General features: G+C 33.8%; 1 long non-coding RNA gene across 1 annotated transcript; it reads right to left on the bottom strand.

Moving 5' to 3' along the window:
• Window positions 1-28,938: 28,938 nt before the first annotated feature.
• On the bottom strand, window positions 28,939-59,479 carry LOC139847737 (uncharacterized). The gene is made up of 3 exons (XR_011759654.1): window positions 59,296-59,479; window positions 59,132-59,229; window positions 28,939-29,223 (listed from the first exon to the last, which is right to left on the bottom strand). It is a non-coding gene; the product is annotated as an uncharacterized lncRNA (long non-coding RNA).
• Window positions 59,480-72,089: the final 12,610 nt, after the last annotated feature.

The following is a 72,089-nucleotide window of genomic DNA, read 5'->3' as shown; positions in this document are numbered from 1 at the left end:
GCGTGTATACAAAATAGCTTTATATTTTACTAGGAAAAACTATTAAATACGATACAATTTTACACAAGATATTTATTTATTTATAGAATGGATATACTTAAACCTTGCTACAACACTTATAGGCAGTGTACCTAATCGTACAGTAGTGTAGTTTTTAGTAAGTCCGGTTCGTTCCACAGGGAAATCTTTAAACAAAGCTCAACGCTATATTAGTTTACTTTTATAAAAATACAAATATATATATATAAGTAATATTATTATTATAAAGGGGGGTTTTTACCGTTTAATGACCGGTTTGTCGATTTTAAGACTTTAGTCGCAGTTAAAACCTAATGTAAAATATTGAATAAATAAAAGACTTAATTTAAAGCGTAAAGTAAATAACGATAATGAAATTGCGAATAATAAAAGTGCGATAAAATAAACTTGCGATAATTAAAAAGTACGATAATTAAAAGTGCGATTAAATAACAATAAATAAAAGTGCGATAATTAGAAGTGCAATTAAATATAAAATAAAGGAAATTAAATATGAAATAAAAGAATTATGCTTATTTAAACTTCCGTAATCATGATGCTTGACGTGTTGATTTTAGTTTTATGCCCATGGGTTAATTGTCCTTTGTCCTGGATTATTTAATATGTCCGTCTGGTTTTTGTCCATAACAGTCCATCAGTCATAAATATAAAGTGCGAGTGTCCTCATCAAATTATTCTTATACCCGAAGTTAAATATTCCAACTAATTGGGGATTCGAATTGTAATAAGGTTTTAATACTTTGTTTAATGAATACACCAGGTTATCGACTGCGTGTAAACCAAGGTTTTACTACTTTGTTAACAATTACACCAATTACCCTTGAATGTAATTTCACCCCTGTTTTAATTATTCTAGTGGCTATTAATCCATTCCCGTGTCCGGTTAAATGAACGATTATTCGTACGTATAAATACCCCGCCCATCGTGTCCGATCGAGTGTATATGGTAATTTATAGGGACGCCCAATTGTAAATCTTTATATTAACATTAACAAACTTTCATTTAGTTAAACAAATATAAAGCCCATTAATAGCCCATAGTCTAATTTCCACAAGTGTCGTTCTTTTATCCAAACCCCAATTATGGTACAAAGCCCAATTACCCAATTTTAGTAATTAGCCCAACATCATGATTACTTCGTTTTAAATAAGCATAATAATAACTTAGCTATGAGACATTAATTTAAAAAGGTTGAACATAACTTACAATGATTAAAAATAGCGTAGCGTTACACGGACAGAATTTCGACTTACACCCTTACAACATTCGCTAACATACCCTTATTATTAGGATTTAAAATTAAAATTAAAATATAAATTATATATATATTACGTATATATTGAGAGAGATATATTTTTTTTTGTGTTTAAAACTCGGCAGAAAACTGGCTTTATATAGGACCTGACCAACATTTTCACTCCATGCGACTCGCATGGATTTTGTGCCTCTGGCCATGCGAGTCGCATGGCTACCCTGGATCCAGCCAAATTGGTTTGTTTTCTTCTTGCCGACGTAATATAATAATAATATATAATATAATATATAATTATATATAATTATATATATATTATATTATATTCTTGTGCATAGTAGACTAGATATTTTTGGTCCGTTGCGTCGGGCGTTTCTTCTTGGCTCAGGTCCCGGTTCCGGATTTTCGGACGTCTTCGCGTATTATTTTATATCGTGTACTTTGCGTCTTGTAACTTGTACTCTTGTCATTTTGAGACGTTCCTCATCAATATTTTGAACCTTTTTAGTTGTATCTTGTACTTTTTAGCTCTTTGGACCTTTTTGTCTTCAATTTGTCGAATCTGCCTTTTGTCTTCACTTTTTAATATTTAAACGGATATTGCTTGTAAATCGAACAATACCAACTAAAATCTTGTCTTTCTTGGGGAATAATGCTATAAAATATATGTTCCTTTTTAGCCTTATCAATATGCCACCACAAAACACCTTTACTTACCAAAATCCCATGATGATGAATCCATACCAAATGCAAATGTTCCATCAACCTTACATGCAACCACCCAAAAGATGTACGTATAAGAACTTTCGTGATTGCAAACCCTCCGAGTTCTCTGGAAGTACTGATCCGACTGTAACTCTCAATTGGTTGCGAGAAGTTGAAAGGGTATTTGAAGCGTGTCAGTGTGAACCCGAGCTGAAGGTAACATATGCTAGTAGACTGTTGAAAGGTAGGGCTATGATTTGGTGGGATTCTTTGATTTCTAGTATATCAAAAGAGCAAGTGAGTATGATCACATGGGAGCAGTTTCATGGGAAGGTGTGTGAACAATATTGTAATCCATTTGATATGAACCGAATCAAGACTGAGTTTCTTGAAATGAAGATGACACCTCAAATGACGATCGATGAGGTAGTAGAGAAGTTTATGGATAAACTGAGGTTTGTACAACAATGGGTGCCAGATGAAGCGTCTCGTATCCAGCATTTTGTTAATATCATTCTGCCTGAGTACAAAACTTTTGTTACAACAGCTACATCATTGTCTCAAGCTGTTGTGATGGCTAAGATGGTAGAAAGTGATGTTCAGGCTGCCAGAAACAGAATGTTTGGTAATGTGCTACAACAAGGTAGGCAAGTATCTGGTCAATTAGGATCTAAATTCAAGAAGTCTAGTGGGTTTAAATCGAAGGGTAAAAGTGGTCAGAGTAGTACTGGATCTGGATCAGGTAAAGGGAATTTGTGTCACACGTGTCGATCTTCTCACAGTGGTCAGTGTTCTGAGGCTACAAGAAGATGCTTAAAGTGTGGTGTTGTTGGGCATGAGTCTTCAGCATGACCGTATCCGAATAGTGTGTGTTGGAGTTTTCACAAACCAGGGCATCGTGCAATTAGTTGTCCGTCGAAGAGTGGTAGTTCCGGGGCAGGGTCAGGGGCGCGTTCAGCATCAGCTGGAGGGTCAACTGCCTCGAGTGGGCAGAAGAGGAAGAACCCTCCAACAGCAGAGGCTAGAGCTTTTCAGATGTCGGTGGAAAATGCTGTGGCAACCGACGAAGTAATCACCGGTATGTTTCTAATCAACTCAATACCTGCTCGCGTATTGTTTAATTGTGGTGCCAATAGGTGTTTTATGTCCCTAGATTTCTGTGCTAAGTTGAATTTACCAGCTACTATGTTACCCAAGCCGGTTAGTGTAGAAGTAGCTGATGGTAAGACCACACCCGTCACAACCTATGTGACTGGGGTTTGTATAGAGATCGAAGGGAAGTCTTTCCCGGTGACTTGTTTAGTGTTACCTATTCCTAGCTTTGATGTAGTACTAGGAATGGATTGGTTGAGCTCGCTTAGGGCTAATATTAAGTGTGATAGGAAAATGATTACCTTTCGTTCGACCGATGGAACCCGTGTTGTGGCCCGAGGGGAGCGGGGAGGGTATAATTTTCTGTTGATAACCATGATGAAAGCGAAAAAGTCGATGGCAAAGGGTTGTGAATCATTTCTTGCATATGTGATTGATGCAAAGAAAGAAAAGAAAACAGTGGCCGATATTCCGATAGTATCAGAATTTCCCGAAGTGTTCCCAGATGAGTTACCAGGTCTGCCGCCGGTAAGGGAAGTTGAATATAAGATTGAATTGGTTCCTGGAACAACTCCAGTTGCAAAAGCTCCATACTGATTAGCGCCGTCTGAAATCAGTGAAATGATGTCACAGATTCAAGAACTATTAGATCGTGGGTTTATCCGACCGAGTTCTTCACCGTGGGGTGCTCCGGTATTGTTTGTTAAAAAGAAAGATGGGTCAATGCGTATGTGTATTGATTATCGTGAATTGAACAAAAGAACAGTGAAGAATAAGTATCCGTTACCTCGAATAGACGATTTGTTCGATCAGTTACAGGGTGCTTCATTCTTTTCTAAGATAGACTTACGATCCGGATATCATCAGGTTCGTGTTGCTGAATCAGATATACCGAAAACAGCGTTCAGAACAAGGTATGGTCATTATGAATTTCTTGTCATGCCGTTTGGGTTGACGAATGCTCCAGCAATCTTCATGGATCTAATGAATAGAGTGTGTCGCCCGTTCTTAGATAAGTTTGTGATTGTGTTTATAGATGATATACTAGTGTATTCAAAGACCGAAAGTGAACATGCTGAACATCTGAGACAGGTTTTGAACATGTTGAAACGTGAACAACTATTTGCAAAATTTTCAAAGTGTGAATTTTGGTTACGTGAAGTGCAGTTTTTGGGTCATGTGATTTGTGCCGAAGGTATAAAAGTTGATCCGACAAAGATAGAAGCGGTAATGAATTGGAATTCTCCGAAGACTCCGACTGAGATTAAGAGTTTTCTGGGATTAGCCGGTTATTATCGCAGATTTATCAAGGATTTCTCGAAAATAGCGGGTCCGTTGACTAAGTTGACTCGTAAAGATGTAGCCTTTTGATGGACTGATGAACAGGAAAAGGCTTTTCAGATTTTGAAACAGCTACTGTGTCAGGCACCAGTGTTAGCTTTACCAAAAGGTTCAAACGACTTCGTGGTATACTGTGATGCATCATATGCCGGGTTGGGTTGTGTATTAATGCAAAGAGATAAAGTAATCGCCTACGCCTCGCGACAGTTGAAAGTTCATGAGAAGAATTATCCAGTGCATGATCTTGAAATGGCTGCAGTAGTGTTTGCTTTGAAACTGTGGAGACACTATTTGTATGGAACCCATTGTGTTATATGTACAAATCACAAGAGTTTGCAGTATATCTTCTCACAGAAAGAATTGAATATGCGTCAGAGACGATGGCAAGAGTTGATCAAAGATTACGATTGTGAAATTAAATACCATCCGGGTAAGGCAAATGTAGTTGCAGATGCGCTAAGTCGTAAAAAGTCAAGTGAAAATGTGAAATTTCTTCGTTTGAATATAACTTCAGATTTGATTAACAGCTTAAAAACCATTCAGGCCTGTGCTTTAGAGGACGAACATATTAAATCTGAACAAATGACCAAACGAAAAGTGGACTTAATTGATGACTCACGTGGACTAAAGACCTTAAACAATCGTGTTTGGGTGCCTAAGCTTGGAGATTTGAGGGATTTAATCATGACGGAAGCTCACAAATCCAGATTGACAGTACATCCGGGTAGTAATAAGATGTATCATGATTTGAAAACAGTGTATTGGTGGCCAACAATGAAATCAGATATCGCCCGTTATGTCGAAAAGTGTCATATATGTGCTCAAGTGAAGGCCGAACATCAGAAACCTTATGGTTCGTTACGTCAGTTACAGATTCCAGAGTGGAAATGGGAACATATAACGATGGATTTTGTGACCAAATTACCTCGAACTCAGAAAAGACATGATATGATTTGGGTAATAGTGGATCGCCTAACTAAAAGTGCTCATTTTCTTGCTACTTGTGAAACAGCTTCGTTAAGTGAGTTAGCCGAATTGTATATAAACGAGATAGTTAGTCGACATGGTGTGCCATTATCGATCGTTTCAGACAGAGATTCCAGATTTGTGTCGAATTTTTGGAATAGTCTTCAACAGAATTTGGGTACACGTGTGAATTTAAGTACAACTTATCATCCTCAGACAGACGTTCAGAGTGAAAGAACGATACAGACTTTGGAGGATATGTTAAGGGCTTGTGTGTTAGAATACGGTGGTTCGTGGGATACACATTTGCCGTTGGTCGAATTTGCGTATAATAATTCATATCATTCGAGTATAGGGATGCCGCCCTATGAAATGTTATACGGTCGTCGTTGCAGAACTCCGACTTGTTGGTTAGAAGCCGGGGAGAAACAGTTTGCAGGTCCCGAAATTGTTCAAATGACAGCCGAAAAAGTTGCAATTGCGAGAGAAAAGTTGAAAGCCGCTAGAGATAGGCAGAAAATGTATGCTGATCCGCGTAGACGTCCGGTAACCTTTAATGTGGGTGAACGAGTGTATCTGAAAGTTTCGCCGTGGAAAGGGGTTATCAGATTCGGTAAACGTGGTAAGTTAGCACCGAGATTTATTGGTCCGTTTTCGATCAGTGAAGTGTTGAATGATCAGACTGTGGTGTTAGATCTTCCGCCAGAGTTAGCTGGTATTCATAATACATTCAACGTATGTTATCTTCGTAAGTGTAAAGTCGACGATGAAACACAACTTCTTCCTTTAGAAGATTTAAGGGTTGATTTGAATAAGAAATTGGTGGAAGAGCCGGTCCGTGTGGTTGACCAAAAGGTGACTAAGCTGAGAAAGAAAGAGATTCCGATGGTGTTGATTGAGTGGAAACACAGTTTGGGATCTAATCTTACGTGGGAAACGGAAGAGTTGATGAGAAAACGCTATCCTCGTTTGTTTGACCAAGACCAGATTCCGAGGACGGAATCTTCTTAAGGGGGGTGGATTTGTAACAGACTGAAACCCGGGCTAGTTGTAAGTTGCCTATTTTGCCCTTAGGGTTTGTACTTAGTCTTAAGTGCTTTTATTTTAATTATTTTATTAGTGTTTTATTATAATTGTGTTGTGACCAGTTTGTGACAAGGGTCCCAGAACAGGTTTGTTTATTTTATTTGGACCTCGTTTGGGCTACCTAATCTTGTGCGAAAGATTTTAAATAACTGGTAAATACCCGTGTGTGATGGGGTATGGGATTTTAACCCCAAATAAGTGTCTAAGAGCTGCTCATTTATCTCATTTCCACCTACTCTCTAAAAACACCCCGTACCTAACTTTCACCTCCTTGAAAACCCTAATTTAATTTTGTGAGCTTTTGGATTAATTGAAGTTAGCAATCGATTCCTTGTGTTCTTGTGATCATCTTAAGGTAAGTATTACAAAGATTTATGTATTAATCTTGTTAGAAATTGGGTTTTGGGTGTAAATGGGTTTTTGATGAATTTTGAGCTTTAATCTTCATATTATGTGTTTGTATGTGTTAATTGATGTTAGAAATAGGTTGTATATATGTTTAGTAGCTTCCATGTGCTTAAAATTTGATCAAAATCGCTCAAAAATTGAGTTTTTGGTGAAAAATGTTCGAAATCAGCGTTTTTTGTTCGAAACCCAGTTGCTACAGTATTTCGCTACAGTACCCGAATTGCTACAGTGCCCGAGTTGCTACAGTGCCTGAATCGCTACAGTGTCGCTATTTGCTACAGTACCGAGTTGCTACAGTGTCACTATTTGCTACAGTGTTCGTTATTGCTACAGTGTCACTATTTGCTACAGTACCGAGTTGCTACAGTGTCACTATTTGCTACAGTACCGAGTTGCTACAGTGCCACTATTTGCTACAGTACTTTTTTGAAATTGAAACGAGCGTAACTTTCAAAACGTAACTCCGTTTTTGATGAATAAACTATCGTTAGAATCGTAATAAAGAATAATTTTCAATGGTGAACTTTTAAGAAACTAGATCAAACTATTTTGGGGCCGAAAAAGGAGTTTTAGTGTGTATGTCGTGTTTGCACGCACCTGTATGCCATTATTGAGTGGAGTCATGATGTAGACTCATAAAATTATGAATATATGGTGTTATGACCTAGTTAATTGTATGAAATGATTATATTATTTATTGGATATGTACATTAACTTTGTTTGTGTTGTTCTCAGGTTATAAGGACAAGGAGGAAGCTCAGAAATAATAACTGAGCAGTTGCTGGTAATTGGTGAGTGGGTCTATCTCCGGATAGAGTTTAAGTAGCATATCATGCTACTGTGGTTGACTCTTTTACCATGCATAGTGTAGAAATTGCCATGTTAGAATAATATAGTATGCCTGATGTTGTATGTGAATTATGTGTACACTGTGTTAATGGCACCAGTCGGGCCTAGGGAGACTGGGGACTCGAGACCGTGCCTATGAGAGGTTAGAGTCCGTATGAGGTCAACCGTGCCTAGGGGAGGTTGGGTCCATAGGCTACTGATTGTAGAGTATAGTGTGAATGATGCATCCCCTGCATCTGGATAACTATACTGTGAATTGAGTAGCAGGGACTATCGGTAGACTCAAGTCCGATCAGCTAGGAGTCGTGTGCTCGTACAAGCCGCCGATCCTCGTATTGTCTTATTGTATGCTAGTTGATAGTTAGCATGTGTTATTGTTAGTATATAGTTTGTGTGTGACTTAAGCTATATCTGTTAGATAGATTCCATTCACTTAGCGGTGCGCTAATCCCCCACATATTCTCCCCTTGCAGGTTTAGGTACTGCTAGTCGGGAAGGGTGCTATTGCAGAAGACATGTTTGACAACCCAACTCTGATGTGGACTTTTGTATAAATAATGTTTTGTGATAACGTAACACCGTTGTGTAAACTTAAACGTAATGACGTGACTTATATTGTGTTTGTTAATAAAGTCTTCCGCTGTGTATTTAAAAAAAAAAAAATGGCCGGTGTTACAATACTTGTTTGATTGATGTAAAGTTTGTAACTTTGTTTGTAAATAGGACTTGTAATTGTGTTAAGACTAAGGATATGATGTAACCTTGGTTCATCATCCATCTAAGACTCTTAAATGAGTTGTGTTACCACTTGGTCTTAACATATTGTGTATTTATGGTAGAATCTTGGTCAAAAGTGATGCTAAACCATCAACGAGTTGTACAGTTGAAGCTACAGCATCAAGGATGAGAACCGTGATGAGCATCAAGCACCAAGAACCTCACCAGAGCACTTGTCCACTGATTTTCGTATCTGATCAGACCACCTGGGCTACTGGAAAGTTGATTTTCAGTTAGTTCGGTTCGAGTAGATGATTTTCCGTTTATGCCTCATCTTAATCCGAGTTACGGTTTAGGATTTATGGCCCTCCGAGAGTCACTACACCCTATTAACGTTGTGCTGAAATTTCTGACCTACTCGCACTTAAACCGTCGCCACGGTCAAACGAAGATGAGTTAGTTTCTGAAAATTGGTCAGCGGTTAGGGGACTCACATACGGAGCCATAGCCACTGACTATCCATCTTTTAGATTTACGTAGAGGTCGCAGCAGCTGACCGAAGTCAGCCTATTGTTTCGATCTGTATTCTTGTCGAACTTACTTAGCTTTTATGATGATGAATGATGATGATGATGACACTTAAACTTATTTTATGCACTATTAGAATTTATAAAAACAACCTACTGACCTAGTAACCCTTGATTTAGGTTGACGACCTTTCGGACCGACTTACTACTTGCGTACTTTCATTACCGACTTTACCGCTTTTATCACTGTGAGTTATAGCATTCCCTTTTTACTTTAACTTATTTTGGGAACTGAGAATACATGCGAATTTTATGTTTTACATACTAGGCACGAGTACTTAAACTTATATATGTGTGGGTTATACAACGGCAGAAACATTCCCTTTAGCTCGGTAACGTTTAGTCATTGGTTTTTGAACCGGTGAACGCGAATCTTAGATATGGATCCATAGGGTTTGACATCCCCACTCGGGCTAGTCGCGCTAGCATTTAACGAGTTTTTAATACTTCGTAGACATACGCACTTACCAAGTGTACTTTCAGGGGGTATAAACGTTAAGTTAGTTACCGAGTGCCCACGGTTATACATATACTTTATCATACTGATTTGAATTACTGATTTGAAACGCTTGTTTGAAGCACTGAAATCTCGTGACCTACATTACATTACTGAATACAAACAAACTATAGCTCACCAACATTCGTGTTGACTTTTTAAGCATGTATTTCTCAGGTGTTTAGACGTTGTTGCTTCTGCTGTTAGCCTTGCTGTTCTAGTCTCGGTGTATAGAATTGCTGTTACAGACTTGCTGTGTTAGACTTTCGCTGCATTACTTAGAGATGTCTCAAGCATGAAACTTTTACTTTGCATTCCCAACTTATGTTATTTTCAAAACAATAGCTTTGTAATGACCTTAGTATCATGTACTCATGTTAATGTTTCCTATTCATCTTTTGTAAAACGTTATCTGTTCATGAATGCAAAACTGGTTTTCAAACAGCATATAGTGTTTGACCTTGTAATGATCCTGTTGTTGATGTACCGTACACGATGATTTTGTACGGGGCGTCACAGTTGGTATCAGAGCATTGGTTGTAGGGAATTAGGTTACATTAGTGAGTCTAGGACCGACCCAAGTAGGATTCACTAATAGGACTAATCTACAACTTGCTAGTTTACTTGTTTCTGCGGAACCTGCTGCATGCTACTGTGTTATATTACTACATGTTACTGCTTACTACTACTGCATGCCACTGCTTACTTTTACTACCGTATGAACTTGTTGCATGCTACCGTTTCCTTTTACTGCTATGTAAACTCGCTGCATGCTTTTGCTTATTCTAGCTACTGCATGCTACTATCTGCTTTCGATTGCATGTAACTTCTGTTTAGTACTGTTAATATTGCCATGCTATATACTGCTGTAAACGAGCTAGGTTGCTGTAGTGCCTGATTACGTGCTTGCTTCATGCCTGCTATTCGCTGCACCGACTTGGAAAAACTTACCTTTCCTAGTTCAGATGTTCTTCTGAACCCATTTCCCACACGTCTAACCCTAAGGATTAGTATTGTAATCCACCTGTTACTACTGTTCCACCGTTCCAGAGATCGAAACGATTCTTCACGCAATCTAGGAGGAGTACCCCTCGGATTACACGCCCACTAAAGTCGATCCTCGGAGGAGGAGATATTGGAGGATTTGTCAGAGTAGCCGCACCCCGAGCTCACTCTAAATAGCCACGTACGACGTGTGAACATTCGAAGGTTGTTCAGTTCCTGCAAGATGGCTCGTATCTCGTACGCTTTCATGACCGTCACTTATCTCTTTCGTTCTTCACCACTGCTCTACGATCTGACGACATTTCTGGATTTAGTACCCTAACACTCTTAGGCATTGGGGAAGTCGGGAGGACATCTCCTTTCACAAGGTCAGAGTGCCTTCTACTGATGCTCAACCATACCCAAAGACTTGGGAGTCGCCTCAAGACATATCGTACTACTACTTGCTACACATACAACTCGACGCGAGACCCAGATTGAATTTCTAGAAAGGAACCTAACGATGTTACCTGAACCTGAACATTTTGAAGAAATTTCAGGACATTTAGGCATTGGTGCATGACCTACGGAACTTACGCACCCACACCGAGAAACCGTGAGATTAATTATGTAGATTTTGTTTTGAGATAGCATAGATAAAGCACCGTGGGATGAAATTGAGTAGAACTGAAAGTGATCACGTTACATTGACCATATGGAGTGATATTGGAATGAACGTAAGATTTAGTACAATATAATGACGTCAGGCCAGCGTAATTATATTGAAGTGAATTATGCAGAAGTCCCAATGTTACTACATAAGGAATATGAAGCGATTCAAAGGAAATTTTGGTAGGAACCACTTGAGTATACGCATTATGGTCTGATAAAGGCAGGAATAACCACTTAGTCTAGATACTGTACGAGAAGAGCCTGGACTGCAGAATTGATAACCCGAAAATTTGTTATAGATATAGACACCCTGGATACTTAAGGAAAAAGTTCTCAAATAGGAAAAAAAAAAAAAACTTTGGACTCACATACGATAGAGCAATCGTTATCTCAGCTATGGAGACTCGCATGGATCCTGATTTTAGTTAGGGTACGTTTCTTCACAACGATTTATCGTCTCGGAATTGTTTAATACTAGAGTGATAGAAACCTTATACCTAAGAATCCTAGTGTGATGACTAATAAGCCATTAACAATCATGAGAGTTAAGTATTCTATAGAACAAGCTAATGGTAAGTTGGCAGAGATAGAGGAGTAATTTAAGATAGTACCTTAAAAATTAACAGGTGGGTCATTTGGAGATGACCTCATGCCAACAAAACTTGGAAGTTTTAAAGTAGTAGTTGGAAAGGATTAGTTACCTGCGCACAAGCAGATGTTATTTGAGAAGGTTGATAAAAATTTTCACGGCAGTATAATAAGATTTGGTTGGAATGGACCTTAAAATTAACCTAATACTCATCGAGTTAGAAAGCTTTGAGGAAATAGTTGGAACGGACTGACTTTCAAGGACGAAAGCGAAAGTTATTTATAGTAAGAAGATTATTCATATACCTCGCGAGAATGGTGAGCCAAAAGCCATCCGGATTACTTCAACAACCCGAGATCCCACAATGGAAATGGGAAGGGATGACGATGGATTTCATTCTGAAACTACCGAAAACAGTCGGTAGTTATGACACTATCGGGGTTATCGTTGATCGCCTCACCAAATCTGCTCACTTTCTAGCCATGAAAGAAACCGATACAATGGACAACGATACATAAAGGAAATTGTATCCCGTCACTTCAGCAATTCAAATACTATACTACCCAAGAATCGTATTTGATACTCATTCTTATGCGACACTGATTCCTAACTTATTCCGAGAGAATTCTTAATCAATGATAATCACACCATCACCCTTCTTACTTCGATATTAGTCATACCAGTTCGGAATTTCCAAAATCAATGGGTAGTTAATCCCCGTCCTCATACTCTCTCTTTCGTTTCTCACTTATAAGCAACAACTTTATACTTAAGCATTTTTGGTCGAAGGACTTATGCCCTACTAATAGTCATCAACCGCATTAAAATTCAACAGTTTTCATTACCTCGTAACATTTTTGCTCAAATATCACCCGAGATTTTCAAAAGTCTTTTACTCGATTCTCATCAATCTTTTTTCAACTTGTAACCTCCGAAATATGAAAATTTTGTTTGCCAACATTTTACTTACACTATTTTACTGTGCGATCCTCTCAAAACTTAATAAAAATAAATTTATTTTATTTGCCATTCGTGCAAATTTTTGAAATCGTATACGTTATATAAAATAAAGTAAATAATTACTTCTTTTTGACAAATACATATGAAATTTTACTTTCACTTTCACTTTTACAAATCAAATCTTTTATTCAAAGGATATTTTACCTTGAATGGTACGTGTTGTACATAACCCTAGTTTGCTAAGAACTTAATTTCTTTTCTTACATCGTCACCTTAAATGAATTCTATAAAATTTTCGTTGCTTGTCAATATAAAATTTTTCGTTGCTTATTCGTATCCAAGTCATCATGAAGACAGACAACTGTCGAAACTAAGAGATTCATGTGTGTGTATGTGATGAAGGCACTTACTACCACGTCATGCAGAGCCTTCGGGCATCCACAAACACTTAAACCATTCAAAATTACTGCGTTACCCCAGGGATCTTATTCTTCACATCTGTCGGAGCGATGCTCTATCTTACATAACTCAAAGTCCTGACCTATTCCAAGGAAATTCTCATCTAGCGATATTAACATCATTAGTATTCCGACTTTAATATTAGCCATAACCTGTGTGGCATTCTGCAAAGTCAAGAAGCGATTAACTTCTCATCCTCATGCTCTATCCTTCATACCTCACTTTTTAGCAACGGCTTCGGACGTAAACATTTTTGGGCCAAAGACTTAAGTTCGGATAATCATCAAAACTACATTTAATTCATTAGTTTTCATTACCTAGTAACATGTCAACCGATGATTCAAAGATTTTTCACTCGACCTTTTTCAACTCGTAACCTCTGAAATACGAAAAACTATGTTTATCAAAATTTTTACACGTTGATTTACACGTTGCTTATTTGTGCGGTCCTCGAGAGATTTATGGACAAATGAAAGTACTAAAAACTTTTCTATCACTTACGCGATTTATAAAATCATATATGTATAAATTTACCCTTACTTATTTTGGGTTAGTACATACTAAGTTATACCTTCAAGATGATTAAAAATCGCTCCTTTATTGAGTTGTTTTAAGTCAAATAATTTTGTGCAAATGGTACTCGTTATACATACTTCTAAATTTACCAAGAACTTCATTCCATTTATGTTGTCGCATCAAATATTTAAAGGTTTTTCAAAACTTCCTCGGTTGATTTTATTAAAGGTTTCCGTATTAGACTACACCATGTAGGGATCACACTTCTTCTCTCCCTCCGTTAGGGATGAAGCTTACTATTAAAATCCTTGTTAAAAACGCTTGAGCCACTTTGGGTGGCAGATTTATAAAAAAAAAAATTGTTAGGAAGTCTTTGTACTCGAAAAATGTTCCTTTTAAGGTTAAACATGGCAAAATCGCGGGCCGATAAATCAGTTTTCTGAGGTACACTCAATGGTCACCCCATTGTAGGAAGGGCACTAGGTGGGTTTCTATTCTCAATATTTCACGGCTAATCGCAACATCCTCGTAAAAATCATCTCTATAAATTAGTAGGTTGAGGTACAAGGAATCGTTTTGAGATTCTTTTCACTTAGAGTAAACCGTTCTTTACGACCAAGGGTCCACGTATCTTCTTGTCCGCGCATCTCCTTAAGTATAAGGATAAATTCAGAACAAACCGCTCGAAGAGTTCACCCTGGTTCAAAGATCACACCTTTCGTGCGATTCTCTTTCGGAAATGTAAAGTAACATACTTTAGGAATCTATGAATCTTGTTATCCTCATGGAAGGGACTGCTTAAAACATCTGTAATACGGATATGGTTACTCTACACATTCCTTTCTTCGTTGGTTGCAACTATATGTTGCTCTAGTTAATGTTAACCCTAACTTCAACATGTAACTGAAAGGATAAAGTTACATTATGGAACTGTTCTTTCATTCCATCTAAGGATAAGTTCACCTGCAGTATGGTAAACTGGGTGATATCCTTCATTGTTCGTTCAGACCGTCCTGAAGGCACTATAGATAATTATGGCTTGCATTGCATATAAGTCCGATTATTCACTTTCATCAAAAGTTTCAATTCATATAGTCAAATGAAACATTCTTAAATATTGTGTTCTTTATGCCTATGGTCTCTTTCCGAAATCAAGGGGTTAGTAAAATCCGTGGCTAACACTATCCAGACATCAAATCGCATGGTTATGATCACCATGTTTTCCATCCTACCTATCAGCTTTGTATTGCGACATAAGCGCTCAATGTTTTAGATGACTTTAGTAACATTCATGATGTATTTCATGCATCCAGCTTACTAAAGATGCCTGTAAGGCTAAAAACATCATCTTTTCTTTTGTGGATATATTCAGACAACATACTCATGTTAACCAGAAACGAAATCAATTTGTTGATCTCCTAAGAGACTTAATTAATAGCATATACCTATTCTTACTTTTATACGCCAGAGTACCTTTCAAGGTAAATAGCTCACTTTTTAGCCCACGAATCTTTCGGAACTTTGATACGCTACTTCTTATTTAAATACGGTACCATTTTTTTTTTGTCACTCCTCAAATTTCGGGACGAAATTTCCATTAACAGGTGGGTAATATAACGACCCGGCTTTTTCGACTTGCTTTTGTGCCTTGTGTTTTTGCGAAACTGCGTATTTGTGCGTACTGTGTTACTTTATACTCTGGAAACTTGATTTACGTGGTTTACTTCCATTTATATGTTAAAACGTGCCTTAGAGTACGTAGGATACATAACTTGATCATTGGAAGCCTTTATAACCGTTAGTGTTATTTGACGTTTCGAATAAACCGCGAACTTGCGCGCACGTTTAACTTTTGTCATAATCGGAATATTATGACTGCGAAATATTAATTATTATTTTATAATAATAATTACCTGAGTTTTTGGATGCTTAATTACTCATGGTAATTTAATTATGCACAATAGTTAGTCTTGTTGGACTTTCTACCTTGTTGGGCTCAAGCCCACCCTACTCTAGCTAGTGACCCAATTAATTAGCCCTTGTCCATGTCATCAATCCTTTTCAAATTCCTTGCTTATAAATACTAGCCCTTGTCCATGTCATCAATCCTTGTCAAATTTCTTGCTTATAAATACTAGCCCTTGTCCATGTCATCAATCCTTGTCAAATTCCTTGCTTATAAATACTAGCCCTTGTCCATGTCATCAATCCTTGTCAAATTCCTTGCTTATAAATACTAGCCATTTACCTCTCATTCAAATCACTTGCTCATTTGGTTTTCACACACACTTGTTCTTTCTTTCTTTCCTTTCTAGTATTGCTTGTAAGTCTTCTTTTTCTTCTTCTTTTCCTTTCATTTTCGTGGCCATCATCATCATATTATGGAGATCAAAGTTCCTTTTAGCTTTGATCTTGCTTATATCTTGTTGATTCAAGCATGAATCTTTCAAGAACATGGAAGATTCAAGCTTTCTAGCTTTGAATCTTCACCAACTTTGTAGATTCATCTTTCTTTTACTTTAATCTTGTTATTTTGTGATAAAGATTCAAACTTTTGTTTGTTATCTTCATATATCTTAAAGATCCAAGCTTTATGCTTGAAGATCTTCAAGAACACTAAAGGTTCAAGCTTTCTAGCTTTGTGACCTTATAAATTGTGTGAAAGGGATCCAAGCTCTCTAGCTTAGGGTTCCATCACCTCTTTTGACTTGGATCATGTTCATACTTGTTTGATTGATGTAAAGTTTGTAACTTTGTTTGTAAATAGGACTTGTAATTGTGTTAAGACTAAGGATATGATGTAACCTTGGTTCATCATCCATCTAAGACTCTTAAATGAGTTGTGTTACCACTTGGTCTTAACATATTGTGTATTGATGGTAGAATCTTGGTCAAAAGTGATGCTAAACCATCAACGAGTTGTACACTTGAAACTACAGCATCAAGGATGAGAACCGTGATGAGCATCAAGCACCAAGAACCTCACCAGAGCACTTGTCCACTTATTTTCGTATCCGATCAGACCACCTGGGCTACAGGAAAGTTGATTTTCAGTTAGTTCGGTTCGAGTAGATGATTTTCCGTTTATGCCTCATCTTAATCCGAGTTACGGTTTAGGATTTATGGCCCTCCGAGAGTCACTACACCCTATTAACGTTGTGCTGAAATTTCTGACCTACTCGCACTTAAACCGTCGCCACGGTCAAACGAAGATGAGTTAGTTTCTGAAAATTGGTCAGCGGTTAGGGGACTCACATACGGAGCCATAGCCACTGACTATCCATCTTTTAGATTTACGTAGAGGTCGCAGCAGCTGACCGAAGTCAGCCTATTGTTTCGATCTGTATTCTTGTCGAACTTACTTAGCTTTTATGATGATGAATGATGATGATGATGACACTTAAACTTATTTTATGCACTATTAGAATTTATAAAAACAACCTACTGACCTAGTAACCCTTGATTTAGGTTGACGACCTTTCGGACCGACTTACTACTTGCGTACTTTCATTACCGACTTTACCGCTTTTATCACTGTGAGTTATAGCATTCCCTTTTTACTTTAACTTATTTTGGGAACTGAGAATACATGCGAATTTTATGTTTTACATACTAGGCACGAGTACTTAAACTTATATATGTGTGGGTTATACAACGGCAGAAACATTCCCTTTAGCTCGGTAACGTTTAGTCATTGGTTTTTGAACCGGTGAACGCGAATCTTAGATATGGATCCATAGGGTTTGACATCCCAACTCGGGCTAGTCGCGCTAGCATTTAGCGAGTGTTTAATACTTCGTAGACATACGTACTTGCCAAGTGTACTTTCAGGGGGTATAAACGTTAAGTTAGTTACCGAGTGCCCACGGTTATACATATACTTTATCATACTGATTTGAATTACTGATTTGAAACGCTTGTTTGAAGCACTGAAATCTCGTGGCCTACATTACATTACTGAATACAAACAAACTATAGCTCACCAACATTCGTGTTGACTTTTTAAGCATGTATTTCTCAGGTGTTTAGACGTTGTTGCTTCTGCTGTTAGCCTTGGTGTTCTAGTCTCGGTGTATAGACTTGCTGTTACAGACTTGCTGTGTTAGACTTCCGCTACATTACTTAGAGATGTCTCAAGCATGAAACTTTTACTTTGCATTCCCAACTTATGTTATTTTCAAAACAATAGCTTTGTAATGACCTTAGTATCATGTACTCATGTTAATGTTTCCTATTCATCTTTTGTAAAACGTTATCTGTTCATGAATGCAAAACTGGTTTTCAAACAGCATATAGTGTTTGACCTTGTAATGATCCTGTTGTTGATGTACCGTACACGATGATTTTGTACGGGGCGTCACACATTTGAACTAACTCAATTAGATATATAGTATAATATAAATATAATATAATTGGCTCATAAGTTTTAACTTCTAGAATTTTATAGGAAATTTAATGTGCATGAAATTTGGTGGAATGTTGAAATGATTTGGTGAGGATTGGGAAAAAAGATGAATAGTGAATATGTAATCAAAGTAAAAAAGAAAAGTGACATAAATGACCTCACACGTGTAGCACATGCTAAAATTATCAAAATTTAATTTATTAATGGCCCTAAGTAATAGGGACCACTGGTGAATTAATATGTTTGTAATGTTTTATGAATTAAATTCAAATAACTCATAAATTTCACATAACAATCATTATATATTTATCGAAAAAAGTTGAGTTTTTACATCAACAACCAAAACAAACAAACAAGTTAAACATAACTACCAAAAGAGTGGACAAAAGGTTTAAAGGGCAAGCAAATCAAACACCAAAGGTTACTTTTAAAATTCGAAGTACCGGCTGGATCAAAACCATTTCCGAAGAACACAGCGAGTCTTCGAGAGACTGTTGAAAATCGGTATATCCATTGAACCGGGCCCCAATTGCAAAATACTAAGCTCACGGCTGGAGCTAAAAATCCAATCGTGGTTTGTCATGAAGTGAAATTAATATTTATCAAATCATTACAGTATGGGATGCATGATGCTCTTTTATTCTTCATTGTGTATGTCTGTTTTTACTTTTTCAGACATATGCCTATGATCTACATGGAATATATTCTATCATCTTCATACATTTGGTTATTATTTTGTAGGTATGCCTCTTCTAAGGTTAGGATTCCAAGTTCAATCAACCCAGCAGACAAATGCACACTTATATAAATGATAAAAACTTCATGAAAATTAGTACACAAAACTTTTGCATCCTCTTGTAACTATTAATAAGTTTATGAAAATTATGCATTAAGAGCTTTTACTAAAGCAATGTTGTACATTCAAAGTTGTACTGTAATACAAGCCCTCAACACACTATTTTAATAGGTCCATTAAAAAAGATGATGAACACATTACTACCCTCTTGTAATAGGACTATAGGAGTAAGTCATAAGTCATTATAGCATATATAGCTACCAATAACGTTTTTGGAATGTGATAGGTAGTGAAGTACTATTTTTAACTGAAAGTTCTTGGTGCGTTGATGATGACCTGACTTCCCATAAGCTAAGCGAGGTCAGGGGTTACCACATTTTTTTGGGCGGAAGAACTCATTGAGACCTATAGATTAACAGATTAAATATGGAGGTCTAGATATGTATAAATGTAGTAGTGCGGCGTCTATGCATTTGAGCCTCACCCGGTGAAGTTTTTACCACACGCGATGTCTGTATGGATTCGTAGTGGGGGGTTTTCTCCCGAGGGACAGTAGGACTGTAATGGTTTGTCCTGGAAATGATCGGGTGAGTGAGTTCCAACATCTCGTTCGAACCATCATCAATGACTCCTAGCCTCCATTTTTAAAAAAAGTACGCTAGTATTTTTATTTTTAGTGATGCATCACTAACATTCATCACTAACATTGTTTTAGATTCTTGTATGGCACTAGAACAAGTTGGACCTTTAGTGTGGACAACTGTCCACGCAATAGATCTACATGTTCATGCAATATGTGTTTTGTGTAGGCATGTTCAAGCAAAAAGGTTCTCGCTACACACTCAACGTGAGATATCGGGTGTGAGGACATTGTCCACGCTACAAGTGATTTTTAAGAAAAATGGAAAAGAAAAGAAAATAAAATTATCGCATGGACATGTTAATGCAAATAGAGTTCTCAAGATAACACTGTCGCGTGGATATGTCCACGCAAATAATGTTCTTACAATAAACTTTTAGCTTGAATTATCCAAGAAGTGTTCTCACAATTAAGTAATGGCGTGGACAGGTGCAGAAAAGAAATTTTGTCACAATTAACTAGTTGCGTGGACATGTCCACGCAACAATATTAATGCAAATACAACATAATTGTATTTGCAGCTTTCTGACCTGTTTTTCGAATCGTTTCTCTTGTTTTCTTACAATACAATACCAACAACAATATAATCAACAATAACAACAATATCAACAACAATATGAAAAATTGCCAAATCCATATCAAACAACCAAATTCAAGCAGGTAACAAATTCACAAAAAGTTCAAAAATACTAATTCAAAGTGGTTTAAAACAGGTATCAAGCAACCTCGAGATACTAACACCACTCAATACCAACTTCAACTCATTCGATAAGCATTAAGCTAGTCCAATAGGCATTAAGCTTGTATGATAAGCATTAACCTCGTTCGATAAGTATTAAGCTCGTTAGGTAAACATTAAGCTTGTGAGATAAACACGTAACATGGGAATAATTTAAGTCTCTTGGAAATTATTTTATTTTGGAGGAAAATTGAATTATTTTAAAAAAAATAAATTTGAAAACAAACAATTCTAGTTTAATAAAATAAAATTTATTTTATTAAAAAAAAAAAAAAAAAATGCTAAATACATGTTGCATGGACATGTCCACGCAATAGGTCTTGACAAGAAGTATAATATAACGTTTTCTTATTTTCTATCTTTGACTATGAAAAGAAACGTAAAAATAAATCAATATTGACATATTGTTGAGTTAGTCAAAGAAAAAAAAATCAACGCTGGCTCATTTTTCAGTCATTTAGTGGCTTTATTGCTTAAAAATTGTCCATGCTAGTTGTCTCAATTCTTAAAGTGTCATAGAATGAATTAAAGAACATTTATTGACATAGGATTAGAAAATGCTGATCTACGAATCATCATTGCTCATAATTAATTAAGATTATTAGTTTCCATTATCAATTTATCGGTTTGGATAAGTTCATGGACAAACAAATTATTTTGATCTATTATAATATAGCAACCTTCTAGTTATTGTTGATTAGGTTTTTGTAGTTTTGCGCAAATTTAGGAAAAGCAACTGCTGAATTTAGAAACATATCGGAACTATATCTATCTATAGTGATGTAATAATTGACTTTAAAATAGATTCATAAGATCAAGTTGCAAACGCTTGATTGGATAAACTTCAAAAATTCATCTTCTAGCTTCTTATTGAAGTAAAGATCAACTATCTCGCTCTTAATTAGATGCTTACCTTTGATCAAAACGACATGAAGAGATAAGATATGATGCATTTATCGATCTTGATTGATAAATCCAAACTTCTAGTCTTATTAGTTTAATTACACATACCGACATACGTACGTAAGCAAACAAGTAGATATGAGAACTATGGATGATGAAACAAGTGGGGATTGAGGTGTAAATTATTTAAAAATTAACATAAATTTGGTGTACGTTGTTATAATTCAGTAGGCTTATAACTACCTTTAGTGGTTTGATTCTTGATGTTATAATTCAGTAGGCTTATAACTACCTTTAGTGATTTGATTCTTGATTAAGAATACTAATAATGAAGTGTAAGAACAAAGATGATAATGGAGAGAAAGAAAGAAACACTTTGTAAGTGTGAGAAATGGTGCAAGTTTAATGCTTGCATTCATGAGTATTTATAGCCTAAAATCTCAATATAAAAATACATACTTTGTGTACCAAAATTGACTATATGTATACACCAAAATTGACTATCCATATCTATATTATTATTATTATTATAACACTCCCCCTTGGATAGCAATTTTATTTTGTTGAAGATCAACTATAAATTACTGCCTCGTTAAAAACCTTGCTAAAGAAAACCCAGTGGGAAAAAACTTTAGCTAAGGGAAAAAGAGTGCAGCATGGAGTTGACTCCCCCTCAAGTAGACATCGCTTCAGCTGTTACATCTTTTGAACATGTCTCATGCCAATGTTATGAACGTGTGTTCTGAAAATAGCAGTTGGAAGTGCTTTCGTGAAAAGATCAGCAGAGTTTTTGCTAGATTGCACATATCTCATTTCAATCTGGTTGTCCTTAATGAGATTTTGAGTGTATGAGAAGAATCTAGGTGGTATGTGTTTTGTTCGGTCACTTTTGATATACCCTTCTTTCATCTGTGCTATGCAAGCTGCATTATCTTCATAGATAGTTGTTGGACTTTTATCGCGTTCTAGTCCACAAGAATCAGTAATGAGTTGTGTCATTGATCTCAACCAAAAACATTCTCGAGTAGCTTCATGTAATGCAATCACTTCGGCATGATTTGACGATGTAGCAACAAGTGTTTGTTTTTGAGAACGCCATGATATTGCAGTACCTCCATTTAGGAATACATATCCAGTTTGAGATTTAGCTTTATGTGGATCAGATAAATAACCTGCATCTGCATAACCAACCAAATCTTGTTTTGATTCGTTAGAATAAAATAATCCTAAATCAGTAGTTCCTCGAAGGTATCGAAATATGTGTTTGATCCCATTCCAGTGTCTTTTGGTAGGAGCAGAGCTGAACCTTGCCAACAAATTAACTGCAAAAGAAATGTCAGGTCTTGTACAATTTGTAAGATACATAAGAGCTCCAATTGCACTAAGATATGGTACTTCTGGTCCAAGAATGTCTTCTTGATCTTCACATGGACGAAATGGATCAGCTTCAACATTGAGTGATCTAACAACCATAGGAGTACTTAATGGTTTTGCCTTGTCCATATTGAAACGTTTCAAAATCTTTTCAGTATATGTTGTTTGATGTACAAGTAAACCATTAGGCATATGCTCAATTTGTAAACCAAGGCAATACTTGGTTTTTCCGAGATCTTTCATTTCAAATTCTTTCTTTAGAAGTTGAATGGCTTCATGGATCTCTTTATTTGTACCTATGATGTTAAGATCATCAACATAAACAGCTATGATCACATATCCGGATGTTGTTTTCTTAATGAAAACACAAGGGCAAGTAAGATTATTTGTATACCCTTTGCTTATCAAGTAATCACTTAATCGGTTATACCACATACGTCCCGATTGTTTTAACCCATATAAAGATCTTTGTAATTTAATCGAATACATTTCTTTGGGTTTTGCATTTGATGCTTCTGGTACCTTAAATCCTTCAGGTATCTTCATATATATATCACTATCAAGTGATCCATATAGATAAGCAGTCACAACATCCATGAGATGCATTTCTAAATTTTTAGAAACTGCCAGACTGATTAAGTACCTAAAAGTAATTGCATCCATAACAGGAGAATAAGTTTCTTCATAATCAATTCCCGGTCTTTGAGAAAAACCTTGAGCTACAAGTCTAGCTTTATACCTTGTAACTTCATTTTTCTCATTTCTTTTTCGGACAAAAATCCATCTGTATCCTACAGGTTTCACATCTTTAGGAGTGAGAATGATGGATCCGAAAACTTTTCTTTTATTGAGTGATTCTAATTCAGCTCGTATTGCTTCTTTCCATTGAGCCCAATCATGTCTATTTTGACATTCAACCATAGATGTTGGTTCTGGATCATCATCATTATTCATGATGTCATATGCAACATTAAATGAAAATTTCTCATCAAGATTTTTCATTTCATTTCGGTTCCATAATATTTTTGAATATGCATAATTGATTGCAATTTCTGTATTGACATCATCAATCTCCTCTGCAGTAGGAGTACTGATTTGTGGTTCTTCTTGAACACTTTCTTTTACTTCATTATCAGCTGATTTTCTTTTTCGAGGATTTTTATCCTTTGAACCGATTGGTCTTCCACGTTTCTGACGTGGCAAAGATTCATGAGTGACGTTATTGCCAGCTTTTGGAATTTCAATTCTAGCTGGAGTATTTACTGCTGGTATATATGATTTTGTCACCGTTTTTGTATCTGTAAATGCATCAGGCAATTGATTTGCAAGTTCTTGTATATGCATTATCTTTTGAACTTCTGTCTCGCATTCTTTTGTGCGAGGATCAAGATACTTTAATTGAGGTTCACACCATGAAACATCATTTTCTTTATTTTTCATTTCTCCCCCTAATCTAGGGAACAATGTTTCATTAAAATGACAATCAGCAAAACGTGCTGTAAAAACGTCACCTGTCATAGGTTCAATATACCTTAATATTGAAGATGTTTCATATCCAACATATATTCCCAACCTCCTTTGAGGACCCATTTTTGTACGTTGTGGTGTCGCAATTGGAACATACACTGCACAACCAAATGTTCTAAGATGGGAAATATTTGGCTCTTGACCAAAAGCAAGTTGTAGGGGGGAATATTTATGACTTGCACTTGGTCTGATGCGAATCAATGCAGCAGCATGTAAAATTGCATGACCCCATATAGATACAGGGAGTTTTGTTCTCATTATCAATGGTCTAGCGATTAACTGTAAACGTTTAATCAATGACTCGGCTAAACCATTTTGTGTATGCACATGAGCAACAGAATGTTCAACAACAATTCCTATAGACATGCAATAGTCATTAAATGCTTGAGATGTAAATTCACCAGCATTATCAAGTCTCACTCTTTTAATGGTGTAATCAGGAAAATGAGCTCTCAATTTAATAATTTGGGCAAGAAATTTTGCAAATGCCACATTACGGCTTGATAACAGACAAACATGAGACCATCTGCTAGATGCGTCTATTAGAACCATGAAATATCTAAATGGTCCACATGGTGGATGAATTGGTCCACATATATCACCTTGAATTCTTTCAAGAAACATTGGTGATTCTTTCTCAACCTTAAGTGGTGAGGGTCTAGTTATCAATTTTCCAAGAGAGCAAGATGTACATGGAACCATTGTATCATGATGGATTTTTCTATCCTTTAGTGGATGTCCATGAGTACATTCAATAATCCTTTTCATCATTGTTGATCCTGGATGGCCTAATCTGTTATGCCATAAACTGAATACACCAGGATCAATATATTTTTCGTTAACTACCATATGTATTTCTGGTACATTTATATGTGTATAATGTAATCCAGAACTAAGTCTTGGCAGTTTTTCAACCACATGACTCTTGTCAGTGATACTTAAATATTTCTCATTTTCTGTTGTCACTGACTGATAATCATACCCGTTAAGGTATATGTCGGAGAAACTCAATAAATTTCTGCTTGACTTGGGAGAAAATAAGGCATCATTTATTAAAAATTTTGTACCATTTGGTAGTATGAAATTTGCCTTTCCTATCCCTTTTATCAAGTTAGCAGGTCCTGATATTGTATGTATAGTTCCTTCCGTTGGTTTTAGATCAATAAAATATTTCTCGGATTTAAGTATAGTGTGTGTAGTTCCACTGTCTGCTATACAGAGATCTCCACCACTTGATTGATGTTGTATTCCAGCAAAATTCATATTGAACTTCATATATAAGAAATAAATAGTGAGTACATTAATATTACACAATATTTTAAACGCAAATAGATAGTACTGAAACATTTAGCAAACATAATGACAAAGACAGACGATATTAAATCGTTTATTTTTCAAAAGACACACAACTTAATCAAGAATCAAAATATCTAAATGGTCCACATGGTGGATGAATTGGTCCACATATATCACCTTGAATTCTTTCAAGAAACATTGGTGATTCTTTCTCAACCTTAAGTGGTGAGGGTCTAGTTATCAATTTTCCAAGAGAGCAAGATGTACATGGAACCATTGTATCATGATGGATTTTTCTATCCTTTAGTGGATGTCCATGAGTACATTCAATAATCCTTTTCATCATTGTTGATCCTGGATGGCCTAATCTGTTATGCCATAAACTGAATACACCAGGATCAATATATTTTTCGTTAACTACCATATGTATTTCTGGTACATTTATATGTGTATAATGTAATCCAGAACTAAGTCTTGGCAGTTTTTCAACCACATGACTCTTGTCAGTGATACTTAAATATTTCTCATTTTCTGTTGTCACTGACTGATAATCATACCCGTTAAGGTATATGTCGGAGAAACTCAATAAATTTCTGCTTGACTTGGGAGAAAATAAGGCATCATTTATTAAAAATTTTGTACCATTTGGTAGTATGAAATTTGCCTTTCCTATCCCTTTTATCAAGTTAGCAGGTCCTGATATTGTATGTATAGTTCCTTCCGTTGGTTTTAGATCAATAAAATATTTCTCGGATTTAAGTATAGTGTGTGTAGTTCCACTGTCTGCTATACAGAGATCTCCACCACTTGATTGATGTTGTATTCCAGCAAAATTCATATTGAACTTCATATATAAGAAATAAATAGTGAGTACATTAATATTACACAATATTTTAAACGCAAATAGATAGTACTGAAACATTTAGCAAACATAATGACAAAGACAGACGATATTAAATCGTTTATTTTTCAAAAGACACACAACTTAAACATTCAAGAAATCTTCATATAAATCAGATGGTTTCTCAGTGACTGTTGGATCAATATTATCCACAAAATTTACTTCCTTTTCTTTACCTTTCAGCGAATCCTGATACATCTTAACAAGATGTTTAGATGTTCGGCAAGTATTAGCCCAGTGGCCCATTCTACCACATCTGTAGCAAGATTCTTCAGAATTTTTAGAAGAATTTTCTTCAACATCTTGTTTAATGGGCTTGTTTTGTGGTTGATATTTATATTTTCGTGGATTACTATTTCTTTGACCACCACGGCCACGACCACGACCACGTCCTCGCCCATTACCATTACCATAAGGATGGTTTCTACCATAGTTATGGCTTTTGGCATGATGATGGTGATGGTTATTATAACCACGACCTTGCCCGCGTCCTTGTCCCTGTTTATAATTATTTGCAGTATTTGCTTCAGGGATTGCAAGTGTACCAGTAGGACGGGATTGCTGATTTTTCATTAATAGCTCATCATTTTGCTCTGCAACTAAGAGATATGAATTAAGTTCAGGATATGTTTTGAACTTTAGCATTCTCAAATTTCTTTGCACTGTGATGTTTGCAGCATTCATTGTGGAGAAAGTTTTCTCCATCATGTCTGCATCACTTATTTCATGTCCACAGAATTTAAGTTGTGAACATGTATTATACAGAGCTGAGCTATATTCATTTACTTTCTTAAAGTCTTGGAACCTTAATGTTCTCCATTGTTCCATAGCAGCTGGAAGTAAAATTTCTCTTTGATTATTGAATCTGCTTTTGAGACCTTCCCATAAAATATGGGGATCTTCTACAGTCACATAATTATTTTGTAAGCATTCATCAATATGTTGATGAATAAAGCAACATGCCGTTGCTTGTTCTTTTTCAGAACAAGTGTTGTTTTCATTTATGGCTTCAAGAATGCCCATTGATTTAAGATGCATTTTTACTTTTATAACCCATGGCATGTAGTTGTTTCCAGTTGATTCTAAAGGAGTAAATTTAAGCTTTTCCAGATTCGACATTTTCTATTAAAACAAACAACATGATAAATTATAGTCACTTTATATTCATAAGTATATAAACATTAAACATAAATTTAATATAACATAAATGATAAGTAGGTGACGGTGTCGACCATATGTAAGCAATCATTAATAAATGTTATATAACATAAATATAAATATTAGTAAACATAAATGATAATTAGGCGACAGTGTCGGCCATATAAATGTTAGATAATAGAAATATAAATGTTAGTAACATAAATGATAATTAGGTGACAGTGTCGGCCATATAAATGTTAGATAATTAAAATATAAATGTTAGTAACATAAATGATAATTAGACGACAGTGTCGACCATATATTATTCAGGTGGTATAACCGACCATATATCATTTTGGTGGCAGAGCCAACCATATTTAGTATTAAGATTATCGTGCTGATAACGTGTTATAATTCAGTAGGCTTATAACTACCTTTAGTGGTTTGATTCTTGATGTTATAATTCAGTAGGCTTATAACTACCTTTAGTGATTTGATTCTTGATTAAGAATACTAATAATGAAGTGTAAGAACAAAGATGATAATGGAGAGAAAGAAAGAAACACTTTGTAACTGTGAGAAATGGTGCAAGTTTAATGCTTGCATTCATGAGTATTTATAGCCTAAAATCTCAATATAAAAATACATACTTTGTGTACCAAAATTGACTATATGTATACACCAAAATTGACTATCCATATCTATATTATTATTATTATTATAACATACGTAAACTTATAATAATGCAAGACAGCAACTTAATTGGAAGAGAAATGGTTGTTGTGTGTTGGCCTATTGTGATACTAAGTGGCCTATAGCTACAGTTTTGTCAAATATGTCCAAATTAAAACTAATTTTAGTTAAACCGTTTAATTATTTAAAAAATGGTTAGAAAATAAAGTATTACGGAGTAGTTAATTATGCAACATGAAATATGGTTGGTTTCACTTGGTGGTATGTGTTAGGTCATGTGAATGTGCTGATGTTCCTCCCATGCATGCAAAATGTGAATGACTGGAATAAAATCCTAGAACAAATCTCTAGGGTCCATATATATTGGATGCTAGCTCCTAGGTTACAAATATTACCCGAATAAAGTCCAAAGGGCCAGCACGAGCCATGCAACGTCACTTTTTTTTTTTTCTTTTTTAATTTTACTTTTTCTTGAATTAAATAATAAAGCATTAAAAATGCATGAATACACTCATAAGAGAATGTTAATGAAGACAGAATGGCTATGGCCCTCATGTGGAGTATTAGCATCATATTTATACTCCTTAAGATATTAAACCTTAAAAAATTAGTACTCTCGTAAATGTTATTTTGCCGTTTCAAAATTAGTCATTCCTCCCCTGCATACATGTATTTTGATTAGTCTTCTGAGCGAACAGAGTACCAGAAATATCAAAATCTCCTGTCACATGAATTAATTTTATTCAAGAATCATACCAAAAACACCAACACTACAAGCAATCATAAAATGATTGCTTTTCTCATACACTAACAGAAACCAATCTTACAATATTAGTTCAAGAGATATTGAATTAATCTCTCACAATAAACATAATGAATCAAAAGAACATAAATTAGAGTTTGATCGTATAACATAGCTAGAAAAGAGAAAAAACTATTTTCTCATACTGACGAAAAAATAATAAAAACCTTAATTTCTATTTATATAGAAATGTTACACCATGCTCCCTTTCAGTATTAACTTGTACAACTTTAGTTCCTCAACTTGATCCAATGTTCCGCAGTCATCTTCAAGCTTTCATAAATGACTCTTTCAACCGTGCACAATTAATTAACCCAAAAATAAGCATAAAAATAATAGACAAACTCATGTTCAAATTACAAGAACATACAAATTTAATATCCACCCTTAATCTAAATATGACGTAAGGTTAACTTTTAACAACATATAATGTTGTGAACCACTTAATACTTTTGTAAAAAATATCAGAGACATTATCATCCGATGCAATGTCATAAGTAACAATAACCCTTGAACTGCTTTTTTTTTTCTCTTACAAAGTAAGATCTACCTCAAAAGGTTTGGTTTTTTTCATGATAAACATGATTTTTTTGCAATTTGCAAGGTAGATCCGTTATCACAAAAACTTTCACAAGTAAAGCGGTTTTAATTTTTAAACCATTTAATTTTCAGAATTCAAATGATCTCATAAGTGACTGAAGCAAGAGCTTTATACTCTACTTCAGCTGGAGATCTTAAAACAGTAGATTGTTTCTTATTATTCCAAGATATCAAAGACTCACCAAGATATATACAAAAACCAGTAACAAATCTCCTAGATATATTACACTTTGCATAATCAGAATCAACAAAGGCAGATAAAACAAACTTGTCACTCTTCTTTATGAAGATACCTTTACCTGGAGACAGTGGCGAATTTACAGCTTAGGGAGTGGGGTCCCATGACCCCACTAGTGGGAAAAAAATTTATACGATGTATACTTCAAATTGTACAGGACACCACTAAAATTAACTATAGGACCCCATATATTTTTAAAATTTATACTATTTTTGGAGGTAAACAACTACTAAAGTACCCTTCAAATATAATTAGTCTTGAATTTTTTTTTGGGAACCCATTGAATTTTCATCCTAGATTCGCCACTGCCTGGAGAGCTCTTCAAGTATCTAAGAACTCTGAAAGCAACCTTTAAACGCGAATTTAATGGAGCATGCATTTGTTGACTTAAGCAATGATCATCATAAGTGATGTTATGCGAGGTGTATATGAAATAGCTTATATTTTACTAGGAAAAACTATTAAATACGATACAATTTTACACAAGATATTTATTTATTTATAGAATGGATATACTTAAACCTTGCTACAACACTTATAGGCAGTGTACCTAATCGTACAGTAGTGTAGTTTTTAGTAAGTCGGGTTCGTTCCACAGGGAAAATCTTTAAACAAAGCTTAACGCTATATTAGTTTTAATTTATAAAAATACAAATATATAAATAAGTAATATTATTATTATAAAGGGGGGTTTTTACCGTTTAATGACCGGTTTGTCGATTTTTAAAACTTTAGTCGCAGTTAAAACCTAATGTAAAATATTAAAAATAAATACAAGACTTAATTTAAAGCGTAAAGTAAATAATGATAATGAAATTGCAATAAATAAAAGTGCGATAAAATAAAATTACGATAATTAAAAAATACGATAATTAAAAGTGCAATTAAATAACAATAAATAAAAGTGCGATAATTAGAAGTGCAATTAAATATAAAATAAAGGAAATTAAATATGAAATAAAAGAATTATGCTTATTTAAACTTCCGTAATCATGATGTTTGACGTGTTGATTTTAGTTTTATGCCCATGGGTTAATTGTCCTTTGTCCTGGATTATTTAATATGTCCGTCTGGTTTTTGTCCATAACAGTCCATCAGTCATAAATATAAAGTGCGAGTATCCTCGTCAAATTATCCTTATACCCGAAGTTAAATATTCCAACTAATTGGAGACTTAAACTGTAACAAGGTTTTAATACTTTGTTTAATAATTACACCAGGATATCGACTGAGTGTAACCCAAGGTTTTAATACTTTGTTATCAATTATGCCAAGTGTCCTTATACATAATTTCACCCCTGTTTTAATAATTCTAGTGACTATTAATCCATTCCCGTGTCCGGTTAAATGAACGATTATTCGTACATATAAATACCCCGCCCATCGTGTCCGATCGAGTGTATATGGTTATTTATGGGTACGTCCAATTGTAAATCTTTATATTAAAATTAACAAATTATCATTTAGTTAAACAAATATAAAGCCCATTAATAGCCCATAGTCTAATTTCCACAAGTGTCGTTCTTTTGTCCAAACCCCAATTATGGTACAAAGCCCAATTACCCAATTTTAGTAATTAGCCCAACATCATGATTACTTCGGTATTAAATAAGCATAATAATAACTTAGCTACGAGACATTAAATTAAAAAGGTTGAACATAACTTACAATGATTAAAAGTAGCGTAGCGTTACACGGACAGAATTTCGACTTACACCCTTACAATATTCGCTGACATACCCTTATTATTGGAAATTAAAATTAAAATATAAATTATATATATATTTACGTATATAGAGAGATAGATAGAATTAGGATATATAAAACGTTCAGAATGCGTTGCCTTTTATAGGCATTTTCGAATTTGGCTGCTACGCGAGTCGCGGCACTCTTGCTCTTCAAACTCCGCAAGTCACGGAGTTCGTAAATCCAGCTCACACAAGTTTGGATCCTAGTCTGCCGACGGATTTTAATAATATAAATATAATATAAATATATAATTTATATAATTAATTATATATTATATTATATTTATATACATAATTAATTTGTAACTTTCGGTCCATTGCGTCGAGCGTTGAGAGTTGACTCATGTCCCGGTTCCGGATTTTCGAACGTCCTTGCGTACAATTTAATATCTTGTACTTTGCGTTTTGAATCTTGTACTCTTGTAATTTTGAGACGTTTCTTATCAATAATTGGAACCTCTTTGATTGTATTTTGTACTTTTGAGCTTTTTGGTCGTTTGCGTCTTCAATTCGTCGAATCTGTCTTTTGTCTTCACCTTTTATTATTTAAACGAATATCACTTGTAAATAGAACAATTGCAACTAAAAGCTTGTCTTTCTTGAGGGATAATGCTATGAAATATATGTTCGTTTTTAGCATTATCAAATATTCCCACACTTGAGCGTTGCTTGTCCTCAAGCAATATAGTCTTGAAATACTAGAATCACTTCTTTATTCTTCACACTTTGTACATCAGTGATTTCTTTACGGCGGTATAAACAATGGTAGTAACGTTATGGTTTACAGTCCCACATGACTATAAAAATTTAGATCCATTAAGGAAATTGGATCTTTATGAAAACATTTGATCTTTTGAAAATTAAATCTAGCTTTTACCCTAGATAAGTTTTCCGGAATAACCCTTCACCGGTGTTTGCAAATTGTTTTTGTGGGTTCGGTGGGTTTCAGATTTGAAAATTTTAGCTCAAAACTTGTGGTTTTGTGTCACCCACTTGCTAACCTTGTATTGGGAAAGCAACACGTCCAGTATACTTGCTCCGTATATTACCTTTCGATAAACTACTGTCCGGTTGTAAAGGAAAGCGTTGAACAAGCAACTGTTAAGGCAATGTCCCCTGACATGCTTTTAATTATGGTCTATAACGTGTCGGATGCAATTACTATCCTTTGTAGGAGCAATAGTAAAGCTCACCCTTATACTTTTTCGGTCTGGCACAAGGTCCTGTCTTTGACCATGCTATGCAACCACCATTCTTACGGTTGACACCCGATTTGGTTCAGGTGACCTAATGAATTCCAGGTGAATTCCTAGGATTTTACGTTCAATGGTAATGAACGCATTGAAAATGGGTTTTCAGAAAACAAATCGGTTTGTAATTTTGATCAAAATATTTTCTTGTTCAAGCTCGAGTTTAGATATCATCGAATTCCATGAGTTTGTAATTCTCAATCTTTAAGGTCAATCTCTAGGATTGAGTAATATCAGTCTTAAAAGCTGATTTTTGATCTTTAAGGAGATTATCCTTTCTGGGGATCTGATTCATTAGTCTTATCCAGCTAATTTGCACGGCGTCCTCCCCATTTTACGAGACAGATCCTCTCATGGTTAGGATAAGTCAGACCACTTGGCGACCCTGTTTTATGCTGAGGTCCGTAGATTTCCTGCTGATTTTAGAGATGACTTTTCTAGGTTTTTCGCCAACCTACAGCTGGTCTGGACGACAACTTCATGACCTAAATCAAGAAGCGCGTTTCTCTTTCAGAAGACTTTACTTCCTTTTAATGATGGAATTGATTCATCGTGTAGATCCATCTCTTCTTTTCTTTCATCGGGTAAAACAGTTAATTATCGTCCAAAACAAAAGTATTTTCAATTTTTTGTACAAAAATATGTGATATATATTTTGAATAACTTGGTAAAAATTTTCCACACTTGGCTTTTATTTTCCTTTCTTTGCCTTTTTATTTTCCTCTATTCCATTTTAAATGAATTTTAACATTTTGGTTTGTTTCTCAATTTATGTCCTTTCCAAGGTAACAATAATTTCGGTGTTAACACCTAGTTTTATCGTTCATAAATATGTATAAACATGATTTTGAGTTCATTTAATTAAAAATTTTGAAAATTTTTACTAGAATTGGGTAGTCAGTATATAAGACTAGGGCTGTTCTTTATTATCAGAGAGCACTAGATTCTAATACAACTACTGCGTTACTAGTATTTTTAATGGTAACCAAGTGTTTAAATAAAATATTTTTAAAAATTCGAAAGAATTTAACCCCTTCCCACACTTAAGATCTTGCAATGCCCTCATTTGCAGGAAATCGGTAACAATTTAAATTATTGAGAGTGATTAGCGTAGAAAAATGATTAAATTTTACCAAAGTTTCCAAACATATTGTTGTTTGTGTTGAATGATAAATGGTGCACATCATTTGTTCATTCCGCCTTGTTGTTATTTCACATATATTTTGCATCTTGTCGTCAAAATTAGTTGCTTTTGCTGAACTTAATGCCAGTCTTTGAAAATGCGTTGTTTTACCCTGTTATGTACATAAGATAAACTGCAAACATATATACATATTTTTGAAGTTTGGTATATTACCCCACATTCAAAAATTATTAAAATCTAATAATAAAAGTTAGAAAATTATAAAAACTATTACAATATCAACATAAGTGTTAAATGTAGTAACATTACAAAAATAAAATAAATAAAACTAAATAAACTAGGGTTGATACTGATACCAGTAGGGGTTCCATGCATAACCGTATGTGTTATAAAATACTTCAGCTGGGTTATAAGTAGGATACGGTGGTTGGATTTCTATAGACCAGGGAGGAAATATGGGCTTTGGAGTAGGAATATAGTTTCTACCTATATGTTGGCAATGAGCTATGATGTGGTTTTGATGAACTTACCAATCTTCAAATGCTCGATGTCTAGCATTTTCATATTCTTGTGAAGCTATAAACCTTTGCATTTCTGTCATTTCATTTCCCCTTCCCACATTACCTGGCTGTTGATTTCTTTTAACCTGTGGATGTCTTCCATTATATGCTACTGCGGCGTTATTTCGCCTCTTCAAAACCTTAGCACCATGATATATATTTAAACCAATTGTATCTTGGGGTTCTGGTTCTTCGATTAATAATCCCCCCCGACTTATATCCACATCGAGATACTCAGCAATTAATGTAATAAATATACCACCTCCTATTATACTGTGCGGTCTCATCCCCCTAACCATAGCCGATAAATAATAACCCACACAATAAGGTATACTTACAGCGCTTTGTGGGTCTCGAATACACATGTGGTAAAATAAATCTTGCTCATTTACCTTTTCCTTATTTTTACCTCGCTGTGTAATCGAGTTCGCTAGAAACCTATGGATTACTCTTAATTCAGCTCTATCAATATCAAGATAAGAGTAATTTCCCCCTTTAAATCGGTGATGGCTAGTCATTTGACTCCATACACCATGCGTATCAAAATTTTCATCAATCTTCCTACCATTTAATATCAACTCTTGACAATCGGCAGATGCTAGCTCCTCAGGCGTATATATACGTAAGGCCTGAGCCATGTCTAGTAGAGACATGTGGCGCATCGAACCTCCTAACAAAAATCTAATAAAAGTTCGATCGGTTAAAGTAGCTACCCGATCATTTATTTCTATACTACACAATAATTCTTCACACCATACTTTATATACAGGTCTACGCATGTTGAATAATCGTACCCAATCGTTAAAAGTAGAATTACCATACCTCTGTGTAAGTAATTCTCTAATCCGTTCGCCCAATCCTACAGCTTCTAACGGTTCCCATTCTATTACCCTAGGTACTTCAACAGCTTTAGAATGAAGAGTGTGCAAGCCCCTTTGGTATTTTGGATAATCTATCCAACGTCTGTCTAATCTCAAGTTCGAGTGTAAATCTTCCACGTGCATATCTAAAAATGTCATAACTGGATGAGGTATATCTTGTTTGTAATAGTTATCAACATCCTGTTGTTCCGCATTCTCAGGAGGAGCAATGCGAGCTTGGGATGAAGATTCACCCCTTTCAGTCTGCAAAATACATCAAACACAATTTTTGTGCATCCAAATATGCATTAGTGTCAGCAAAATCATCAATCAAAATAATTACAATGACATGTTCAATTTATATCAAACTTATGCCCATTTTCATATTTTTATCAAATCTACACTTTTTCAAATAAGCATATACGAAAATGTTCTCCAAGTTCATAAGCATTCAACTCAAATAACATGTCAAAATAATCATTATTAGCAATTAAACAAGTTTCAAATGGCATTATCTCTCAAAAATCAAGTTCATGAATTTTAGACTTGAAAAAGTCCACTTTAATTCTCAAAAATCATGTTTAGGCTCAAAGTTTGGATCATTTAACTACCTAAACATGTTACACTACTTAATTTAGCAATAATTCATGACAAAAATCGATCATAACCTGTTTATATCAAAAAGCCCCAAATTGCTCAAAAACACAAACCCTAGATTACTCAAAATTTGAAGTTTAAGGCTTCTAATCATGTTAAATAGCATCAATCTAGGTTATACAAGCATAATATATAAACTATTCAAGTATAATTACACTAAAAAGCATCAAAATCGAATTGGGTATAAAATTGCTCAAGAACACTAAATTTTCGGATTAAAGGGTGTTTTGGTGTAGAAATTTACCGTTTTCCTTGAGTAATTCCTTGATAGCATCCTTCTCAACATGATTTTGTGAAAGATTTGATGAAAAATGGCCAAAAATTGCGAATTTGGGAGGCTTTTTTCGGGTATTTTCGCAGTTATTTGTGTGTGGTGTTGGTAAACTGATCTGTTCTTGCGTTTTATTTTTTTTCTGTATTTTACAAACTCCGCGAGTTGCTGTGTTTACCCATTACAAACTCTGCGAGTCGCGGTGTTTGTATTTTTTTTTTATAAAAACCTTAACTTATAAAACAATTAATTAATTAATTTTAAAATTTTGTTTCCCTTGTTATTTAGGACGACGTCATTTCGGAACGATGTCCTAGTCCGTCCCTCGACAAAATTTTAAAATTTGTCAATTTAAAGCGCGGTTTTAAAAGCAAGATTTTTTTGGGTTTTTTAATTTTTTGGCATACTTTAATTCAATAAGATGAAAAATAATGATAATAAAAGTTCCCGTCCCTCCCTTGGGTAAAGCAATTTCGGTTCAACGACCTAGTCTTCAACTTACGACGAATTTTTAAAAATCATATTTTTAACTTAGCAAAATAAAGTAAATTTTTGTTTTTAAATTCACACCAAACTTAAATTTAAAATGCATAAAATTAAAAATTCATATTATTACAATTAAAAATTCACAACAAACTTATATTATATATTTTTTTACATACAAACTTAAAAATATCAAATTTTCAAATATTTACAATTTTAAATATATTAATTTAAAAAGTTTATAATATTATTTTAATATTAATTTATTAATTTTTTAAAAATAAAATTAAAAATCTTTTTGGCTGTTATCTCACTTTAATCAATCAAATATTATCAAAAATATACGCCCCTCTTTTCGGTAAAGTAATTTCGGTTCCATGACCTAATTTAACTCATGACGAATTTTTGAAATATTTTGAATTGATTGATTAAAGATATTTATACCTTAAGAATAAACGGTAAATTTCGCAGTGATGTAATAAATTTTTGTATGATATCAATAATTTCGGTCGCAAGACCTAATTTTATTGAATACCAATTTAATACTTTATAGCGAACAAATTAGCGTTTATTATCAAAAGGTTAAAAATAAAAATAAAAATAAAAATGAAAACTGTACAAACTTACCTGTGAAATAGATTTCTTAGTGATATGCTCTAGCACACTCATAAGATAGTCGGACTAATTGGTTTTCCATGGCTACATAGGCGTAACCTCGAGCGTTTAATGTTTTTTCTTCTAAACATATAAACGGTCCGTCTCTGCATAAAGTAACAAATTCGGTATTTGAATAGGTTTGATTATTTGAACATTTACCTCCGTGTGACCATTTTCCGCATTTGTGACATTTTTCAAGGTGTCGTGCTCTTCTTTTCGCTACGGATTTTGATTTTCCTTTACCAAATTGTAACTTATTATTTTCGCATCTGGATTCTTTTCTTACTCCGTCCAATTTTTCTCTGATTACTGATACCAGTTCACTCGAAAGTGTGTCATTATTACGTTTAGTAATCAAAGCGTGTAGCATTAGACCATGATTTAGTTCACAGGAAGTCTTCATTTCGTAAAAACCTAAAAAAAATAAAAATTCAGAATGGGGGGAGAAGACTAGTTCTTTAGGGTCTGGTAGGGAAAGACCATTCGGGTTCCATTTTCGAGAACTACACGAAAACAGAAAATCTAACTCTAACAGAAATACATATTATCCTTAAAAGACTTGATTCTCCCCACACTTAGTTAGCTGTGGTGTTGAAATTGTGATTAACTTCGTTGTCAACTTCCATCGGACTATCTATATAGTGTTTAACTCTGTGACCATTAACCTTAAATTCAATCCCATTTGAATTTATTAATTCTATCGTTCCGTATGGGAAAACTCTTTTGACTGTGAATGGTCCAGACCACTTTGATTTCAATTTTCCAGGAAATAGCTTGAATCGTGAATTGAAAAGAAGAACTATGTCTCCTTCTTTAAATTCTTTTGAACTTCTGATTCTTTTATCATGCCATTTCTTCGTTCTTTCCTTATAGATTAACGAATTTTCGTATGCTTCTTGTCTTAATTCTTCTAATTCATTTAATTGACTTAACCGTAGACGTCCAGCTTCATGTAAATCAAGATTACATGTCTTCAAAGCCCAAAATGCTTTGTGTTCAATTTCTACTGGAAGATGACATATTTTTCCGTAAACGAGTCTAAAAGGTGTGGTTCCAATTGGAGTTTTATAGGCTGTTCTAAAAGCCCAGAGTGCATCCTCCAATTTAATGGACCATTCCTTCGGATTTGATCATACGGTTTTCTCTAGAATACGTTTTAAAGCTCGGTTGGTATTTTCAACTTGTCCACTTGTTTGTGGATGATATGCAGTGGAAATTTTATGAGTTAATCCATATCTTTTAAGAACTTTCTCAAGTTGATTATTACAGAAATGAGTTCCCCGATCACTTATTAAAGCTTTCGGTGTTCCAAACCTTGCAAAAAGACGTTTTAAAAAGTTGACTACAACTCGTGCATCGTTAGTTGGGAGAGCGTGTGCTTCCGCCCATTTAGATACATAATCAATGGCTACGAGAATGTATAAATTATTATGAGATTTTGGAAATGGACCCATAAAGTCAATACCCCAAATGTCAAATACTTCACATACTTGAATGACATTTTGTGGCATTTCATCACGTTGACTTATTTTTCCGGCCCTTTGACAAGCATCACAGGATTTGCAAAGAAGGTGTGCCTCTTTGTAAATTGTAGGCCAATAGAATCCAGCATCATAAACTTTTCTTGCTGTGAGTTGAGGCCCATAATGCCCTCCTGTTGGTCCTGTGTGACAATGGTTTAAAATTTTACTAGCTTCATCTCCGAATACACATCGGCGTATTATTCCCACTTTTAAAAAAAATGTGGATCTTCCCAGAAATAGTGTTTTATATCACTGAAGAATTTCTTTCGTTTTTGGTACGAAAATCCTTTTTCAAGGAATCCACATACTAAGTAGTTTGCATAGTCTGCAAACCATGGAATTTCATTATAATCTATCTTCAATAGATATTCATCAGGAAAGTTGTCTTTTATGGCCGATTCATTTAGAACTTCTAATTCAGGATTTTCAAGACGAGAAAGATGATCGGCTGCGAGATTTTCTGCTCCCTTTTTATCTCGGATTTCAATATCAAACTCTTGTAATAGTAAGATCCAACGGATTAATCGTGGTTTGGCATCTTGTTTCGAAAATAGGTATCTAAGAGCAGAATGGTCGGTATAGACCACCGTTTTAGCTAGAACGAGATATGAACGAAATTTGTCAAAAGCAAAGACAATAGCAAGGAGTTCTTTTTCAGTAGTTGTGTAATTTGTTTGTGCTCCTTGTAACGTCTTACTAGCATAATATATAGGTTGAAATCGTTTTTCAATCCTTTGTCCTAAAACGGCTCCCATTGCAAAATCACTTGCATCGCACATTAGTTCAAACGGTAAATTCCAATTTGGAGTTATCATGATCGGCGCATTAGTGAGTTTCTCTTTAAGAATATTAAAATATTTGATACATTCATATGAAAAGATGAATGGAGCATCCTTTTCTAGGAGTTTATTCATAGGAGTGGCAATTTTAGAAAAATCTTTAATGAAACGTCGGTAAAAACCGGCATGCCCTAGAAAACTCCTAACTCCTCTAACATTGGTGGGATGTGGAAGTTTAGTGATGATGTAGCGTGAGGGTACGAAATAGTATTATTTTTACTAGGAAATACTACAAAATATGACACAAGTTTTATTAATTTACGGATGGGATATACCTAAACCTTGCTACAACACTATAGGCAGTGTACCTAATCGTAGAGTAGTGTAGTTTTTAGTAAGTCCGGTTCGTTCCACAGGGAGCTGGTGATACTTACTATATTTTTAACTATATTTATACAAAATATATATAATTATATATATTTAGTAATATTATTATAAAAGGGAGGTTTTACCGTTTAATGACCGGTTTGTCGATTCTATATTTTAAGCGTAAAGATAAATGACGATAATTAAAGTGCGTAAAATAATGACAATAAATAAAATGACAGTAAATAAAATTGCGAGTAATAAAATGACAGTAAATAAAGATACGATGAGAAATATAATAAAAGAATTATGCTTATTTAAACTTCCGTAATCATGATGTTTGACGTTTTGATTTTAATTAATTGTTACTCGGGTTAATTGTCCTTTGTCATGGTTTATTTGATACCTATCTGGTTTTTATCCATAATAGTCCATCGGTCATAAATATAAAGTGCGAGTGTCCTCGTCAAATTACCCTTATACCCGAAGTCAAATATTCCAACTAATTAAGGATTTAAACTGTGACGCAGTTATCACTTCTGTCAACAATTACACCAGTTATCACTGTATGTAATCTACCCCTGTTTTGATTAGATATGAATATTAATTTACCCACTTGATCAGTTTGAATAATCAATTACCCAACCCGAATAATTAATTAAATAATTATAATAGATTCCATATGAACGTCACTAAATAGGACAACCATAATCATTATTAATTATTAGGATAATTAATTTGAAGATAGGTTCGACAGACTCCAATGAGTTGTCACTCAATTAGACAATACCCCCCATCTATTAATAGTCAATAGTCCAATTTCCACAAGTGTCGGTCTTTTGCCCAAACCTTAATTATGGTACAAAGCCCAATTACCCAATTTTAGTAATTAGCCCAACATCATGATTACTTCGTTTTAAATAAGCATAATAATAACTTAGCTACGAGACATTAATATAAAAAGGTTGAACATAACTTACAATGATTAAAAATAGCGTAGCGTTACACGGACAGAATTTCGACTTACACACTCAAACGATCTCTATCATAAATCTTATTATTATCATAATTTAAAATTAAAATTAAGATTATTGTTATATCTTATTACATTAACATTATGATAGAGATTTTTAGATATTGATATTGATAATAGATTTTTAGGATAGAAAAAGGGATGCTTTTAAATTGATCGATAATCATCGCCTTTTATAGGCAAAATATGAAATTGAATTTTCATTTACGACCCCTGAACTATGCTAAATTAACAACTTTTTATTATTTAATATTATTCTTATTATGAATTATTTAAATATTATATTTTATTCTTGTGCATAGTTGACTCGTAATTTTTACACCGTTGCGTCGAGCGTTGAGAGTTGACTCATGTCCCGGTTCCGGATTTTCGAACGTCCTTGCGTACTATTTTATATCGTGTACTTTGCGTTTTATAACTTGTACTCTTGTCATTTTTAGACGTTTCTCATCAATAAATTGAACCTTTTGAATTGTATCTTGTACATTTGAGCTTTTTGGACGTTTTGGTCTTTCAAATCTTCGTTTTTGTCTTTAAATCTTCATTTTCGAGCGATTTGCGTCTTTCGTCTTCGCACTTATTTATTTAACTATTACAACTAAAAATAAGGAAATTACATTTAAAAACTTTACATATTGGAACGATATTGCTACTAAATATATGTTCATTTGGAGCACTATCAAATATCCCCACACTTGAGCGTTGCTTGTCCTCAAGCAATACAGAACTTGAAATAAAAACATACATGAATCACTTTTTTATTCATCACATTTTGTACATCAGTGATTTTGATATAGCGGTATAAACAATGACAGTAATGATGGTTAAAGGTGGGTGTGTCATCCACAGTTGCCTCGGGTTTAGGTCAACGACACTTGCAATCAAATAGCCGATTTACTTTCGGTTTCCAAAGCAAAGTGCACATTTGAAAGGTGGTTTACAGTCCCACATGACTATGAAAATGTAGATCCTTAAGGAAATTGGATCTTTATGAAAACATTTGATCTTTTGAAAATTCAAGCTAGATTTTACCCTAGACAAGTTTTCTGATTTGATCCACCATCGGTGTTGCAAAATATGTTTGTGGATCAATATTTTGGCTAAAAACTTTTAGGTTCATGTAATCCACTGCTATCCCGGTATCGAATAGCACACATCCAGTTTACTTGTTCCGTATATTACCTTTCGGTAAACTACCGTCCGATTGTAAAGGAAAGCGATGAACAAGAAACTGTTAAGGCAATGTCCCGTGACATGCAGATGATTATGGTCTTATTAACGTGTCGGATGCTAGAACTATCCTTGGTAGGAGCGATAGTAAAGATCATCCTATAATTTTTCGGTCTGGCACAAGGTCATGTCTCCGACCATGCTATGCAACCACCGTTCTTACGGTTGACACCCGATTTGGTTCAGGTGACCTAATGAATTCCAGGTGAATTTCTTAGGATTTTACGTTCAATGGTAATGAACGCATTGAAAATAGGTTTTCAGAAAACAAATCGGTTTTATTTTTGATCAAAATATTTTCTCGTTCAAGCTCGAGTTTAGATATCATTGAATTCTATGAGTTTGTAATTCTCAATCTTTAAGGTCAATCTCTAGGATTGAGTAATATCAGTCTTAAAAGCTGATTTTTAATCTTTAAGGAGATTATCCTTTTCTGGGGATCTGATTCATTAGTCTTATCAAGCTAATTTGCACAGTGCCTCCCCATTGTACGAGATAAATCCTTCTCATGGTTAGGATAAATCTGACCACTTGGCGACCCTGTTTGATGCTGAGGTCCGTGGATTTCCTGCTGATTTTAGTGATGACTTTTCTAGATTTTTCGTCAACCTACAGCTGGTCTGGACGACAACTTCATGACCTAAATCAAGAAGCGCGTGTCTTTTTCGGAAGACTTTACTTCCTTTTAATGATGGAATTGATTCATCGTATAGATCCATCTTTCTTTCAAATGTATTACAGTAAACCGGGTAAAACTGATTAGTATCGTCCAAAGCAAAAGTACCTGCAATAATCTTGTACAAAAATATGTGATATATGTTTTAAATTGAATAACTTGGTACATTCTTCCCACACTTAGTTTCTTTCTTTGCCTTTTTATTTTCTTCTATTTCATTTTAAATGAATTCAAGCGTTTTAGGGTGTTTCTCAATTTATGTCCGTATCTTGTAACGATAATTTCGGTATTATCACCTAGTTTTCATCGTTCATAAATATGTATAAACATGATTTTGAGTTCATTTAATTGAAAATTTTTCAAATTTTCACAAAATTTGGCAAATAAACTAAGTGTAAACCCGAGAGAATTTATAACCCTTCCCCACACTTGAGATCATGCAATGCCCTCATTTGCATGAAATCAGACTATAATTATAAATTCATGAGGGTGATTAGTGTAGAAAAGTGATTAAAAATACCCAGTTTGTAAGCATATTATTTTACATCACATTTGATATTTTGCGCATTGTCATCAAAATTAGTAGCTTTTTGTTGAACTTAATGACAGTCTTTGAAAGTGCGCTGTTTTACCCTGTTGTGTACATAACATAAAATACAAACATATATACATATTTTTGAAGTTTGGTATATAACCCCTACGTTCAAAAATTAATATAATATAATTTTTTTTTTTTTTTGCATACTTTAGATCAATAAAATTAAATGATAACAAAATTTGTCGCCCCGCCCTCGGGTAAAGCAATTTCTGCTCAACGACCTAGTCTTTAACTCACGACGAATTTTAGAAATCATTTTTTAAACTTAATGAATTAAAGTAAATTTTGTTTTTAAAAACTTAAATTAAAATGCATATTAATTTCATAAAAAAAAACCTACAAAACAAAAATTCAGAATGGAGGAAGAAAACTAGTTCTTTAGTGTCTGCTAGCGGAAAAGACCAATCGGGTTCCATTCTCGGAACTACACGAGAACAGAACAACTAACTCTAGATAGCATTTTCTTTTTAGAACATTTGAATCTCCCCACACTTAGGTAGCCGTGGTGTCAAAATTGTGATTAACTTCATCGTTAATTTCTCTTGGTCCATAATCAACTTGCATATCCGTGACTTTTTCTTTAAGCCATTGGTCGGATTCCTGTGTAATATCCACAATTTCAACTAGTTTCTCCTTTTCTTTAGGTGATAGATTGGATACTAACCGGTTACATAACTTAAAGTTCCCCTTGGTTCTAGCATCGCGAATCCGTTTAATAAGTTTCTTCATTGAACTATTAATAACGGGATCATTTAATTTCGTATCAACAACGGGGTTCTTTGTTATCATGTCATCATTAGGTGTTACTTCATTTTCCCCACACTTAGGCGGTTCATTATTGCTAAGTATTACCGTTGGAGTTGGTAAAAGCACATGGTTCTTACCAATTGTTTTTACTGGTTCAATGGTTTTGGCTGGTGGAGATTTAGACTTTCGAATCATAAAGGTGATCGATTTGTCACCACTTTTAAGTGTCATTCTTCCATTTCCTACATCAAATAACGCCTTGGTGGACGCTAAGAATGACCGACCTAAAATTAGAGGAATGTTTGGGTCCTCTTCTATGTCAATGACAATAAATTCGACTAGAAAGGTTAAATTGCCTACTTGAACGGGTAGGTTGTCAGCAATTCCAACTGGGTGCTTAATGGTTTGATCAAGGAGTCGAACACTCATATCCGTTGGAGTTAACTCACCTACACCTAATCTCTTATATAATGAAAGAGGCATAACACTCACACTTGAACCTAAATCTGCTAGTGCATCATACATGACACAGTCACTAAGTAGACAAGGAACAATAAATTCACCCGGATCACCTACCATAGGTGGAGGATTTGGTGGAACTGTCTTCACCGGGTTTACTTCTACTGTTTTTGTTTCTTGCACTTTTTTATTCTTCTTCTTCTTCTTTCCAGAGGTATCACAAACTTTATTACCTATTACTTGCTCATACTCAACTCCTTTTCTTGGAAACGGGATGGGTGGTCTGTATGGTGCCACCACTGGCTTTACATACTCGGGTGGTGGTGGTGGTGTAACTTCTTCATTGTTACTTACATCTAAAACCTCCCCAACTTCTGGTATTGGTTTTTCAGAATTTGTTGATATCATGTTAACATTCTCATTCCGAGGATTTACTTCAGTATTACTCGGTAGCTTTCCTTGTTCCCTCTCACTCATCATGCTAGCAAGAGTACCTACGTGTTTTTCTAGATTCAAAATGGAAGCTTGTTGAGTTCTTAATGACTGATCAAATCTCTCGTTCGTTTGGGTTTGAGTTTCAATAAATTGTGTTTGAGATTCAACTAGCTTAAATACCACTTCTTCCAGATTTGACTTTTTCTCTTCGGTTTGTGGTTGTGGTTTATATAAGCCAGGTCTTTGTTGATTGAAAGTGTTGTTTTGAGTTGGTTGGTTATTCGGACCTTGTTGGTTATACCAGTTATTTTCGGGTCCTTTTGGATTGTAAAGAATGTTTTGATTTCGATTGAAGTTTAGCTTTGGCGGTTGATAATTATTTTGATAATTATTTCCAGGCCTTTGGTTCATATAGGAAACATTCTCTCGTTGTTCCAATGTTGGTTCAATGTGACAATCTTTCAATAAGTGTGGTCCACCGCATAGCTCACAACTGATTCGTATTGCGTGAATATCTTTATTCATCTTTTCCATTCGTCTTTCGAAAGCATCTATTTTTGCTGAAACGGAATCAAAGTCATGGCTAGAATCGGCTCTAGCCACTTTAGATGAACGAAAAATATCTTTTTCTTGGTGCCACTCATGCGAGTGGGAGGCTGTGTTATCAATAATTTTGTAAGCTTCAGTTGCGGTTTTCTTCATAATGGAACCACCAGCTGTTATGTCGATGTCTTTTCGTGTAGCAACGTTGACACCTTGGTAGAATATTTGTACTATTTGGTAAGTGTCTAAACCGTGTTGAGGACATCCTCTCAACATCCTTCCGAATCTTGTCCACGCCTCATATAATGTTTCATTTGGCTTTTGCGCGAACGTAACAATTTCTCCTTGAAGTCTCACGGCTTTAGATGCCGGAAAGAATTGTTTAAGAAATTTTTCAACTAAAACATCCCATGTGTCAATCGCCCCTTCAGGTAACGATTCTAACCAATCTTTGGCTTCTCCCTTTAAAGTCAAGGGAAACAACATGAGATAGATCTGCTCATCTTCCACTTCTCGGATTTTGAATAGCGTACAAATTCTTTTAAACGTACGAAGGTGTTCGTTAGGATCTTCATTCGGTGCACCACTGAATTGGCATTGGTTAGTTACCATGTGTAGAATTTGTCCTTTGATTTCATAATCTGGCGCATTAACTTCTGGCTTAATAATGGCGTGACCTTGGCCCGTGCGTGTGGCTCTCATTCGATCTTCCATACTTAGAGGTTCCGTTACTTCCATAATTGAATTTGTTGAATACGAATCACTAGAGGATTCTGATTTAATGGTTTGTGGCTCAGGAGGAATAATTAGTGGTTCAAGATCTTGGAATTGTCCTTGAATATGCTCCGGGTTCTTAATTGTGAAGTCGGGTTCAAAAGATGGATTATCGGAAATTTGAGTTGGAGTTCTTGTTCGACTAGATGACGATTCTAAAGAAAAATCAACGGCGACAATATTTGCTAGATGTCTTGATCGAGTTACAGGTGGTGAACGTATGAAAGGTGGTGAACGTTTTGCTCGGTGCATTCACAGAATATCCTATTAGTTATAAAAATAAGAAAAACTTATATAAGTTGTCCAATTAATAGACTTTTCTGATTTTGCCCACGTTTCGAATAGCCAAAAGATGTAGCAGGTAGCCAGGACCCTTTAAATCGGAAGCCCACAACTAGCCACTAACAAATCCAACTATTACTACGAACCAGAAAAATGTCAACGTCTATTAATTTAACCGCTTAAATAATTTTTCTTTCCGTTTTAAGATTTAGATAAGAAGTATAGAAAATTCTAAGTCCTAAAAACTAGAGTATCGAGAAATAAGGAAGAAATAGATTGCGCGTCGAAAAATGTTGAAAAATAAAAAGGTCGAAAAATAGGCGTCGAAAAATAAAAATAAGAAAGTAGTGCGAAATACGGCGTCGTAAAATTCTAAAGTACCTAAAACTTAGTCTAAGGAATAAGCACTTAAGGGATTTTACGGCAAAGCCTAAAAATTCTAGAAATAAAAATAACTATGGCAAAACTAAACTTAATACTAAAAAGTTGTAACTAGAGTCTAAAAAAAACTAAAGGTAATAAAACTTAAAAAAAAATTTATTATTTATTAATTTTTTTTAAAAATTTTTTTTTTAAAATTTTTTTTTTTTTTTTAAAAACGATTTTTTTTTTAAAAACGATTTTTTTTTAATTTTTTTTTTAAAACGAATTTTTTTTTTAAAAAAACGTTTTTTTTTTTTACAAACGAATATTTTTTATTATAATATTATTTTTTTTTCAAAACTTTTTTTTAACTCATTTACTATTCATGAATAGTAAATGAAAAGAAATTAATTAATTTACTATTCACATGAAAGCGACATGATAGAAATTATTAATTATAAGTTACAATATATACCCCCGAAGTATTTAATAAATACGACTTTTTAAAACTTTTACGATTCAATTTTGATTCTAAAATATTATTATATTATTATATTCTATTTCAATATTATTATATTATTATATTTATTTCAATATTATTATATTATTAAAAATATAGCGTTTTAGCGCTCCCCGACAGCGGCGCCAAAAACTTGATGATGTAGCGTGAGGGTACGAAATAGTATTATTTTTACTAGGAAATACTACAAAATATGACACAAGTTTTATTAATTTACGGATGGGATATACCTAAACCTTGCTACAACACTATAGGCAGTGTACCTAATCGTAGAGTAGTGTAGTTTTTAGTAAGTCCGGTTCGTTCCACAGGGAGCTGGTGATACTTACTATATTTTTAACTATATTTATACAAAATATATATAATTATATATATTTAGTAATATTATTATAAAAGGGGGGTTTTACCGTTTAATGACCGGTTTGTCGATTCTATATTTTAAGCGTAAAGATAAATGACGATAATTAAAGTGCGTAAAATAATGACAATAAATAAAATGACAGTAAATAAAATTGCGAGTAATAAAATGACAGTAAATAAAGATACGATGAGAAATATAATACAAGAATTATGCTTATTTAAACTTCCGTAATCATGATGTTTGACGTTTTGATTTTAATTAATTGTTACTCGGGTTAATTGTCTTTTGTCATGGTTTATTTGATACCTATCTGGTTTTTATCCATAATAGTCCATCGGTCATAAATATAAAGTGCGAGTGTCCTCGTCAAATTACCCTTATACCCGAAGTCAAATATTCCAACTAATTAAGGATTTAAACTGTGACGCAGTTATCACTTCTGTCAACAATTACACCAGTTATCACTGTATGTAATCTACCCCTGTTTTGATTAGATATGAATATTAATTTACCCACTTGATCAGTTTGAATAATCAATTACCCAACCCGAATAATTAATTAAATGATTATAATAGATTCCATATGAACGTCACTAAATAGGACAACCATAATCATTATTAATTATTAGGATAATTAATTTGAAGATAGGTTCGACAGACTCCATTGAGTTGTCACTCAATTAGACAATACCCCCCATCTATTAATAGTCAATAGTCCAATTTCCACAAGTGTCGGTCTTTTGCCCAAACCTTAATTATGGTACAAAGCCCAATTACCCAATTTTAGTAATTAGCCCAACATCATGATTACTTCGTTTTAAATAAGCATAATAATAACTTAGCTACGAGACATTAATATAAAAAGGTTGAACATAACTTACAATGATTAAAAATAGCGTAGCGTTACACGGATAGAATTTCGACTTACACACTCAAACGATCTCTATCATAAATCTTATTATTATCATAATTTAAAATTAAAATTAAGATTATTGTTATATCTTATTACATTAACATTATGATAGAGATTTTTAGATATTGATAATAGATTTTTAGGATAAAAAAAGGGATGCTTTTAAATTGATCGATAATCATCGCCTTTTATAGGCAAAATATGAAATTGAATTTTCATTTACGACCCCTGAACTATGCTAAATTAACAACTTTTTATTATTTAATATTATTCTTATTATGAATTATTTAAATATTATATTTTATTCTTGTGCATAGTTGACTCGTAATTTTTACACCGTTGCGTCGAGCGTTGAGAGTTGACTCATGTCCCGGTTCCGGATTTTCGAACGTCCTTGCGTACTATTTTATATCGTGTACTTTGCGTTTTGTAACTTGTACTCTTGTCATTTTTAGACGTTTCTCATCAATAAATTGAACCTTTTGAATTGTATCTTGTACATTTGAGCTTTTTGGACGTTTTGGTCTTTCAAATCTTCATTTTTGTCTTTAAATCTTCATTTTCGAGCGATTTGCGTCTTTCGTCTTCGCACTTATTTATTTAACTATTACAACTAAAAATAAGGAAATTACATTTAAAAACTTTACATATTGGAACGATATTGCTACTAAATATATGTTCATTTGGAGCACTATCATTTAGCAATTACATCTACTTTAGCTCTATCCACTTCAATTCTTTCCTTTGAAATTTTATGACCCAGAACGATGCCTTCTTTAACCATGAAATGGCATTTCTCCCAATTAAGTACTAGATTTGATTGTTCGCATCTAATAAGCATTCGTTCAAGATTAACTAAACATGATTCAAATGTATCACCGAAGACTGAAAAGTCATCCATGAAAACTTCCATGCATTCTTCTATCATGTCGTGAAAAATCGCCATCATGCACCTTTGAAAGGTTGCAGGGGCGTTGCAAAGTCCAAATGCCATGCGTTTGTAAGCAAAAGTACCATAAGGTCACGTGAACGTGGTTTTCTCTTGATCTTCGGGTGCTATTGGAATTTGAAAATATCCGGAAAAACCATCAAGAAAACAATAGTAACTGTTTTCGGCTAATCTTTCCAACATTTGATCAATAAAAGGTAAGGGAAAGTGATCTTTTCTGGTGGCGTCATTTAATTTTCTATAATCAATACACACAAGCCATCCTGTTACAGTCCTAGTAGGAATAAGCTCATTTTTTTCATTTGTAATGACAGTCATGCCACCCTTCTTAGGTACGCATTGAACTGGGCTTACCCACGGACTATTAGAAATTGGATAAATTAAACCTGCATCAAGTAGTTTAATAATTTCTTTTTTAACAACATCTTGCATATTAAGATTTAGTCTTCGTTGGCGTTGCACATACGTTTTATGACCTTATTCCATAAGGATTTTATGTGTGCAATACGAAGGACTTATTCCTTTAATATCATGAATCTTCCATGCAATGGCTGGTTTATGAGCTTTCAACACAGAAATGAGTTGTGATTTCTCATTTTCAGTAAGAGAAGACGATATTATTACAGGTAATTCAGATTCACCATGTAAATAAGCATATTCCAAATGGTTTGGAAGTGGCTTTAACTCTAGTGTTGGTGGTTCTTCTATCGATGATTTATATTGATATCCGTCTTCTTCTTTTAGCATTTGAATTTCTTCTGTTGTTGGTTCATATCCATTAGCCATTAGTGTAGCTAACACTTTAGTTTCATCAATTGGTTCAGTACTTTCTCCTAAAGAACATTCTCCTGTTCCTTGTAATTCTGGAAACTCTTCTAACAATTCTGCATGTGATTCTATAGTTTGAATATAATAACATGTATCATCTACAGATTGTGGTTGTTGCATTGCTCTATCAACTGAAAAGGTAACACTCTCGTCCTCTATACTTAGGGTCAGTTTCTTACCAAACACGTCTATCATTGCTTTAGCCGTGTTTAAGAATGGTCTTCCTAATATGAGAGGAACTTGTGAATCTTTTTCCATGTCCAGAACAACAAAATATATTGGAAATACTAAAGTACCAACTTTAACTAGCATGTTCTCCATTATCCCTCTAGGATATTTTACTGATCTATCTGCTAGTTGTATACTTATTCGTGTTGGTTTTAATTTTCCAAGGTCTAGTTTAGCGTATAGTGAATATGGCATTAAATTTATACTAGCACCTAAGTCTTCCAATGCTTCTATTGAACTAAGACTACCCAGAAAACATGGAATTGTGAAACTTCCTAGATCTGATAGTTTTTCTGGTATCTTATTCAACAGCACTGCAGAACAATTAGCATTCATAGTAACGGCCGAGAATTCTTCCATTTTCTTTCTATTTGTGATCAGATCTTTCAAGAATTTAGCATATCTAGGCATTCCTGAAATCACATCAATGAAAGGAAGATTTACATATATCTGTTTAAACATATCCAAGAATTTGGATTGCTCGGCTTCAAGTTTCTCTTTTTTCATTTTACTTGGGTAAGGAAGTGGTTGTTGGTATGGTTTAACATAAGGTTTAGCCTTAACTGTGTTATCTTCATTAACCTTTTCAACTACCGGTTCTTTTTCCTTATCTTGTTCAGGTTGTGGTTCTTGTGGAGTAGGAATAGCTTCATCAGAAATTACAGGTATTTCAGGTGGTTTAAGTGTTGTACCACTTCTTGTGGTAATGGCTTTAGCTGTTTCATTCCTGGGGTTAGCATTTGTATCACTAGGTAAACTTCCCGGTTTTCTTTCACCTATTAACCTTGCTAGGTTACTTACTTCTTGTTCCAGATTTTGAATAGAAGCTTGTTGATTTCTAAATGCTTGAGCATTTTGTTCATTGGTTTGTTTCTGAGTTGTGAAAAACTGCGTTTGAGTTTCAACTAGCTTCGTCATCATATCTTCTAAATTCGGCTTTTTATCATTGGTTTGTGGTGGTTTGTTTTGAAAATTAGGTCTTTGCTGATTGTAAGTATTATTGGATACTTGTTGATTGCTAGGACCTTGTTGGTTGTTGTATGGAACATTTCGATTATAATTCTGGTTTTGATTGTAAATCGGTCTTGGCGGTTGATAATTATTCTGATAATTATTTCCAGGCCTTTGGTTTATGTATGAAATATTCTCTCTTTGTTCCATTGTTAGCTCAATACTAAGACAATCTTTTGTCAAATGTGGTCCTCCACACTGCTCACAACTAATTCGTATTGAGTGTATATTCTTAGTCATCTTTTCCATTCGTCTCTTGACAGCATCTATCTTTGCGGAAATGGAATCTAAGTCATGGCTAGAATTGGCTCTAGCTGCTTTAGATGATCTAACGATATCTTTTTCTTGGTGCCACTCATGTGAGTGGGAAGCAGTGTTATCAATAATTTTGTAAGCATCAGTTTCTGTTTTCTTCATAATGGAACTACCAGCTGCTATATCGATGTCTTTTCTTGTAGTGATGTCGCATCCTTGGTAGAATATTTGTACTATTTGACAAGTGTCTAAACCATGTTGCGGACATCCTCTTAATAACTTTCCAAATCTGGTCCATGCCATAGAGTTTCATTCGGTTTCTGGGTGAACGTAACAATTTCTCCTTGAAGTCTTACGGCTTTAGATGCCAGAAAGAATTGTTTAATAAATTTTTCAACTAAAACGTCTCATGTATCGATCACCCCTTCAGGTAACGATTCTAACCAATCTTTGGCTTCTCCCTTTAAAGTCCAGGAAAATAACATGAGATATATCTGTCCATCCTCAACTTCTCTTATTTTAAATAAAGTGCAGATTCTATTAAAGGTACGAAGATGTTCATTTGGATCTTCCTTCGGCGCACCACTAAATTGGCATTGATTAGTCACCATATGTAGAATTTGTCCTTTGATTTCATAATCTGGCGCATTAATGTCTGGATGAGTAATTGCGTGACCTTGGCCAGTGCGTTTAGCTCGCATTCGGTCTTCCATACTTAGAGGTTCCAGATTTTCCATAATTGAATTTGTTGAATCTGAATCACTAGAGGATTCTGATTTAATGGTTCGTTCCTCAACAATCTCTGTTTGAATGATTAGTGGTTCCGGAGGAAAAATTAATGGTTCAGGATCTATGAATTGTCCCTGAATATTCTCCGGATTCTCAATTGTGAGGTCGGGTTCAAAAAATGGATTATCGGAAATTTGAATTGGAGTACTTGGTCGACTGGATGACGATTCTAAAGAAAAATCAACGGCGACAATATTTGCTAGATGTCTTGATCTGGTTACAGGTGGTGAACGTACAAAAGGTGGTGAGCGTCTTGCTCGGTGCATTCACTGAATATCCTATTGGTTTTTAAAAGGAAAGAAAAATTATATAAATTATCCAATTAATAGACTTTTCTGATTTTGCCCACGTTTCGAATAGCCAAAAGATGCAGCAGAGGGGAAGGATTCATTTGGTCTCAATATAATTGAGTACTGTTTGGCTCCAATAACCCGGTCCACGTACAAATCCAACTATTACTATGAACCAGAAAATTTTGATGTCTATCAATTTAACCACTTAAAATAAATTTTCGTAATTTTAAGAAATTTAGATAAGAAGTAGAATAAAAATCTATGTCCTAAAAACTAGGATGTCGAGAAATAAGAAAGAAAAAGAGCGCGTCGGTATTAAAATTGGAGAAATAAGAAAGAAAAAGAGTGACTTAAAAAACTTTAAAACACTTGACTAACCCAACCTTATTATTATTACTAACTTAAAATTAAAATTTCAAATTGAGATTACTAATTGGAGTGATAATTGATACATAGGTAAAAGGCGTCGAAAAAAAATAAAAATAAGAAAGTAGCGCGTTGAAACTTAAAAAGGAACTAAAAACTAAAAATTAAAAGGTGCGTCTAAAAATATTAAAGCTTACAAGTAAAACCATATCCCAAATGACAATATCTTAAAAAGGTACTAAAACTTATAAAGGCGTCGCAAAATTCTAAAGCACCTAAATCTTAGTCTAAAGAAAAAGCACTTAAGGGATTTTACGGCAAAGCCTAAAAATCTAGAAATAAAAATAAGCTACGGCAAAATACTAGAACTTAAAACTAGCTACGAACGATAAAAATACAAATATTACGCTAAAACAAATAAAAAGATACAAAATATAAAAATAAACTTAAAGTTATAAAAAGTACAATTTTTATAAAAATATTAATTTTATATTATTTATTTTATAAAACTATTAATTTTATAAACTAATTAAACTAATTAAACTTAAAATACAAATTAAAAAAATAAAACTAAATTAATTAATTATTTAAAATACTAACCCTAATTAGGGTTTTAATTAAATAATAATTATTATTATTATTACACCGTAATTAATGCAGAATAGGGTTTCTGTGTGACCTGTCTGGGCGGCTCCGCGAGTCGCGGTGAACCCAGTTCAATTCCTCCGCAAGTCACGGAGATTGCAGGTTCAAAAGAGACAGGTTAAGTTTCGACAGGTTCAGTTTTATTATTAATTTTTTTTATTTATATTTTATATATTTTTCTGTTTTAATATTTATATAAAATATTTATATAAATTAAATAAAACTTATATTTGAAAAACTAAAATAAAAATAGAAATACTTTATAATTTTATAAAAATCTTAAAAATAGATTTATATATATATTTTTTTCGGTTTTTTTTTGATATAAAAAAAATGTATTTTTACAAAAACTAAATACAACTTAATAAAAATCTTTTTTTTTGTGTGTGGCGTTTCGCTTCGGCATTCCCCGGCAGCGGCGCCAAAAATACTTGGCTGTTATGCGAGGTGTATATGAAATAGCTTATATTTTACTAGGAAAAACTATTAAATACGATACAATTTTACTGAATATATTTATTTATTTATAGAATGGATATACTTAAACCTTGCTACAACACTTATAGGCAGTGTACCTAATCGTACAGTAGTGTAGTTTTTAGTAAGTCCGGTTCGTTTCACAGGGAAAATCTTTAAACAAAGCTTAACGCTATATTAGTTTTAATTTATAAAAATACAAATATATAAATAAGTAATATTATTATTATAAAGGGGGGTTTTTACCGTTTAATGACTGGTTTGTCGATTTTTAAAACTTTAGTCGCAGTTAAAACCTAATGTAAAATATTAAAAATAAATACAAGACTTAATTTAAAGCGTAAAGTAAATAATGATAATGAAATTGCAATAAATAAAAGTGCGATTAAATAAAATTGCGATAATTAAAAAATACGATAATTAAAAGTGCAATTAAATAACAATAAATAAAAGTGCGATAATTAGAAGTGCAATTAAATATAAAATAAAGGAAATTAAATATGAAATAAAAGAATTATGCTTATTTAAACTTCCGTAATCATGATGTTTGACGTGTTGATTTTAGTTTTATGCCCATGGGTTAATTGTCCTTTGTCCTGGATTATTTAATATGTCCGTCTAGTTTTTGTCCATAACAGTCCATCAGTCATAAATATAAAGTGCGAGTATCCTCGTCAAATTATTCTTATACCCGAAGTTAAATATTCCAATTAATTGAGGACTTAAACTGTAACAAGGTTTTAATACTTTGTTTAATAATTACACCAGGATATCGACTGAGTGTAACCCAAGGTTTTAATACTTTGTTATCAATTATGCCAAGTGTCCTTATACAAAATTTCACCCCTGTTTTAATAATTCTAGTGACTATTAATCCATTCCCGTGTCTGGTTAAATGAACGATTATTCGTACATATAAATACCCCGCCCATCGTGTCCGATCGAGTGTATATGGTTATTTATGGGTACGTCCAATTATAAATCTTTATATTAAAATTAACAAACTATCATTTAGTTAAACAAATATAAAGCCCATTAATAGCCCATAGTCTAATTTCCACAAGTGTCGTTCTTTTGTCCAAACCCCAATTATGGTACAAAGCCCAATTACCCAATTTTAGTAATTAGCCCAACATCATGATTACTTCGGTATTAAATAAGCATAATAATAACTTAGCTACGAGACGTTACATTAAAAAGGTTGAACATAACTTACAATGATTAAAAATAGCGTAGCGTTACACGGACAGAATTTCGACTTACACCCTTACAATATACGCTAACATACCCTTATTATTGGAAATTAAAATTAAAATTAAAATTAAAATATAAATTATATATATATATTTACGTATATAGAGAGATAGACAGAATTAGGATATATAAAACGTTCAGAATGCGTTGCCTTTTATAGGCATTTTCGAATTTGGCTGCTCCGCGAGTCGCGGCACTCTTGCTCTTCAAACTCCGCAAGTCGCGGAGTTCGTAAATCCAGCTCACACAAGTTTGGATCCTAGTCTGCCGACGGATTTTAATAATATAAATATAATATAAATATATAATTTATATAATTAATTATATATTATATTATATTATATTTATATACATAATTAATTTGTAACTTTCGGTCCGTTGCGTCGAGCGTTGAGAGTTGACTCATGTCCCGGTTCTGGATTTTCGAACGTCCTTGCGTACAATTTAATATCTTGTACTTTGCGTTTTGAATCTTGTACTCTTGTAATTTCGAGACGTTTCTTATCAATAATTGGAACTTCTTTGATTGTATTTTGTACTTTTGAGCTTTTTGGTCGTTTGCGTCTTCAATTCGTCGAATCTGTCTTTTGTCTTCACCTTTTATTATTTAAACGAATATCACTTGTAAATAGAACAATTGCAACTAAAAACTTGTCTTTCTTGAGGGATAATGCTATGAAATATATGTTCGTTTTTAGCATTATCAATAAGCAATGGTAGATCTTGATAAATTGATGTAAATTAGCTTACCAGTAAGCTTTTGATATTCACTTATATTTTCCAACAGAAAATCAGATTCACTATGATTATCAGCAGAAGGCAAAACAACACCAGACTCTATTAGTGTAATAGTAGGCTTACTAGCCAATAAACTAAACTCAAAAATGACTTCAATACAATATTTTCTTTGAGTCATACTTAACCCACCATTACTTTCAAGCCACTCAATTTTGAAAAGATATTTAAGTTTTCCCAAGTCTTTGATTTCAAACTTTATTTGTAAAAACAATTTGCATCTTTCAATGTCATTGTCACTTTTACCAGTAATGACTATATCAACATAACAAGAAAGAAAATGCCTACAGAACCAGTTTTCCTCACAAGAAAAGAATAATCATCGACACTTTGTTTAAAACCATATTCAAACAAAGCCTTACAAAACTTTTCATTCCATTTTCTAGGGGCTTGTTTTAAACCATGGATTAAACTAACTTGCAAATCCTGGTATCATTTTTAATAAAAGTATCCCTCAGGAAGAGACAGATAGACATCATTAGAAAGATTACCATGTAGAAAAGAATTATTGATATCAAGTAGATACGATGACCAATTATTTTGCACATATACATAGATAATAACTCTAACAGTAACCATTTTAACAATATGTGAGGAGGTTTCATCAAAATCCAACCCTTCCCTTTTGAGTATACCCTTTGACACTAATCTGGCCTTGTAACTATCAATTTCACAAGTAGATTTGTACTGTATCCTATAGACTCATTTACAACCGATATGTTTTTTCTTAAGGAGAGATCATTAATAATCTAAGTAATATTTTTATTTAAGGCCTTCTGATCTTGGGATGCCTCAATAAATGAAGTAGATTCACGTCCTTTGTTGAGATTAGAAATAAAACACTAATTTTCAGAACCCACTTCTGAGTAATTTAAGTAGTTACTAATTTCATATTTAACTTCTCCATCTAACCCAAAATCTTTAAACTTAGATGGTAAATTACTTTTTCTACCTGACCTTCTCAAATATTCATCATCCTCTAATGATGGTAAACTAGTTTTTCTACTTGACCTTTTCAACACTAGAAGTGCCCTTAGGGTCAGGTTTTCCAACTGATATTCCATCACTGGAAGTTGCAGGTATGCCCTCACTAGATGTGTTTTGCAACTCATCTAACGTAGCAAGATTTCCATCATCTCTAGGACTGTCTCTCCCTTCATTATTGGAACTTGTACAATCATCTTTATGTATATTAGTAGTCTCATTTGGATTTTTAAAACAAGCATAGTCAAAAAAGTTCAAATAATTTAATTCATTAAAATTAATTTTGTAAACATCTAATTTGAACGGAAATATATATATGTTCAAAACATTTAACATCTCCTAAAAAAAACTTTTACTTTATAAACAAAAGGATTTATAACTTTCGGAAAATTAGAATAACACAAAAAAACACATTTAGGAGACCTACTAGAAAATCTATCATGATTATTCAATATATCAACAAAACAAAGACAACCAAATGATTTTAATTTGGAGAGTTTAGGACTGAACCCATTCACTAACTCATAAGGACATTTTCCATATAGAACATAGGATGGAGACCTATTAATTAGAAAGATAGCAGTTAAAATACATTCAGGCCACAGATATAAGGGAATTCTCCCTGAAACACAAGGAACCTAGCAACATTCAAAAGGTGCATATGTTTCCTTTCAGAAACACCATTTTGCTCTGGAGTATAGGTACAAGAGGTCTGATGAACAATACCGTTTGACTTCACAAAAGTACTCATTTTATTATTTAGAAATTTGGTTCCATTATCACTTCTTATCACATTAACGTGCACATTAAACCGAGTTAAATGCAGATTATAAAAGCTTTCGATATAATAAAATACTTCTAATTCAGATTTAAGCAATCTGTCCAAATAGTCCTTTGAAAAATCATCTACTACAGTAAAAAAAAAAAAATCTAAAAACTTCTTTACTTTTCACCTTATAATGACACAAACATCCAAATATATTAATTCACCCACTCTTTTTGTTTTATGTTTACTAAGAGAGAAAGGTTCTCTAGTTTATTAGGCTTTACTATAATGTTTAACCAATCCAAATACAAAATACAACTAGCCTATACTTTCCATGAGCGATATGCAACGCAGACATGGACGGGTTTGCCATCAACTGAATTGCCAAAGTAATCAGACATCAATGGCAAAAAAAATAAAACATCAAGAATCACTTAAAATCAAACATACTTATAACTGAAATTTCTTTATTGAATATGAAAATTACCTGAATCGAATTCAAAATCATCATGAATCGAATTCAAAATCATCATGAACCAAATTCAATACTATCGATCATTCTTACCTTCGAATTTATCTTCAAGTCTATAATCAAAAAAATGATGATGATAAAAAAATAATAAGGATTAATTTTTATATTAGGTAAAATACCTTCAAATCGATGATGATAAAAAATGGTTAATCGATTCTTCGTCGATTTTGGAATAGATAAACTGGTGGAACCCTGATGAAACCCTAATTTTACACTGTATTAGACATCGAATCCAACTTGTGATTAGATGTAGAAATTTAAAGATTGATTTTGCATTAGGGACCCTAATTGAAGAACAGATCGCGATTGAGTGAAAGAAAGAAAGATATGGTAAGAGTGAATGAATGAGAGCGTTTTTTTTGTTCATATATGGGCATATGAGATGGTGACAGATGGCAGAAGGTGAGTGTATTGCAAAATTAATTAGAGATAATTAGGGGGTAATTAGTTGAATGACATGTGGCAAACTCACATGCTTTATAATAAGTTATAGATTATAGATAGATAGATTATAGATTATAGATTATAGATGCTCTCTTCCTTTATTTACTTGTATAGCTTTAGTCCTTCAACTTGATTCGATGTTCCACAGATATCTTCAAGGTTTCATATACGACTCTTTCATCCATGCACAAGTTCTTAAGCTAGAAATAAATATAAAAATATTAAACAAACTCATGTTTATATTACAAGAACATATAAGTTTAATGAGGAGATTGAATCTAGAGGTCATATAAGTTTAATGTGGAGATTGAATCTAGAGGTGATCAAGTTTTAGAGGGAATAAGGCCGGTCCCAATGGTTCGCCCAGGGAGGCCGCACAGGTCCGCCCAACCTGGGCGCTGATGGCACGAGCCCGCCCAGGCCACCGCTCAGGGTCTCGCCCACCTCCTTCGTCCCCCATTTCGTCCGAACAAAGCACATTTGAGGATGGCAGTTTGGAAAAAAAAAAATTTAAAAAACCCAACGGCTATGTTAACGGATACTTTTTTTTTTCCTTTTTCCTATATATATCACTCATATTCTCTATTTTTACACACACAAACATACATTTCTTTTTCATTTCCATCACTCTCATTTCATTATTTTTTTTACTTTTCCATCATTTTTACACTCAATTAAACAAAATGAGTTCCAATAACACTAATCCCGATCCCGACACATATATGGTATTATCGATCACGAATACCACTACGAATCGAGCACTCGAATCACTTGACGCGTTAGATGAATTAAGTGACAACGAAGAAGTTGAACCAATACCACGGGAACCTAGAAGATATTTACAAAGAGATCGTCAGAGTCGTGCAAGAGCTTTATGGAATGATTATTTTTCCGACGATCCCACTTTTCCGGCCGATTATTTTCGTAATCGTTTTCGAATAAGTAAACCTCTATTTCTTCGTATATGTCAAGGTATTTTGAACTTTTCTCAATCTCCGGTTTCAAAATATTTTAGTTATTTATTCAAAGACGTGATGCTACCGGATTACTTTGTTTTAATATTGTTCAAAAAATCATATCCGCCATACGTCAACTAGCTTATGCCGCTTCGGCCGATGTTTTGATGAGTATTTGCATATGGGTGAACACACCTCATATGATTGTTTAAACAATTTTTGCAAATGTGTTTTCCACTTGTACGGACCCGAATATTTGAGAAAACCAACTGCACAAGATGTGCAACGTTTGACCACTAAACATGCTCAAATACATGATTTTCCGGGGATGTTAAGTATTGATTGTATGCATTGGGCATGGAGAAATTGTCCAGCACGTTGGAAGGTCATTATACACTAGGTGACCATGGTTACGTCAATTATGCTTGAAGCGGTAGCGTCGTACGATGGATGGTTTTGGCACGTTTTTTTTAAAACTGCTGGATCAAACAATGATATCAACGTACTTAATCAATCCGATTTGTTTAACGACTTATTAGCCAGTGAAGCACCACCATGTACGTATACGGTGAACGGGTGTACGTTTACTAAGGGTTATTATTTGGCAGATGGAATTTACCCGGAATGGTCTACGTTAGTTAAGGCGTTCAGAAATCCGATAGACCGAAACATAAAAAATTCAAAAGGTATCAAGAATCGGCAAGAAAAGATATTGAACGAGCATTTGGAATACTACAAGGCCGATGGCAAATTGTTCAACGTTCGGCACGACCGTATTATATCTGCAAAATTAGAAGAATTTTGTTAGCTTGTGTGATATTAAATAATATGATAACCGAGGACAACGGCCGTTCCTTTTGTGGACTCGAGGAAAATTATCATCCGGTTCGACGAACACGGGAATCATTCCAAGAAAGGGTTGATGCGCATATGCAAGTGGACGCGGAAATAAGAGATGTGGGCATTCATCGACTACTACGAGATATGCTTGTAGAACACATACATAATCTTCCACCTAATTATCGCATACGAAATGATCCGACAAGAAATCCAAACAATCACGATGACGCCGAACCTTCACACATTCCCGATGACGAGGATGAAGAAGATCAAAAAGACGAAGATGAAGAATAGGACTTTTAATATTAATTATTGTAGTGTTTTATTTATATTTTCATGTAATTTTAGTTTTAATTGTATGTTTTATGTTAATGTATTTTTTTTAATTATTGTAATGTTTTTTAATTTTTGATAAAAAATTTAGTTTTATTAAAATAATTGTAATTATTTGATAATATAAAAAAAAATTAAAAAAGAAAATATAAATATGAAAGGAAGGAGTGTCATGGTTGAGAGTGTTTAATCATGGGTTTAGTCCTGAGAAGGAAGTGAGATGGAGAAGTGCCGATGTGGCGCTGAATGGTTGGTTAGTCCTGGAAGAAGTTCTGTCATGGTTGAGACCTCTCTAAGAGAACCAATATTATTGTTCTGAAGAATATTCATTAATGGAGTATATTCACGTTGGATATCATTATTTAATTACAGAAGTGCAATTGAAAATGTGCAATATGTAAAACATGACAATTTCTATTTGAAAATGACAATTTTAAAAAAACATAAATATCAATTTATTTGTACATCCTGGTGGAATATTGAGACCAAGATTTTAAATTTGTAGTGAGACTTCTAAATTATAACGGCTTATTTTTCTTATGTATCGAAATTATATTATATTTTAATTAATAAGAAAACTATAAACGAATCAATATATCTTTCAGACGAAAAAACTTTAATATTGAACAAATGACGTTCTTTCATCAATTATGAATTAATAATTCAACAGGATTCTTTGGCTTCATATACTTTTTACTACGTAATAAATTAAGCATGCATGTTTTGAGACATCTATAGTTCTATTAAAATTCTATAATGATAATGTCATTATTAGGCTAATTTATTTGTTAAAAAAATCAAAAAATAAAAGAAAAAAATCTAAGCATAATGTGTGATGTCATTAATTTAAATAAATTTGAATTAAAATTAAATCTTATTAATTAATTATAATTACTAAATCTTATTAATAATTATTTTAATTATTAAAATTAAATAATTTTTAATATTTTTAATTAATTATTTTGAATTGAGTACGAGAAGGTATATAAAAGCTAGGCAGAAGGAAACCAATTCTAAATTTATATCTTAATTTACACTTTTGAAATAAAATGACAACCAATATTATCTCTTATGATTGGATGTTGATTGTTTAATATCATTTTAGGTGTTTGATGAAATGTTCAGCTGACGAGTTTCTTAGTCGGACTATGTGGTTTCACGGGTCATTAAACTAAATGACTTAAACATTTACGTTTACTTAATACTTAAAATATATTATTAAACTATTTCGTTTAATCAAACCCGTGGTCATTTCACTAGTATATTCTAAACCCTTTCTACAATAAAGTGTATTTGCTTTTAAACCCAATGTGTATTCTGAATTGTAAACTTTCAAAGTTAATAAATCAAATATTATGCCGAAAACGACCCACCAAGTCATGGCTATTGGACCATTAATAAGCCCAATTGTAATAATAAGCCCAATTGTAGTTTCTTAATTTTGTTCTTACTTTCATTTGAACCGTTGATTTGATCATTTTTCCCAACATTTCAAACTTGGTAGTAGTATTTTTTGGAGTTAAAGCTACAAATAGACTGTATACTTTTTCAAATGTTTCGATGTCACTTATATATTCATTTGTGTCTCACTATCGGCTATATAATTTCAAAAAGTGTACCAATATAAGCCGCTATACTTTTTTTACTTGCAACGAAAAAAATTGATTACGTGGCTTCTAGGTAGTCATGACACGTCGGTGAAACATCGAAACAAAAACTGAAAGTATATAGCCTATATCGGAACAAAACTGAACGTATATGACCTATTTGTAGCCATATAAAATGAAAAAAGTTAAATAATTAACTTTACCGGTTCAGCAAGTAACCGTTAACGAAATGTTGACATTGATACACTTTTGAAAGTATATAGCCGACAGCGAGACGCAAATGAGTATATGGGCAACATCGGGACATTTAAAAAAGTATATAACATATTTGTAGCTTTAATCCTATTTTTTAATTAGATAGAGTAATAGAGAATTAATTTTGTCACCAAAAAAAAAAAAAAAAAAAAAAAAGAAGTAAAAAAGAAAAGAGATGAAGAGGAATAATGGTGAATGTTAAATTTCAAAGAGGCCTTCAATATATTTCCAAAACTATTTATATATCTAAAAGGTGCTTTACTGGTGACTTATATCTAAAATATTATAAATATCAAAATATATAGTCTTATTGTTAGATGTAGTTATATCGTATACAATTTTAAGGATACTTTCTAAAAAAAAAAATGGAAAATTAATTAATAGTGTAACGCGACACCAATTGTCAAAAGGTATATTCATCTTGAAAACGATTGAAATGGAAGAAAATGATATTATTCTAAATTGAAAATTTATTGAAATGAAAATTAAACTAAATTTATCATTTTACTTTCTTATTTTTCTCCCCATACAAAACTTGAGAACAAATAAATTTTTTATTTATTTCTCGTTCATTTACTTTTAATTCTAATAAAAACTCTGAAATAATGTATAAAGATTCTTATTGTATATAAAATATTACTCTCTTCGTCTCAAAATTATTTTTCTATTTAAGCTTTCAAAAGTGTTTTCAATCATTTTTTTTAATTTTATATTTTTGTATTGTATTGTATATTATTAATTAAATGAATGTTATATTATTGAAATATATATAAAATTCAACCATCTGTATATATATTTTTATTGAGACAAATTTGTTAAAATCGTCCATGTGTTTGTTCATTTTTGCCCTTTTAATCCTTATATTTTAAAAACTGCAATTTCCATCCTTAATAGCGTAAATGTGTTCCAATTTAGTCCTTGATGATATTTTTCAGTCCCAATTTCGTCCCCGTGTTAAGTGAAGGATCCCCTAGTATGCTAAAGTTTCAGGGACACTCCTAATCATTAACGGAAGTTAAAAAATTTGTTAAAATTTGACACCCGTAGTATTCCAGTGTGAAGGAACGTGACATCATATATTGCTTTTAACATAATGTAGTCTGATTATCATGTAGTCATGTAGAATGTAGATATCCAAAAAAGTAACAAGTGTATGTAGAGTATATTAGTGTTTGTGAAATAATATACTTGAGCTCAATTCAACCCCAAAAGTTAACTCAAGGGGATGAGAAACTCAAGCTATTATAAACACCACAATGTTTTTACCCAAGGACGATGTGGGATGATTTACTCAACACGCCCCCCCTCACACGAGGTGCAGATTACTGCGGGCGCGGTCCCAACATTAATGACCGGGCGTGGTCCCAACATCAATAACCGTAGCTCTGATACCATGTGAAATAATAGACTTGAGCCCAATTCAACCCCAAAAGTTAACTCAAGAAAATGAGGAACCCAAGCTATTATAAACACCACAATGTTTTTATCCAAGGACGATGTGGGATGATTTACTCAACACGCCCCGTTGGTGCATAATTGTTACGTACATATACAAACATTAACCATGTATACTAGCGAGAATAAGGCGAAAGCAAAATTACATTATCCACTACTGGTTCAAATTTTAATTGAAATACATACGAATATACGATGAAAATGAGATGATATGAATGATCATAAATGAGAATAATGGAAGTAGGAATGTAAGGCGTGCAAAATGTCAAAACCGGAAGACTAAAAGTAAGATAGAGTCGTTTAATTAGAGTGGTGACAGACACAATTGTTTCCACTTCCCGATTTGTCTATTTCAAAATGTCAACTTATGTTTTTCTTTATGCATTCATACTTAAACATTAGCGTATTTTGGTAATTAGTGATAGAATAGTAATTAACTAGAAAAGTGGCCCGCACGATGCCGCGGTGCCTTTCGGGTTACATAATCACAGTTAACGTAGCGTTATGTATTTACGGAAATAAATACGCTTTGCTACAGGTGTTTTTGGATACACATCGTTAGTACCTATTATACCTAATGGCATATGCATTTTTAACGTCAGGAAGATTGTGTAAAAAATGAAAACACCACCATCGATATGATGTAGGTAGTTTGGATTGTTTATTATAAGTGTATGTATATGTATTGAAGATAGCCCGAGGTGTTTAGCGTTTTTTGAGAAGTGTCCGTTTCGCGTATAGTTAGTCCCGCTGGGTTCGTTAGATTTTTTCGAGTTGAACGGTGGTCTCGGAAAAATTTAACTCACACCGAACGAGAAGATAGGGCCTGTTATAAATTCGGGTGGAATTAGTTTCTTTTATTTTAATAAAATTATATATTTACACTTTCTACCCCTAGAAAAGTGTAAGCTTGAGGGACCGTTATGTAAATTGAGCCGAACTTGGGGGGCCGATTGCAGTGTGAACGCAAACTTAAAACTAAAATCCAAAACAACTGAAACGACAGAATATTTGGGTGGGTTTTAGTGTATAGGTGTAATGTAATGTAATGTAATGTAATAATAATGTAATGTAACTAGTACTATTCGGGTGTGAACTCAAAATGGAAATGCTGTTTTCTTATATATAATTACAAATTAATTAATTAATATTTACTGTATATTTGTTTACTTAATTAAATAATTTTTTATTGGGCTTAACATTAATTTAGTATTATTCGGTGACAAATTTTAAAGAAATTTAACGTCAGTTAATGATTTGGACTCCCCATGAAAATTTGGCATACTACGGGGACCCCTCACTAAATACGAGGACGAAATTGGGACTGAAAAATGTCATTAGATACTAAATTGTGACACATTTACACTATTAAGGATGAAAATTACAGTTTTAAAATATAAGGATGACAAAGATAAAAATGAACAAACACAGGGACGATTTTGACAATTTTGTCTTTTATTAATCATTAGTTTAAGGAGGCTGATTTTTCATCCTCTTTTAATACATAAAAAAAAGAGAAAGATATTATATAATATGGACAAGAATATTTAAAGCTAAAAATTAAATATTATTTCTTTAAAGTCAGTCATCATAAAAATTTGAGATGGTCAAAGTATATATTGTATTATTACGGAGTATATTATTAAAATTTCAAATTTCAAATTATGAGATTATTATATTATATTAATTCTTATATATATATATATATATATATATATATATATATATATATATATTTATTTATATTGAAGAATGTAAGGGTTGTGTCTAAGAATTTATTTTAAATTGTAAATTTTCAGTATTCTAATGTGTTTTTCATACTTAAATTTAAGAATTTATTTTTATAGAAATACTTGATTTATATTAGAAATATCAATTTACAGTTAATTTTTAACTTGGTTATCATTTTTCATTTAATTATATATATATATATATATATATATATATATATATATATATATATATATATATATATATATATATATATATATATATATATATATATATATATATATATATATATATATATATATATATATATAAAATTCAATTTAGTTTTTAATTCAATGTAAATTTTAATTTAATGTAAAATTTAATTTAATGTAAATACTCCCTCCGTTCTACTCCAAATGTCCACCTTTCTATTTTGGGACGTCCCATATCAAATATCCACTTTGTATATTAACCAATGAGAATATGTTATTCTGGATAGAGAATATTTCTGATTGGTGGAGAATGAAATTAGTGATATTTCCTAAAACTGTGTGCAAAAAGTAATGGACACTTGTAATGGGATGGAGGTAGTAACAGTTAAAGATCATTACATAAAAGACAAAATTGCTGAATGCTCCCTATGGTTGGTACCAAAATGCTGATTTTGTTCATGTGGTTTTTTTGTTTTTGGATATAGTCCCCGTGGTTTGTCAATGTTGCTGATTTACTCCCTATTTCCGACAGTCGTAAAAAAATTCCGTTAACTCCAGTCATGTGCCAGAAATGTGAGAGGGTATTTTTGTCTGTTTCTTTCCTTTATTGACAAAATTGCTGAAATCGTCCCTGTGGTTTGTACCAAAATTGTTGAGATGTTCCATGTGGTTTGTTCGAAAATAATGGTTTCGTCCCTACAACCATTTATCGTTTTCATAATCATTGATGAATAGGTCGACAAGTTTCATATGAACACAAAATCCAAATTTAAAATCTGAATATTTTCAGGTGAAGATATCTGAATCAAAGTTGCTTAGAATCATCATTCGAGTACTCGAAACTCAATTATAACATCTGAACTTCTCGATTTTCTCCAATTAAATTGTTGGCTCTAAGAACACGAACTTTGACATGAACATATGAATCCCGGAGATGAATTTTAACAGGATTTGAAGCATCACAAAGCTTCAATGATTGATTGAGATCCAGAAAATGTGTTTAATTCGGTCCGATATACGATTAATTGTATTGATAATCATTATATGAAGAACGCACAAATAGGTGTATGTTTTTCGGTTAAGGTGATGTAGATGTCAATGATCTGTGAGCTGTGTCAAATGATTCGTTGTAACTAATTTGTGATGATGATGTTGTGATAACAATCAAGTGATGATGTGATGAAATTTGACGATTGACGAATGGTGAAGATGAAGATGTTCGGTGACAGTTATCGGTTATGAACATGAACTAGAACAATGAAGATGATTGATGAACTGTGATGATGTTTTTGTTGATCTGAGATGATTTGTATGTTTAGGATTATGTTTATGATCACAAATATGACCGAAAAAGATAAAATGGTTGTAGGGACGAAACCAGCATTTTCGTACAAATCATAAGGACAATTTCCGTCATTTTGGTACAAACCACAAGGATGATTTCAACAATTTTGTCATTAAATGAAAGAAATAGACGAAAATACCCTCACATTTCTGGCATATGAATGAAGTTAATGAATTTTTTTGACGGTCGTCAGAAATAGAGACTAAATTAGCAACATGAATAGGCTTTTTTCTTTTGGAATTATCTGAGTTTTAGACTAGCTTTGTGATCCCACTAATTTTAGGGTCTACTCGGTTTGCGAGCAGCCCGGAGTCATCGCGAATGAACCTCCATTGCTACAAGTGGTTTATATTTTGTTTAGCGGATTCGAATTTGAGACCTTCGGGAGGTTTTTTTTAGAAGCCAAATCATAACTTAATAGGTCTAGAAAAAAGGAATGGTTGATTGATGCATTTGAATAAGAGTTCTTTCTTGGGCCGCGTCTATCTTTTTTAAGGAGAAACGAGAAACGACTCTCATCTAGAATACTTGTAGTAATCAGTCATTCCGAAATTAGGAGATTCATAAATTTGAATTGCAACATCTGAATGACTTAAGAGCTTTTGGATGTGAAGGATATCAAAACAAAAGGAGAAAAAACGAGTTTTAGCAGCAAGAGGCGCACCGCGGTCATGGATTGACGCGTCGCGGCCTAATACACAAAAAAGAGGATCGATTCGAGAAGCTTCTGTCCAGTATTTACACTAAAATGTGCGGCGCGGCCCAATATAGGCGCGACGCGGCTCGGCCTGACGGGCAGTTTCCATAATGACATTTTTCTTGTTCTCCAAGGTGTTTCCTTGTTGTTTTTGGTCTATATAAGCATCCTTGCAACCCTTATGTATACACATGAATTATATCAATAAATTCTCCTTAGTTGGTCCGTGGATTAAAGTAATCGGCATTCAATTACATATAACCACGTTAAATCTCGCGTTCTTTAATTTTTCATTATTTTTATTTCGTTTGTCGATTGTGGAAGGGTAATTCTCTAGAATTACTCTATTGTTTGGGTCCTATAATCCTTACAATTGGTATCAGAGCTCAAGGTTCGAGTTGGGATCGATGGCGGAAGATGGTAAATTGAAGATTGAGTGGTTTGATGGCAAAGACATTGCCTTTTGAAAGATGCAAATAGAAGAATACTTGTATCAAAAGAAACTTCACCAACCTTTGTTGGAGACCAAAACCGAAGGTATGAACGATGCCGATTGGATGCTCTTGGATCGTCACGCTTTGGGTGCGGTTCGTCTTGCACTCGCCAAGAATGTTGTTGGTAATATTATGAACGAAAAGACAACGTTTAATTGTTTGAAGGCACTCTCCAACATGTATGAGAAACCTACGGCGGCGAATAAGGTTTTTCTCATGCGAAAATTGTTCAATACGAAGATGAAGGAAGGTATGAGTGCAACGGATCATATCAACGAATTCAATAATCTTGTTTCAAGATTAGAGTTGGTTGAAATTAAATTTGATGATGAATTAAAAGCACTAATTAATCTTGCTTTCATCATTACCGGAAAGTTGGTCGGGTACGGTTACCGCGGTTAGTTGCTCTACCGGTACTACTAAGCTTGCGTATGAAGGAATTAGGGATTTAATTCTCAGTGAAGACACTCGTAGGTAATGTTCGGGGGAATTGTTATCCGGTTCTTTGTTAAGTACAGACAACTATGGTAGGAAAATTGATCGCGGTTTGAAGAAGAGTAAATGGAAGTTCAAGAAGAGGTATCCATCGAAAGACCGAAGTGAAGCTATTTGTTGGGGTTGCAATCAAAAGGGGCATTATCATAGAAATTTTAAGAATGCTCCGGTTAAAGATGTTAACTTAACTGCGAAAGATACGGAGGATGCATTATTATGTAGTAATAAAAGTTCGGTGGAGTCTTGGGTCTTAGATTCGGGAGCTTCATTTCACGCCACACCTACTAAGAGCGTGATGAAGAATTTTCGGTCGTATCAAGGTAAAGTCAGATTGGCAAACAACAAAGGTCTCGAGATTAAAGGTATAGGAGATGTTGTATTGAAGACTACTCTTGGTTCTAATTGGACTTTGAAAGATGTGAGGTTTATTCCTAAGCTAAAAAGGAAGCTCATCTCGGTTGGTCAATTAGATGGAGAAGGTAATGATGTTACTTTCAAAAATCGCCAATGGGAGTTGATTAAGGGTAGTAGTGTCGTGGCTCGTGGACACAAAAGGGGAACTCTTTATATGGTTGAGGTGTTTGAAGAAGACACGGTGATTGCTACAGTTGACGTTGGGGCTAGTTCTACTCTATGGCACCGAAGACTCGGGCATATGGGTGAGAAGGGTATGAAGGTTCTTAGTTCGAGGGGAGGATTCTGGGACTGAAAAAGATAGAGCTAGGGTTTTGCGAATCATGCACTTATGGAAAGCAAAAGAAGGTGACTTTTGTTAAATCGAGGAATACACCAAAGTTAAAGAAATTGGAGCTAGTTCATACAGATGTTTTTGGACCAACGAATGTAGAGTCACATGGAGGTTTTCGTTATTATGTCACCTTCATTGACGACTCTACTCGAAAGGTATGAGTTTACTTTCTCAAAGCTAAATCTGAAGTATTCGGTACTTTTGTGAAGTGGAAAGTTATGGTTGAGAATGAGACAAATTTAAAGGTCAAGTGCTTAATATCAGACAATGGAGGAGAATATGGTAGTCTTCAGTTTAAAGACCATTGTGCAAAGCTTGGTATTAGAATGTTGAAAATGGTACCAGAGACACTGCAACACAATGGGGTCACCGAACGTATGAATCGTACGTTGAATGAAAGGGCTAGAAGTATGAGACTACATGATGGTTTGCCTAAGATGTTTTGGGCAGATGCGGTTAATATGGCGGCTTATTTGATTAATAGGGGACCCTCAACACCATTGAGTTTCTAAATTCTCGAGGAAGAATGGCTAGGTAAAAGAGTTAGTTATGATCATCTTAGAATCTTTGGGTGTAATGTTTATGTGAAGACCAAAGATATTGATAAAGATAAACTTGAAGCTAAGTCAAAGAAGTGTACGTTTATTGATTATGGTTCAGATGAGATGGGCTATCGTTGTTGGGATAATGAACCTAGAAAAGTTATTCGATTGCGTGATATTACCTTTGATGAAGATTTGGTCTATGTCAAACCGGAAACGGAGAGTCAAAAACCGGATCAAGTTATTCTTGACGATGTTTCTCTTGATGATCTTGCGGGTTCTAGTGGCAGTTCAGGGAACAATGAATTATCGATTAATGGTGATGGGTCAAATCTTGACAATGATGGGGATGGTTCGGATAGCGGTGATAATTCCGAACATAGTGCGAGTTCTAGTAATGTGGAGGCTACTAATGGAACCGGTCCAACCATACCGGTTGCTCCTATACTTAGACACTCGACTAGAGTGCCCAAACCTAATCCTAGGTATTCTCCATCAACAAACTACTTGCCCTATACCGAGAATGGTGAACCCGAAAGTTACTTTGAAGCAAGAAAATCCAAAGAATCCATATAATGGGAGCTTGCTATGAAAGAAGAGATGGGGTCACTTGAGAAGAACAAGACTTGGTTACTAGTGAAATTACCTCATGATAAAAAGGCGTTTCAAAACAAATGGGTGTATAGAATAAAGAATGAGGTGGATGGCAAGAAGAGGTACAAAGAACCGTTAGTGGTTAAAGTGTTTCAACAAAGGAAAGGGGTTGACTACCAAGAG

The sequence above is a fragment of the Rutidosis leptorrhynchoides genome, chromosome 5 (genome assembly GCF_046630445.1).
Source record: "Rutidosis leptorrhynchoides isolate AG116_Rl617_1_P2 chromosome 5, CSIRO_AGI_Rlap_v1, whole genome shotgun sequence".
NCBI lineage: Eukaryota > Viridiplantae > Streptophyta > Magnoliopsida > Asterales > Asteraceae > Rutidosis > Rutidosis leptorrhynchoides.
This window is presented reverse-complemented; position numbering and strand designations above follow the sequence as displayed.